Raw genomic sequence first — 72,089 nt, forward strand, 5'->3', positions numbered from 1 at the left:
TTAAGTCCACATAGGATTCTTACATTCTCCCACATGGACGCTAACTAGTTGTGGTTTTGAAATTTCATGTACTACATAACTTCATTCCTTAGTGATCACTTGAGTTCTACGCAACTAGCATCTTAAACACATTGACCAGTAATCATTTGGAGTTCGAATCTCAGGAAATAATGCATACAATAATGTTGCATTCACCCTGAAACCACAATCCACAAATTCATACCGTATAATGATAATGATGACATACATTTATACACATTCTAAACACGGTTCTTGATGCATACCCCATTTCGTTCCCATTTATCCAGTTTACCTTTATTGATTGAAAGTGGTTTGCCATCTTCAATGACTGGATTCCTTTTCCTTTTTCATGCATAATAAAACTCAATAAAATGTTCTTTGGAACAAAGATCATACATTTTATTGCAAGTCATAAATTAAAACCTCATACATTCAGCAATGACAAACTTAAAGCAAGTAAACTGAGCAACAGTAAAACACATATTAGGTTGTTACTCCCACACTTCAACGGAACCCAAGTTGTCATGCACTCCAGAACCACAAGTATTTAAACCCAAACTGTATGATGCTTCCTTATACCATAAATGGATGTATCGTGCCTTTATTTAATCATACAAAACCCAGGTTTCTTCATGTATCATCTTTGGAGAGACACTTTGAACAACAGATTTCAATCTACTGTCAATCATCTTTATGAATCAAAGATATAATAATGATGGAGTTTCGCAACATTATCAAGCACTGAAATTGATTAATGAATACAATACATTCATTTCATTTAGTTGACAGAATAAGAAACATGATTCAACAAGAGCAACAAGAACACAAATACTTATGCATGTCAGAATGTCGATCACACTCCCACATTTCCACTATTTGATATGTAACCTTATTGTATAACAACCATGTAAAGGATTAAGAAAACAACCAAGATTTCAAGTCTTTGGACAAGAAAACAGTCAACTTAATTTTCTTTAAAATGTTATAGCTGAAAACATCTCAAACCATTCATACATTCCTCCCTTTGGAAAAGAATATTGACATGTTATGAGTTTTAAACCCATAATTTACATAATCTAGTACCTAAAATCTTTTACACAAGTATGCACTATAAAATCTTGCTAAGAAGTTCTCGTGAAGAAGTAAATGTTTGTGCAGAAAATATTATCATAAAAGACTTTATTTTTATAATTGCAACCACCCGAAGAAGTCAAGAAACATTAGGTAAAGAAGTCATCCATCACAAAATGATTATTTAGTCAAAACCATTTAAGCAATCTTTCACTCAAAATTACCTCAAAACTCAAGCGGCCGTAAAAACAAGTACATATAGTCATGCATGTTCATGTCACACTTTTAAGCAAGAGACATAAACTGCCTTAACTCTTTAATGTACAGCCATCACACAATAGATTAAGATAGAATAACGCTTTAATAACCTAATGCCCAAAACTTTTTAAACAATATGATTAGAATAACCAAGAACAACTCCTATTAAGTTTTCTAGAATTTATACACTTATTGTAAATAAATTAATGAGTGATAGGCCCAATTTTCTTTCACTAATTCTCCCACTTGGGCAAGCAATCATTGATTATTTACTTTCATCACTAGCATTCATAGTTATAGGATCAACCTGTGTGAAAACAAATCCAATAAAGCAATGCGAATTGTTGGAAAACACTCTGGAGCACTTGCATAGATAGTTCATTCCAAAACAAAAAATATAAGACAAAATTTCAGATTTGAATGCAGACCAGATGAAGTCAAATGTATATTTATAGATTTATCACTCTGACTCACGAACTGTTTCTTGCCCGCACTTCTTTTACACTTTATCACTGTTAAGGAAGTCCAGAATTGGTAAATTACTATCAAACAAACCAAATGAAACGACTTTCGCAGAGCAAGGAAACAATGACTTTTTCTGGGAACTTGGTTAATACGGTACCATTGTATTCAACAGTCATATAATAACATATCATACCTTTCACATAAGAAAAATGGATACGTATAATTATTATCATGTATATTTACACACATGCATATATAAATGTATATAACACTTGCATAATTTTAGTATGTGACCCATGAAATCCCTAACGACATCAACTAAAGCTAATAAACAAAGCCACATCCAAATAATCAGATAAAGGCATCACTTACTTCATGAATGGTTTCGGCACAAGCATGCAGTATCACCTCTTCCACCATCCTATATGTTGGCAAACATAGAACAACACCCAGACCAAAATTTCCATAAAATCTCACTTTGGTGAAGATTTAATAAACATTTGTCCAATGGTTAAATAACATGATTATTTGTTCCAGATGTTGCAGCCTTAGTTGTTTTCCGTTGAGATCATTCCTGTACAAGACTTACAAAGAAAAGCATTATGTGAAAAATTATAATCGCAAACAATTATAATCACAACCAAGAAGAGTATTTGCCAGAAAACCATTGAAGTCGTGTACATTAGTCCACCAAGCTGGTACCATTCGGAATATCAGAGGCAACCCAGTAATCTTCTAGACCAATATCCTCACCATGGTCTCCATCCCCACGACACCACACTCCACGGAGAGAGTCATAGACAGACTCAAACAGGGCAGTTGAATCCAAACTAGGACAAAGAGGAGCTTAAGTCCCATTATTCAAAAGTGAGTTGTAACATTGCAGCGATAACAAACGTGGCTATACAGTGATTAAAACTTCTAACAATTTATGCATCCCCTTCTTTGGAAAGGAATGTGAACATTTCATGAGTTTTAAACCACATAGACTTTACTGCAATCGACCAATACTCACATCATTTTGCAGCCATATTCAAGTTCAACATAAATCCCAATCTCCACTCCCCTTTGCTTTAACATACATACACAACATCAAGTTCAAACTGTATGCAAAGAGTGCAACATCAAACAACACAGATTTACGTTACACCTTTGGGCAAGAAACACAAACTGTCAAATATGCATTATGCAAATACCGAAACAAATTTAAAGCTCTATTTCCAAGCTCCCACTTATCAAAGTTCTCCACCATTGTCAAGCTTTTGTTTAGCTTCAATGGAATGCTTATAATACCAAGCTCGTTCGGTCTGAATCTTTCATCAGTCCACAATATTTCAATATACTGCATACATATATTTGTACATACACACAATAACTGAAATAAAACCTCAACTATTAACATGGTAAAATTCACCAGCACATAAGTCCATGCTTTATTTCAAGCATAAGGCAAAATCAAATGAAAGAACAACCCTTACTTTCATACAGCAGCTGAGTCAAATGATTCAACCACACCCATGTTTGCAGCGTGATTATTGAATATCCTTACTGCCAAACTCGTCAACCAAGTTCATCAACTTTTGGCTTCATCAAAACAGAGTTCATGGAAGCAGCCCATGGGTACAAGGCAACTGGTGCAGTTCAAGACAGCAACGCCCTTCAACCAATGGCCTGTGTTCAATTAACCACTGTGCAAACACAAATGTCCCAGAAAAACAGAGAACTCACAAACATTAATCGAAGAATTATAGTGCCGAGGATCAAAATATAATCAACGACAATAGTAATTAAAAGAATTGAATTTGTTTAACATTCCATTAGATACAATGACCAAATTCACAAATCAAACCACTCAAAATATTCCCTCCTAAGCTTAATGATAAATGGACTCCAAAATCCAAAGTGATCGGATCAACTTTGGAGCTTTTATCGAAAGCAGTTAAAGCCTGATGATTTCTCTCAGTAACGATTCTAATCAATGCTATACTTTATATGTGTTCTCCTAGTAAAGACCATAATCAAAATCTCTCAAATAAACATTGATATAAGATCACCCCCGTGAAGGAACCCTCCACTTCAAAATTTCATGAAGATTCAACGACAATGATTCCATATTAATGTTACCGTGACAGTACTTCAACGCAAAAAACCTTAAATTCACTTTGACTCGAAAGAAGTTTTATCAAGTATGAGAACCACAACTTTAAGATCGGAATAAAAACAACACTTGCCACCAAAAACCAAGAAAACATCATAAACCCTCGAAAGGGTTTATCGAAAATAATGGAACAGATAGCATACATGTAGGTATGTTCTCAGCCATACATTACATATATTAGCAGTGATAAATCTCAAGGTTGAGGATATGTTTGATATGATGGTATGTTATTCGAAGAAGAGTTCTATTTGGAGAAAATTGATGTCCTTTTACAAGTTTATGCATATTGGTTGCAACATGAATATCAAATAGATATCAAGAAACTAATTTCAATCAGATACCGAATTTCAATCATATATTCCTTTTCCTGCAGTGAATAAAACTTTGGCAACAGCATATGACATTAGAACAATTAATCATGCTATAGAAAAACTGCAGCAATCATCATACGAATTTCATACGTGCATAAAGCATTGGGATTTCTTATTAATTCATCAGACCTAGGGCTTACTAACATGGCTCTGATACCAAATGTAAGAACAACCCAAGTTCATATTAGCATGCTCTACTCGGTCACGATCAAATATAACGAGAAAACTTACCTAGTGCAGCCATGGTGGTTGTTAATCGTACACAAGAGCTCTGAAGAAGACATGGTTAGTTGCACAAGGAATCCTTCTACTCACTCAAGACCTTTATATCCTTATGGTGATAGAACCCTACGTCGAAGAATGTCATCTTGGTGAGCAAGGAACTCCTACATGTATAGATACAACGGCAGCCAACTCCCATCTATCGTGGGTGAGTTGGTTATTGTCCCGTTGTATCAAGTTCAGTGCAAAAAGGGTTAGTGGAAGGCAGTTGCATCCCAAACATTTCGAATGCGTTTCCTGAATTATAGGACATTAGTTTTCCATGTATCAAACTCTTATCAAAGTTGTATTATCCACATGTAATTCCACTTTTATCACAAGTAGTTAAGTCCACATAGGATTCTTACAATCCTCACTACAGAGTCTGCTGTCGTCATAAGATCATAAATCCTTCTGAGTGAAATTATGTACTAGTTTGTTCCAAGGGCACAATGTGTTTATCATATACTTCATAACAATTTGCGAAGAAATGAAATAACTAGGGACTTTGATTCCCGGCATCCATGTTCCAACACCAATCAAAACAGAAAAGACTAACAACATAGGTTGCTGATACATTAGAAGCACCTCTGACAAGATTCAAAACTAAGCTTTAACATCGCATGAACAAACACAATGCAGGCAGGTGACTTTGGGCTCTGGCCTTCTCAACCTATTATAACTTAAACCCTATACCCGATATATGTCCATTTACCATAAAAAACAAATTTGCTAAGACTGTAATACGCTTCTCCCACGAAAATGTTCCGAAATGACCTGATCAAAGTAAGAGCCCGAAATTGTATGCAAAAATTCAAGGGAATTCTCCTAAAAGTAAAAGCATGCGGAAAACTCGATGCACATTTGGGAAAAAGGCATGACTTAAAATGAGCACAATAGACAAGAAAAGGGCAAAGCTGATCGCTCAAATATGGTAAGCCCGAGCAAGTGGATTGTGATCACGCAATGATGATGTAAAGTTCAGAAAAACAAAGTCACTATGGACTACACGATCAACCTCAACTTATCAAGTATCAATTCTAATTTCTAAAAGAACCCTGAATCTTGCATGCATGGGACACTGCTAAATTTAGGACAAGTTAGCGGCACCTTTGTTTCATCAGAATTTGTTGAACGATGAACGATTGATCTCAGTTTTCTTTCCTCAGCAAATACAAGGACAAGACAGTCGATTTTTTGCTGTACGGTGGACGTATGCATTCTCACAGATTAAACCTACAAAATAATGAGAGCATACTCATATCATTATGTCAAATCTTGCTTCGGAAGTAATCCCACAAAAGCTACGCGCCATACCAATCAGAAGTATGAAACTCACTTATTTCAAAGATTCGAACGGTTTATCTTTTAAGTCCTTCCTCAAAGATCATGTCTACTAAAAATCACTCAAATTTAAAACTATGAACCCTTAAGGAGTAAAGGTTTAGGATTTGTTTGTAGAACTGTATTCGTCCATTTTCTTCACTACAAATAATGGTTTTGAATTTGTCTAATTTTTTGGAAGGATCAGCTATGAACGATGTTCTAAAAAATAAATAGTTTAGATCGTTAAAATACATTACGGACTCTTTTTTATGTTTCAGACGGTCTCAATGTCCTTATAACATTTTAGGACATTGTTTCTTTTTATTTTTTTTTCTTTTTTTTTTGGACAACTGGTAAATTTTATTACCAACAAAAAGCAAGTACAAACAAAGGCCAAGATACAATCTTAACACAAAAAAAGGCCAACACAACACAAAGGACAAGGCCCAAAGCCAGCTTTGGAGGCCAGCCCGCACAAAAACAGAACACAGAAACACACTACTCCTCCTCCCGCGCCTACAACAGCCGCCACCAGAAAAGTAAACATCGATCACCTCGATCCGACGCCCACCGCCATCGCTAAAGGTCATACCTGCAAGAACCCCAAAATTGATGAAAAAGAAAGCCTCCTCATCCTCCAGGGACCACCATACCAACCGTCTCCACGAAGCAAAGGAAGCCCGCGTGGAAGCGAGCAACATCGCCACCAAGGGCGAACACCGGGAAAGCCCAACTGAGGCCAGCAAAGGTGCTGGTGTGATCACCTGAGCCGAAGCTGTACACACCCTCCCGTAGAATCGCGTTGAAAAAAAAGTGGAAATCGGTTGGAAATGATGATGGAAAGAGAGATTACAAAGCCAATTGATGAAAAAGATGAAGGATGATTGATGGAGGGGTATGGAATGGGGGATGGATCAAAAGCAAGGATAGATTTCGGATGAGGAAACTGATATTTGCAGGGATGGGGGAATGTGTAGACAACAGGGAGAGCAAAGAGAAAAGAAAAAGGAAGAAAAAGCATGAACTACCACCGACCCTAGCCGTAGCTAAGGCCGGCGATAACACTGGTTTAATCGAAAAGACCACTCACACAAAGGTGAGAAAGATTCTCACACAAGGAGAAAAGGACTCACACTTAGGACATTGTTTTTCAGTCTTGGATTTTTACATACCATGACACCCCATAGAGAACACATTTTATTTTTCGTGTTCTAAAATTAAATCAAGGAAACTCTTTCCATATCCTTGATGTTTTTTTTTTTTTTTTTTTTTTTTTAATAGTGCACCATATTGCATCATCCTTTAGGACAGAGACAAACACATATCCGTACACGCTCAGTTGCCTGTAAATTCATTCCATTAAATGTCTCACAAGGTTTGATTTTGTTCTCTTCATATGTACTCCTTTATTTGTTTTAATAAGAATAACGGATCAATAGGCTCCCAACCGAGAAGCTAATATCGTCTCATCTTCCTTTAATAAAATACATATACCCACAACATTTCATATAAATCGTATCTTTTTGTTTCGTATAAATTACAAAATGTTGCTTTTTTTGTACACCATAAATGGTACTTGTCATGCTAATTACCCATTTGGAAAAGTAGAAAAGTGAAAGCAACATATAACGTGAGGCATTTTTCTTTGACATTGTTTTGGAGTTTCCTTTTACGCAAGCCAAATCAACAGCGGAAAAATAACAATTGGAAAATGGAAAAAAAAAAAAAAAAAAAAGAAACGAAGCAGCGCCCCCTGATTTTGGTGATTTATTATTAAGCTGTACTACCAAATACATTAAATGTTGTTCTTTGGATAATATGAAATTTGGATTTTAGCTGAAATAGTCCCTTAGAGTATTATAACTCTTTATTTGGTCCTTGAAATTTAAAATTGATGGAATTGGTCTCTGAGTTTGTCCACCGTCAATCATTTTGGTTATTCCGTGAAAAATCTCCATTAAATAATGAAGAAAATAATAAAAATACATTCAATTTTTGTCAAATCATTTTGGCCTATTGTTTATTTTTCTTTTTAAAAAATGATCAGTTGGTGGCTTCATCGGCAGTCCACCCTTTTGGGGGCCAGGAAGGCTCAAAGAGGCATTTCAACCTCCTTCTGGCCACCATCGTGCGATTCACCAGTGCCAGGAATTGAACATTTGACGTGTTGAGTGGAGTACGGATCTGGAATTCGTTCCCAACCATTGGGTCACCTAGTAGTGGATTGGCCCATTGTTTATTAAATTGAGGGTATTTTTATCATTTTGGTTTATTTAACAAGAGATTTTTCACAAAATGATCAAACTAATTGATAGTGGACAAACTCAGAGATCACTTTCATTGATTTCAAATCTCAAGGACTAAAGTGAGGAGTTATGTCAATTTAAAGAACCATTTTAGCTAAAATGCCTATGAATTTATAAACCCCTTCACTTTAAAGTTTAATTAACTTATTCTTGCTGCATTTTATTTTCTAGGTGCAATGCTGGGTTTTTTTTTTTTTTTTTGGGTTTCAGATAGATGCTTATTTGGTGAAGGATGTTAGAATATGTAACTATTGAAATTAGGAATTTCTATTTATTTTTTCCAGTTTTTAACTCTTTTCAATGGATAGTTTACGATAGAGCTGGGTAATGGATTTCACATTTACCATGTGTAATATTATTTAGGGTATATTCTAGAAAAGTTGACAAAATCAAACGGCCAAGGATCTGTTGTTCCGGAATGGGTGTCTTTTTCGGTGTCTCGTAGCTAATATTGCCACACATATCTTTACACCTACCAGAGCATTCACACCATTAAATCCTATATCAAAGTATAAAAATATTTAAAAAAAAATAAAAGATTAATTTCATAAAAGTCCTTCCGCCTATTAAAATCTAAACCCATTAATTTGATCGAGTAGTATCTAGACCTGGCATTTTGGACCCGACCCGTTAATATTAGTATTTGGATGGATGCTTAACGGGTCGGGTCGTTAACGGGTAAACCCGTTAACAACCCGTTAAATAACGGATCACTTTGGGTCAACCCGTTAGCACCCGTTAGTTAAGGATGTTTTAGTAATTTTAGTCAAGTCTTAACAACAAAAAATAAACTCTATGCAAAATAATAATAATAATAATTGTTAACGGATGACCTGTTAGCTTAACAGGTTGGGTTCGAATGATCCGTTAGTTTAACAGGTTGGGTTCAGATGACCCGTTATCCGCGGCGGTCTCGTCTTGATCCAAGCACTCCCATGTTCTTCTTCAAAAGTGTTTTAATTTTCTTTTGAAGCATGTCTACAAATCCCAACTCTCATGTTCTTATAAACTCAAATTCTTCAATTTTGAGAAGTTGGAACCTGTAAGTTTAGATTGAATCCAACAATTTGTCAAGAATGAATTTTATCTGCATCCGTTTACACCCAAACTCTAGAAATCTCTCATTTTGGCCTCTCAGACAAATGGTGACCAAAGATAGAGAAGCTCGCAAGAGATTCAGAGCAAAACAAATGGTATCAAGTCTGGCGATAGCTGACTTCTATGACATTGCTAAAGCGATCGAGTCCAGGCTGTGTAATGAGACATGAAAAGGAGGTTCATCTTTTGGTAGTACGGCAACGGTGGCGGCGGCGGCAGACTGGAAAGACAGGAGAGGAGATTGCTCGCTAAGATCAAGACGAGCGGCGGCAAAGGATTGAAGAGATAAGGAGGAAGACGACTCGGTGAAATTTAATGCCATTAGACTTTTAAAGGCAGAGGGACTTTATCAAATCAATCTTCTTTTATTTAATTATACTTTGATATAGTATTTAACGGAGTGAATACTCTGGTAGGTGTAAAGACGTGTGCAGTAATATTAGCTACGAGACATGTAAAAAGACACCCACTTCAGGACAACAGATCCTTGGCCTTGTTAGACATTTAATGGAAGAGATTTACAAGCAATTGAGCGTATAAGCCTATGTGTTTCTCTCTCTCCTAATGTATGATGCAACTGAGTGTATAAACATATGTGTTTCTCTTTTTATATTTGAGTAATGTTAAAGAGATTATCTTTCTAGATCATAATTGTACATTACATGATATTTCGGTTCATAATTAGATTCTTTTTTTTAGATCATTAAAAGTGAAATTCAACTGCCACATTTTTAAAAAAATAATCTTCATTTCTTTTGTATTTTCCAGTTTTAACTTCTTTTTATTTTAATAGTTTACGACAGTACTGGGGAACGTGTTTCACATCTACGATGTGTTATATTATCTAGGGTATATTCCGGAAAGGTAGATAAAATATTGATGTTACTGGTGCTGACTTGTGAGGTTTTGGCCGATAGTAATTCATGGTCAACATAAAAAAGGAAAAGATAAAGTACAAAATTTCAATGCACGAAACCAAGGCATGCAATGATACAATGTTCTATCTCTGATAAACACATAATTAAATGCTAAGAGTGAAAAGACAGGTAATTGAACTCATTTAGTCAGTAGGAGTGAATGATAATTAAACGTGAGACATGAGGTGTCGGTGCGAATGACAATCTTATTCAACCGGGTTATAAGTCCTCTGTATATGCTCTTTGTTGGATACGTAATAGCTAAGTTGATTTTTTAAAATTATTAATATTAAAGAAAGAGGGGAATGTTTGAAACTATTACAATAATGTAGGAAATATGAGAGTTTCAAACTTGAAACAGATGAGTGGAAATCTAACACTTTATCTAAGGAAAAATTGATATAAGTCTAATTTTTTTTAATCAATATTGAGAATAATCCAATTTATTAAAATAAACCCAATCTCTTACGTTTAGAATTATTTTATTATTTAAAATTATTTATTGATAATATTACTGTAAAAATTAATATCTTCATAAATATCTCTTTAATTATTTCTTCTTATCTCTTTCTTTTTTGTTGTTCTTGTTCTTGTTCTTTCTACTTTAAACCCCTTTTATAATTTTTTTTTTTTTTTTTTTTAGTTCAAAGTATGATATTCATTTATAAATGAATTTGAAAGTCGTACAGTGATATGGTGCAAAATAAAGGGCCTCGATAAAAATCTTGCTAAGGATTTCAACTCGGTCAAAGGGAAAAAGAGCGTCCCGCACCTTTTTTTTTTTTTTTTTTTTTTTTGACAAGCAACGATAGATTGATATTTTATTCATCATCTCAAGCAATACGTAGGTGCCAATTGGGTATAATACTCCAGTGACCAAACAATGATTTGGAGGTGAATTTGCTCAAGCAAGGCAACATTAATAAAACCCTTAAACAATTACCACATGTGTGAAAACTCACACGCCAACATACAAAACAGTCACGGAACGATAGATATAACATATTTGTATCAACAATTGCAAAGCGCCCTGCACCTTAGTGTCAAAGATAAAATATCCTCCGTAAGGAAATCTATAATGATATCAGGCGGTTCTTCAAACCACACTCTTCATTGCTCACTTGAAAGTCCCAACCGTGCCAATTGATAAACCACTTTATTGGCCTCTCTTCTCGTATGGAAAACTCCTGTTTGGGGGATTAAACGGAGAAAATTTAGAAAATGTCTTTGTGTCAGTAATTATATGCCCTATTGAGGATGTGATCATTCGCAAGCATGTTAATGACCGAGAGAACCATCGAGGCATCCCCTTCAAATTCCACCTCAACAGCACCGATTTCTCGAGCCAACAAAACTCCATCATGAGCAGCTTCCAGTTCTGCTTGCAAAGGCGACGATATTCCTTCAACTCGCCTAACCATGGCAGCCACGAATTGACCAGCATCATTCCTCAGCACTACACCCACTCCTACTTCACGCTGCTCGTCCCAAGCTTCATCGAAGTTGCACTTCATCCATCCCTACGCTGGTCTTTTCTACCTCACCGTGCCTTTGGATCTGTTGTTGGAACTCTTTTTCTCATGCCATCGTTTAAACTCCTGAAGCCAAGATATGGCTTTACAGTGCATATGTTGAGGATTTTCCTCTATATCCTACAGAGTAATGTTATTTATACCATGTTTTTATACCATATTTCTATACCACCTTAGGTGGCATCTAATGTGGACAGCCACATCATTTGAAAAATTTGCAAAACCCAAGGAAATGAAGGAGACAGACTCCTCGTATACCATAATCATCATTTGATTAACTAGTTTTTCTTAATTATTAGTTTATTAAATAATGAACTAAATTTAAAAATCTGATTAATTCAAATGATGTGGTTGTTCACATCAAATGCCACCTAAGATGGTATGAAAATATGGTACAAAAACATAGTATGAATAGCATTACTCTACCATTCCAAATAAATTCATTTCTTCCCTTCCAAATACTCCGTATCAGCACTAAGAGAACACCGAAGCTATCTCATGCCAAAGAAGAAGATAGCCTCACCAACTAATCTATCCATCCCAAGTTCCTTACCTTATGCATGCCAAGCGTGGAAAATCCCGTAATGCATGTTTAATCGTTTCTATGCCACCATTACAAAAAGCACAGGACGCTTCGGTAATAACCTTTCGTTGTTGTAGACTTGCTCTCGTAGGTAGGGCATTCATGTTGGAATATGATTATGATAACATGGTTTTCATAATATGTGTAATTATATATGAAGGTACACCATAACATTGGTGCATTAATATACAAATGATTGTAATGAAATAAGTTAATTAATTAATAAAGGAAATAATATAATTAATTAATTAATTCTAAAAGGATATGAACAATTGTATTTCAACGTGAAAAGTTATAACTTCTTCTGAAGAATACAACTCATCCAGAAAGGTTATTTCCATTTCTATATATTTGTCAAATCCCTTTCTGTCATTTTTATTTTCAATTCCATTCTCACTCTCTGTTCATATCCTTCACACCATATTGTGATCGATAGTGTAAATGACAAAATTATTAGGGTAAAGTACAAAAAACTACCTCAATTATTGGTGTCATGACACTTTTATACCTCATCTTTTAAAATTGACAATGTCATATCTCATCTTACTAATTTGTGCCAATGTTATACATTCCGTTAGCCTGCCGTTAATTTGTTAGTTAAATGCTGACGTGCCTTGATTCATGGCCCACTTTCTATTAAAAAAATTAATAAAATATTATTACAAACTAAAAAAAATCATTTTCTATTTTTTAAATATTAAAATAATAAAGAAAAGTAAAAAAAACAAAAAAAAAAAAATGAAAACCTTTTGTCGCCCAATTCGCATCCCCATTCCCAAACAGCTCTCCACTCGAGTCCGTTCCCACCACCACCAAAAAATCCGAACACGTCCCATACGCCGCCGAAGCCCCAACCGAGCAGCATCTTCGGGTCCCACTCCGCTCATTACTTCTCCCGAAAACCGACCTCAACCCACGACGCCACCGCCGCTTCTTCGCGATGAACTGGAAGCTCCTGTTCCTAGTATGGTGTCCGCTGGAGATCATCCTGTCGTCGTCGACCAAGGTAAGTCTCTAGGGATGAGGCTCTACAAGCAAGTCTCTAGGGTTGATTCTATTTATTGCAGTAAACTTTCTGACCCAGATGGGGGATTGGGATTTTCCATGTCCCAGGGCCTCTCATTCCCTAAATTTTGTGTATGGTTGCTTGGTGTTGTTTGGTGGTGGATGTGAGGGAGGTTAGTCAGTTAATCTTGCTTAAAATAATCCCTTCTCAAAATTTTCTTTTCTGGGTTGCAGGTAGGGGCTCGGATTGGGGAGAAGAGGGGGTAGGGGGGATGGGGTAGAAGAGAGAAGGACGCGTGGGGGAGGGGGGGAAGGGATGAAGTTTTGCTTTTTTTTTTCTTCTTCTTCTTCTTCTTTTGTTTTTTGGGTTGCAGCAAGTAGATTTTTTTGGTGGGGGGGGGGGGGGTTGAGAGGGAGGGTGGAAAGGGACGAAAGGTTTTGTTTTGTTTTTTTTTTTATTTGTTTTTATTTTTTTACTTTTCTTTATTATTTTAATATTTAAAAAATATTAAATTATTATTTTTTTAGTTTTTAATATTATTTTATCAAATTTTTTAATAAAAAGTGGGTCCTGAATCAAGCCACTTTAGTATTTAACTGACAAATTAACAGCATGCTAACGGAATGTATAATATTGGCACAAATTCATAAGATGAGGTGTGACATTATCAATTTTAAAAAATGAGGTATGAAAGTGTCGTGACACCAATAGTTGAGGTAATCTTTTATACTTTACTTAAATTATTATAACTTTTAAAAAGATCTTATGTTTGTAGTTAAATTTTAAAGATCTTGATTAATTGATTAGTGCACTTTGATATTTATAGAGGCATTGGATATACATGTTGACAAAATGGCGACATCCCCCAAAACTCCAACCAGTCTCTCTGCCTTCAGAAAGTTGACAGACACTTTTTTTGACTGTTTTTAGCCTGCAAATACCAAGTACTAACAACGATTTAAAAAAATAAAATATTGACTATGAAATCAAATATTTTCCTTTTTTTAACATATAGATAGAACAGAAATGAATCGGCAAGGAGAATGAAATTGGATACCTGATCACGTTATTTGTAAAACTTGTTTAAAAAACATACACTTTATATTTTAACAGTTTTTTTTTTAACTAAAAAGGTTTTTGAGATTGGCATAGTTTTTCGTTTTAGTAATTAAAAATTAAGATCGTTAGAAGTGGTTTTTAAGTTTGTCCATTATAAATCATTTGGTTATTCTGTGAAAAATATGTTGAAATATCCTCATTAATTGTCACGTGATAACCTTTTCTTGGTATTTTTTTCAAACCAACCTCTCCAGTTAATAAGGATTTTGACAGATTTTTTTTTTAAAATAAAATAATTTAAACGGACAAACTCATGTACCACTTTTATCGATTTTCATTGTCAAAGACTAAAGTAAGAAGTTATGTAAATCTCTTAAACCAGCTAAAAATACATATTTTTTAGTCTCATTCAATTTTATAACCGTTTTATTCTGTGGGTGTCTGTCCTATTCATCCAATCTAAAAAAGTCATGTAACGCTAAGGAAGTATTTCTCGGCAAGTTAGATACGAAGTATTTGTCACCCCAACGTGCATGCATTTCATCCCAAGGTTAGTTCTAGCTCCTCTCTATTTTTTGTACCAACTACCCCTACCAACCAAATTTAACTTCTTCTGTACCTTCAATCCATCAACCTTTTATAATTAACATCTGGCATATGCATACACATTTTATATATGTGAGTATTTTTTATTTTTGTTATTAAAATGCGAAGGAGAGGGAAATACAGAGAATGTGAGAGTGAGAGCAGGAAAGAGATTTTTGTTATGACAAAACCAAATGTAAATGAGGTTTTTAAATAAAAAATAGTAAAATTTGATTTCGCAAAATTATATTATTGCGCTTAATTTTGTTGTTGTGATGGAGGACTAAATGGTCTTTTCACTCCTATTAGTTGGCAAAGAGAATTTTGTTAATGGTAGTTTAGATAATAATAAAAATAATAAATTGTTTACTATTATTGTTTTGACAACATGGAGAAAAAGAAGAACAAAGAAAAAAACAAAAACGCCATCATCATTTTAAATCAAAATATGATCGAGCTTAGCAATATTTCTGCAACGTAGCAACGAGTCTTCAAAAAATGAAACGCGAAACGTAAACATCGAGATTTAACTGCTACCAAAAAGATAGATCTTATGACTACGAGTAACTTGTAGACTTTTTAGCTGCAAGTAACTCAAAGCTTACAGATTTACATACATGATGCTCTAATAAAATTCTGGTACCCAAAAACGAAAACAAACCCAGAAAACAAAGATTAAACCCCACAAAACAGAACCAGAAACATTTAAATACAAAAAATGTTTATACTAAAATATTAAGATCAAGACCCGTTTCCAAGTCCCTTATAATCCAACAAGTTTAACGGACATCACAGATAATTAAAATTAAATCAGAGATCAGTCATTGACTTCAAATTTTATTTTATGCCTGCCCAAAAATTCCAGTAAATTAAGTCTATATTTTTCCTCAAAACTCTAATTTTTGCTAATCTTCGAACCCAACTTTTTTCCAAATTGCATTTCGCACCCGCCTCAAGTCCCTGCCTTTCAGAGTCCTCCCAATCCCTTCATGGACAGAAAACGAAGCCCCTCTCGTCCTCGCCAAGTACTCATGAGGCGGAACCCTCCCATCTCCGCCGTCGTCCTCCTCATCGTCACTGTAGAATTCTCCACAGCAGTTTTCATCACTGTCCAGCTTCCTCTGCTCTTTGTACCCGTCTTTGAGAATCTTGGACCAGTCCGGAATGTTCACCGGCAGCGACGATGACATCACCTTGTCGGCGGCGCCCTTCTCCGCCATGCTCATGTTCATCACCATCATCTTCCTCCCCATTTTCTTCGGCTCACCGTGGCTGAGAATTGTGCTCTTCTTGGACTCAGTAACTGTGCTGGATGATGAGTTGCAGATATCCGCCTCGTCAAATTCGAACAGCCCATCTGGGCCAACTGGGCTGTCATCCATCGACGAGGCTGGAAAAATGGAATTGGGTTTTCCATAAAAGGACGACTTCCTCGACGCCATTGATGAAGAAGCAAGCTTGGACTTTCTAATTTGTTTTGGGTGGTTTTAAGCAAATTTTATGACCAAAACGTTGATTGCTCTGCCTTTTATAATGGTGAGAAATGTGGATAAGCCCCCTTTATTTCTCTCTCATGGTACAAAGTTGCATTTGTCATGCTACAAGACAAAAATGGTAAGTGATATAATGTGGCCATCCTCATGTCTTTAGCATGGGGATGAGATGCCACATCATTTTCATGCTCTAATTGTTTCTTTCTTTTACTTTTTACATTTTTTTAACTTTTTATGGTGTAAAATGATTAATGATGTACACCAATTAGTTTAATTTGTTTTAATCTTGATTTAACTTCTTAATCATGATAACTTCATGCGTAAGTATATAAGAAAAGGCAAGGCATGCATGTCACGCGTTTCTTGAGACGACCGTAATAAAAAAGTACATGGTATGGATAAATAAACAACATGAGTAACTATTGTCAATCGTTAATTGTATATATGCATATAGGTTAGATAATCAACTGCACACGGCAACAACTTTATGTGAACAATTTTTTTGAGTAGTGCTACACTAAATTTATGAAACATTAATGTGATAAAATGACATGATAAAATCTTAGTTGTAAGATTTAGGCCTGGTTTGGTACTGAGGTGATTCTGAAAAAAGCTGGTATCAAAAAAAGCTGGGAGCTGTTTTTGTGTTTGGTAAACATTCAGCTTTAGCTTTTTTTCACAGTTTTGGGTGAAAAAAAGCCAAAAACAAGAAGCTACAAAACCTAGCTTTGAAAAACCGGTTTTTTTTCACATCTGTTTTACATAAAAGTTTACCAAACAGTATAATACTGCTTTTTTTTTTCAAAAGCACTTTTACAAAAAAGTTTACCAAACACTCTACTGCTTTATTTCACTGCTGCTTATTCTCACAGCACAGCAGAAACAACTTTTTTTCAAAACACAGCAATACCAAACCAGCCCTTAAAGTAGAACTTAAAACAATTGTAACATTAATTGATATCTTAATATATGAATTTATCCACAATTTGATATCTATCCACAATTTATGAGTTTGTTTTAGGAGTGCTCATACATTTATTAATTTGCATTTGAATAGATGGTATATTTACTATGGTCTTATCCATAATTTGGAACATAATAGATGGTATGTTTACTATGGTCTTATCCATAAATTGGAACATAACAAGTGCTTCATAAAAAAAGTGGTGTTAAAAAAGCTATATTTTGTACTCAACAATGTGGCTACATGTGACAACCCGTCTCAAATTTTACATTTTTATAAATTTTAAAAACGTGAATTTATGAAAATGCCCTAGAGGCAAAGACTTTGACTTCCATTGATAATCGGTTAGAGTGACATATAACTTATTCTTTTAGTATATCCTCGTAGTACTTGTCACTATAAATGCATAGGCGAAAGCCGTTTGCGAGTCCGAATTATAACGGTATAATTACGGACGTTTGAAGTTGGTTATTTAAAGGTAGTTAAATTATTTGAACTCCCACCTTTTAGGAAGACTAACAAATCAGCCTTAAGTAAAGAGGAAAATGGACCAATTAAATTAAAAGGAGTGGAGGATCAGTGAGAAATCAAAAAAAAAAAAAAAAAACAAAAAAACCGTGAGTTTTCGTCCGTACACTTCCACGACTACCTATCTTCCAAGGCTGATTCCGGCCAACTCCGATGGAGTTTTTCGACGCCACCACCACCATCTTGAAGCTCTCATTCCCCTCTACAAAACTCACCCAAGAACCACCTTGATTAACCATGGTATATGGCGGTTGAAGGCCACGAAAGTTGAAGAAAATCAATAGTGCTCCGGCCACTCTTTTCGATTTTTCGGAAAATTGGCAAAGCAATGGCCGATGCCACCACTTGGACTTTGTAGCACATCATCCCAGGAGCAAAACCCAACCAACTTTGACCCCGTTGGACCACCGTAGACGACGAATCGACGTCGGGAAGTTTTAGGCACCCGCCGGCTTTGTGGGCAAAATTGACCATCTTCCGTCCACTTTTCGACTTCGTGACAGGTATGAAAGTTGCTCCACTTACTGAGATCTTCATTTTTGTGAACTTTGAGAATATTTGGAAATAGTTGGATTTTCCGGCGAGTTGGGGCGGCCGACCGCCACCCACGGCGGCGCGTGGCCAGTGGGCCACCAATGCTATTTTTAGGCTTTGTCGAATGTCTTGAATTTAGTCTTGATATTTGAATGATGTAGGTTGATCGTTGGAACCTAAATTCTCTACGATATGTTAATAGGTATTTATGTCAATTGACGATCCAACTGTTGGATGATCACCAAACTTTGTTACATTGTAGTACATAATATTTGAAGAATGTAGGAACTTACAGATTGAGAATCCGACATACAGATCTTTCCAAATTGGATTTGTAAATTCATAAAATAAAACGTTAATCGCTAATCAGTTTTGGGAATTGGCGAGAATCCAACCGTTGGATCGTAATAAAATTTTAATATGTTATTCTAGAAGTATAATGTAGATCTTTGGAAGTTACAGATTGGTAATCCGATATGCAGATCTTCCGAATCGAGTTATACAGGGTTGTAGACCCTACCGTCGATCTTTGATCAACGGTTGACTTTTGGTCAATGGGTCTCAAATTATTCTTGAAGGTCCTTGAGGATATGTTTTATGTCAATTATGTATTCTATCGGTAAAAACTTTGAGACGTGATTTGATAATTGGTCACAGGCGACGATAGATCGTGATGTCTCGATGTGCGTGCAAGATAATCATAGCGTGGACTCCAGGTGAGTGAGCCTTTTTCTTTCATAGGCATATAATTGATAGTTCCACAAGCACTTCTATAGTGATCTATGCTTGTTACCTACAATTAATCATTTCGAACTACGAATGGCTTGATCCCTGTTTAGGGTACGTAGGCAGACTAACAAGACGTTAGATGCAGCCATATAATAAATGAGATTAAATAATTGAGACAATAGCCTTGTTTAGTGAATTGAGCAATGTGGGACATTGGTGGGAAGTGTGAGATTTAGCTTTATGATTTGGTGATTAATGTTGATCATAAATCAATGCGTGAAGAATCAAGAAATTGAAGTAAGGAAAGGTAAGTAATGATAGTTAATGTAACTAGGGTCTAATTGGGCTTAGCACTGATGATTACTCTCAAAAGTAAATAGTTTGGGAGTAGGATGTTATTGATTGTACATGTTACGCCGTATTATATATTTTGGGAATATCATGAAATGTTTGGGTTTAGATTGCATCATGGCATATTCATATGGATATTACCTGAACCTAACTATTGTGAATGCTTTGAAGTGCTATATGACGCCGTGGACGCCCAGGTAAGCTTCAGGTGAGTACATGTTGATGTTAGTGATGGTAATGAGTATGATTGTGTTGAGATATATTATAGCTCATAAACCTGCACCCCGGTGTTAGTGCTCCCACCCGTGGCCAGGGCACAGTCCTTCACGTGATGTTCACCTCCCGCACCTTACGCTCACCTTGGATCCAAGGTAGGTGCATAGTCCTATCGTACAGACCACTTTAGGTGGTTCTGACTCGTAGGTGACCCGCGATTATTCGCACAGTCTTCACGTGATCGTAGCACTTGGGCGTATTTATTTACACCTAATCTTGTCGTACAGACCACTTTAGGTGGTTCCGACTCGTGTGCAGGTATACTTATTGAGCTATTGGCTAGCATGATTGATGAGATATGGATAAGTCGTACAGGTCACTATAGGTGACTCCGACTTATATGCTAGTCATGATTGAGGAGATATGGATAAGTCGTACAAGTCACAAGAGGTGACTCCGACTTATATGCTAGCCATGATTGATGAGATATGGATAAGTCGTACAGGTCACTATAGGTGACTCCGACTTATATGCTAGCCATGATTGAGGAGATATGGATAAGTCGTACAGGTCACAAGAGGTGACTCCAACTTATATGCTAGCCATGATTGATGAGATATGGATAAGTCGTACAGGTCACTATAGGTGACTCCGACTTATATGCTAGCCATGATTGATGAGATATGGATAAGTTGTACATGTCATCTTAGATGACTCTGACTGATATATCATTTTGTATTGATTAAGTTCATTTGGCCTGCTTATTATTGCATGGTGGAGTTGATGGCAAACCGTGGTTCTGGCCATTTCTGAGTATGGTTTGGATATATGTATATATATTGTATTGTCTTATGGAAAACGATACGGGTTTTACATTTAGGGGCATTACTTTTGGAGAGGTAATAACTTTGGGAAACTTGGTTTTATTGCTTACTCACACTCTCTGTTTGGTGCCCTCCAGGTTTGAGCTGCTGAGTTTGTATCGACAAGAATCTGTGGCGAATCTTAGTATTGATGGATATTTCTAAGGGTATGATGCTTACCCACACTCCTGTACGTTACTTATGCTCTGACATCGTGCGTGAAATGGGTTCACTCCCGCTCGCAACGCACTCTGGTATTAATAATTTTTAGGTTCAAATTATTCACATTTTTCTACACTCTATCACATTTTATGGCTTCGTCACCTTCCAGGTGTCGGCCAACACAGCTCGATTCAGGGTCCAAGTGGACTTTCTAGGTCGGGGTGTGTCAGCTAGGTATTTTTTTTTTCACAAGTACAATTAACCACAACATAGAAAGGATTAATAAGTTAATAGTATGATGGTCGACCAATGCAAACATAAAACTCATTTCTTCACGTACGTTGTTAATTAATTAGTATGTTTAGGCAAATCATCTCGGATCAAGCTTGGCAACCATATTTAGAACTAGAAGGCATCCTTTTTTGGATCCCAACAAATATATATTAGTAACAAAATCCATCAAATTAACATCAATAATCGTAGTATTAGGAAAGCTTTTTAAATTACCACATCTTTTGGATAAGAGATTTGCTCTATGGTCGATGGTCCCATTAGGCAGGCTGGTAACCCTTATCAATAATATAATTAAACTGTTGAACGAGCAAATCATTTGTTTAAAGCCCTTAACACATATCGTTTGGCCAAATAATGATGCTCACGGTCACAGTTTCAGTATTCTAATTGAACTTCAAAGATTGTACTTTGCTTTGTTAATGGAAAAGCAAGTTCTAGACGAAAGTTAAGCATCGTATCTCATTGTATTTTATTTCATAGCATGTTGATTAAATAAAGGGTTTTTATCATAATGGTCTCTGAAATTAACCCTCATCATCAAGGTGGTCCCTAAAATTAAAAATTAATCAATGTAGTCCTTGAAAATAGTTATTGCAAATCAATGTGGTCATTCCGTCATAATTCTGTTAAATGCTAATGTGACACATAAATGGGCCCCACAAAATTTATGAGTTTTTATTATTAATGATCCCTAAAATTAACCCACACCATCAAGATGTTCCCTGAAATTGAAAATCAATCAATGTTGTGACATCCCACATTGCCCAGGGGAGTGATCCTTATATGTATATTCTCATCTCTACCTAGCACGAGGCCTTTTGGGAGCTCACTTGCTTCGGGTTCCGTAGGAACTCCGAAGTTAAGCGAGAAGGAGACTAGAGCAATCCCATGATGGGTGACCCACTGGGAAGTTGCTCATGAGTTCCCAAAAACAAAACCGTGAGGGAATGGTAAGCCCAAAGCGGACAATATCGTGCTACGGTGGTGGAGCGGGCTCGGGAAATGATCCGCCCCGGGCCGGGATGTGACAAATGTAGTCCTTGAAAATAGGTTTCGTAAATCAATATGATTCTTCCGCCACAATTTTGTAAAAAAAAATTTGTTAGGTGCTGATGTGGGTTTAATAATTAATTAAAAAAATTGTCTAAATATCTTTTTGCACAATTAATTTTTCTTTTTTTATAGGAGAGCCTGCTCCGAAGAGAGTTCCCTTCCATAAATTCTCAAACGCCTAAGGCTTAACCAAGGCTTAAGAGGGGTATGGAAATAGTTTTCAACCAACAGTGGACGCACCTTGGTTATAACCTCATTATCTCAAGACAAACCTCGTTGTTCTTTGCATCACCAGACCACCAAGGAAGCACCGAACAAACTCACCAAGATTAAGGTTGTGAGGATGTTGATTGCGTAAATGTTAATGGTGATGTCCCAAAAGTTGTTAACAATTGGCCAAGCCATCACCAAAGGTGATCTCGATCCAAGTTCAATTCGGTGAAGCGTGTCAAAGTGTGTAAAGATGGGTGTATTGAGATTTTTGTTTTAGAGAATAGAGAGTGAAGAAGGTATAGAAATGTGGACTGAGATCGGAGGTGATTGCAGGACTAGGTTTTTGGGTTGACAATTTTTTATTAACTATTAAATTATTAAGCCTATTTGTAATTTTTTAAAATTTAATTAGACTTGTGTAACCCATTTATTGTCACATCAGCACATAACATAATTTTTGACATAATTATGACGGAATGACTATATTGATTTTGAGACATTTACTTGAGGGACTGCATTGATCAATTTTCAATTTTCAATGACCATTTTGATGTCGTAGGTCAATTTCAGGGACCATTTTAATGTCATGGGTCAATTTCAAGGACCATTTGTGAGAAAAATGACTTTGGGGCCTATTCATATGCCACATCACCACTTAACAGATTTTTTAATAGAATTGTGACAAAATGACCACATTGATCTGCGACACCTATTTTTAGGGATTACATTGATTGATTTTCAATTTCAATGATCATCTTGATGGTGAGGGTTAATTTCAGGGACCATTTGTTATAAAAACACTAATTAAATAGAGTTAATGAAATACTTTATCCAAAAGAGCTTTCAAGACAAGAAAAGCGTCCAACTACGAAGATTCGTAGCTATATGGTTGTCATTGTTGGGTAACAATGATGTTAACAATGAAAAAAAATGTGGCGAAAAGCCAAAAGTAGGTAATAGCCACACCACAATACTGACTAGTATATTAAAAAGTATTCTTTGTTAGCTTTTGGTACCTTTTAAACTGAGTGGTTACGTCAGCCAAATAGCTGCTAATCATCGTAACAGTTGCTCACTTTTCTTGTATTGTTTCCAAAGCTGGTCCTGAGATTTTAGGGGCGTGAAGCGAGCCTCTGAGAAGGGACCCTTGAGTTTCCAAGTCCTCTGATGTGTCACACATTCATATATATATTTTTTCATGTTTTAAAAACAAATACATTAAAAGAGAAAAAACCTCTAAGACATCTACGAAACAAGGAGCCCTGAGTCAAATTTTGATGAGAACAAGTTGGCCGCATCAAAAAAATAAAACACCAAACAAAAACATAACCAACACATAAACTTATAATTGCATCAAAACATCACACAGTCAAGTTTTCTTCTTATCTTTTTTCCATAGATAACATAACTAAGTCACCCAATCCCTATCTAAGGCTGTATACAATTTGATCAACTTCAAATAAAAAATAAACTCATAGTTTGAAAATTAGTTACCTCAAATTTTATTCTTCTAAACTGTATGAGATAGTTAATAGCTTACTTTTTTAAAAACTTTGTGTAATTTTTTATTTTTGTTAAATGATGAAGAAATAAAACGGATGGACTAAAACGAATTTGTATCAATAATAGCCAAAATTTATGACTCAATTTCATAAATGTCACTTTTTATAAAATCTTTCAAAAATAACAAAAAGTCCACTTAAATAGACTTAAATACCCACAAAATTAAAACCAAATAAACATAAGGATGTAGTTGGTAGTGTAATGGAAAAAATTCTCAGCTGTGGCCTCTTCATAACTACGTAGACTTTCGAAATGATGTGGGAGAATTTATTGCTGCTCGAACTCAGAAGGTGGAGGGTGTGACTTCACGACTGCTCGCGGAGGTGCTTGCTGCACGTACAGCGGTGGAATTGGCCAGGGAACTGGGAGTTAAGGCGTTTGAATTTGAAGGGGACTCTTCCATTGTACTTGCTGCCATAAACCAGAAGGACCGTGATGATAACTCCCATTTTGGTACGGTAATTAACGAGGTGTGTCATTATCTACGATCACTCCCAATTTTGAAGATTTTGCATACACGGAGAGGGGCAAATAGGGTGGCTCATCAATTAGCACGGTTCATATTGCTTTTGGAGGCGGAACCAACATGGTTTGAAGAAACACCCGATATAATTTGTGACATTCTTTTTGAGGATAGAATTCATATTTAATTTTGGTGCGGGACGCTCTTTTTTTCTTTGTCTAGGTTGAAATCTCTGACAAGGTTTTTATCAAGGCCCATGTAATTGCACCCTGTTCTCATGTTTACGTACGTATTCCTATTATCTATGAATGAATATGGTACTTTACCTCAACAAAAAGTCAATGAAATAGAGATCAATGAGAATTTGCAGACGCTTGTCTGATTGATCAATTGCCTAGCTATGTAGGAAAACACAAATAATTCAACCAAAAAATATCATCTGGTAGGCTTTGATATGTGAGTTGATTGGGAATAATATTGTTGAATGTGAGTTGTTCATTAAAAAAAAAAAAAAAAAAATCATCTAGTCACTTGCATTATATTATCAAATAGGCAATTTTTCCCTTCTGAATGTAATTTGCTGCTTGTATGGATGGATGACCATCGATTCTATATTCGGACAAGTCAGTTATGTTCAAGAATTTTACAGGAATTTTCATCTGCTTTATGAACTCTTTTGCAATTATATTCTTCTCGGAGTAAGAAGAGTTCCAAGTTTGGAGCGGTTGAGTTGCTTCCATACAACTCCCATGTTCAATGAGTTACAAATTAATCAGAACCTAATTAACTTGGACAAGTTTGACGTCACCAACGCCCCTCACGGCCTTGCACGTTGAACAACAATGGACATGAGATCTATTCGAGTGTTAAGTGTTTTAGCTTTTTTGTGTAAATGGATTTTGGATTTTGAGGGTATTTAAGTTTATTCATATGAGTTTTATGCTATATTTGAATTTTTTTTTTTTTATAAAAAGTGATATTTATGAAATTAAGTATTAAATTTTGGCTATTAATGATAAATGATAGAAAAAAAAATTGGACAGAAATGCATTTGCTTAGATCGAACTCTTGACTAGGAGACAAACCAATATCTAGTTCATTTCACCATCACAGTAACATTTCATCTCTAAAGCACTCTCTATTATTATTTATTTGTAACCTAACAGATAAGATAAAAGAATTTTTGGGGCCCCTCCTGCTTGGGGCCCTAGGTAGTTGCTTCTCTCGGCTATTCTCAAGACCGGCCCTGATTGTTTCTTTTCTTATTGATATTTTTACTAATTTCATCGTCGTTATTATTAATTTTTTGATACTAGAAATTTTTATTTGATACGAAAGCTTATAATCATTCTTTTATTTTGTTTGCGAAATATAAACTTCAATGAACAGGATCAATATACAAGATTTAGTAACAGAGGGGAGTTTGTACAAGTAGAAGACAGAAGCCTGCACAAAGTAATCCGATAACTGCTCGACATCCCCGACGACTAAAAGGCCAGAACTCCTCTAAAGCATCAAAAAGTTCAAAGACACCAAATAGACATAGATCCACAGTCCGTTGGACTCACCTCCACGTCATCAAGATCCAACGATATATCAACCTTTCCTAATTCCCTTAGCAACACTAACACCAACAAATTGACGTAGATCCACACACCAACATGCTCCACCGGTTGCAACGATGAATCTCTTAAATCATTTAGGTCACTTATGAAGACTACGATTGAATTTTATTCGAGTAACTTAGTAATAACTTACTAATTTGTCTCACACCGCTCTATATTCTTCCCAAAAAATAGTCGGCTTCTTACCAAGATAGTCGAGATCATGATCACGCAATGTAAATTTGAACTGAGAAGCAATGAGATTCTCTCCGGCACAGACCAATATAACCTCTGAGTAAGGTTTTGGGGCTAAACATGTTCATATATATGACAAATCCATTACAAGATAAACATATCCAAAGTCTAATTAGTCCAGCTAAATGATTTTACCCTACTCATTAATCGATGGGTCTTTTCTTGGGTATGGAAAGTTATCAAGACTCGAGTCAAAGGTTTGCACTTCAGTTGGTTAAATACGTTCACATCTGTAGCTCCTCAATATCATTTGTAAACATTGATTTCCGGTACTATGTATATCATATACATAGGTTTCGAGCACATCTCATATAATGGCGATTTATATTATGAAAATTCATCAAATAATAATTAACCATCTGCAAACTGCTACACCATTTAGAGACGAGAAATCCTCATTACTTGGGTGGACACCTGCTAACAAAACATGGAGGTCGAGCATGTCCTTGGCCAAATTCGTTTTTGTGGTTTACAACTTTTGTCATGGACGGTGTATAAAAGGGAGCAAATAGAACACCATGTGACAGTGAATACGTTTCATATAAGTCCATATTCATTATTTAGTGAGATTTCATAATCATCAAAATCCAATCATTTAAAAGAGAGAAAGAAAAATAGTTTAAATAAAAATAGCTGTTATTGATGTTTCAAAAAAGTTATTTTACATAAAATAATGCAAGATAAGATTTTCGAAGCGCATATAAGAGTAACGGTATAGCATATGTGAAGGGCCCTGTGGATAACGGGCTTCTTCTTGGACCAACTGTGATTATGACTGGATCATGGGTCACAAAAATGTTTAAAAAGCCCAACAGAATAACCCAACAAACCCAAGGACAACTACGTCATTTCAATGTGCTCCACACAAAACCCTAGCGTCAAATGAACCTCTCTACAAAAGCCACACATTTCACTCTCTCAGCCTCCTTCTCCCTCCAAAACCCCTACGCCCCCAAACCCAGAGCGCCGCCGAAGAAGCCATGCCTCCCAAATTCGACCCCTCTCAGGTCGTCGATGTCTACGTCCGAGTCACCGGAGGCGAGGTCGGCGCCGCCAGTTCGCTCGCTCCCAAGATTGGTCCTCTGGGTCTCTCCCCCAAAAAGATCGGAGAAGACATCGCTAAAGAGACCGCCAAGGACTGGAAGGGCCTGAGAGTCACCGTCAAGCTCACCGTGCAGAATCGTCAGGCCAAGGTCTCCGTTGTCCCCTCCGCCGCTGCTCTCGTCATCAAGGCATTGAAGGAGCCAGAGCGCGACAGGAAGAAGACTAAGAACATCAAGCACAGCGGGAACATTTCGTTGGACGATGTGATTGAGATTGCTAAGGTGATGAGGAACAGGTCCATGGCGAAGGAGTTGGCCGGGACCGTGAAGGAGATTCTGGGCACCTGCGTTTCGGTCGGGTGCACTGTCGACGGCAAGGACCCGAAGGATCTGCAGCAGGAGATTGCCGACGGTGATGTTGAAATTCCCTTGGACTGATAAGCTATGTTTTGGGTTTTATAAAATGTTAGTGAGTTTTGGGTTCTATAAACGTTTCATATTTTTGGGTTTTAATTTTATAATTACTATCGGTTTCCCAGTAATGAATTTCTATAGGGCATTGAAATGGTTGATCGAATTCGGAGCTGTAATGCTTTAGCGTTAATGTTTTTTTTCTTCTCTTTTTGCTTATAATGTCTGGACCTGAGTTTTTTATGCTTAATGTTGAAATGTATTTTCTATACGCTCAAGAATGATTGTGTGTGGTGATCGATTTTTGTTTGATATGGAGTTCATATGTTTTTTTAAGTGAAAAATGGATAAACCAGCATTGAGTGTTGAAACAATTGGCTTGACGGGGTTTCTGAATTACAGTGCCTTCTATTGGTTTATGTCAAATTTGATGGTTTCGGTGTCAACCAAAATTTGATGGTTTCGGTGTCAACCAAAATTTGATGGTTTCGGTGTCAACCATTGTGAGTGTTGAAACAGTTGACTGGACAGGGGTTCTGAATTATAGTGAAAGCTCTTGGTTTTGAAGGATGCTTTCTGCAATATCTCTGTGTGCGAAACAATTGTTTTAATGTTAGTTTTATTTGATTCTATGAATCATTTACATGTTGGTGTTGTTTGATTCCATAGATTCTGCAAAATGCAGGCAATACTACTTGCTGCTGAATTTATAGAATGCAGCTTGTTTTGTTTATAATGTTGATGTATAATGAAGTTTGGGTGAACAGATTGTGTACTTGGAAGTTGGGGGAAAATGATGGGATGTTGTCCTGCAAGGTCTGAAGTACATGGGTTTTAGTTTCTAAGTGGCATATCTTGAATCGGGGCATTACACTGAGAATCTGTGTAATTGGTGATCGTGTTGGTGACCTTTTGAGTTTTCATCGTGGCTCACTAGCCTATGGTTTGCAGTTTGTGTGGTTGTGTCAAACTAAGTAATGGTTTGTTACTGGTAGAAATGGTTGGGGTGAACCATCCAACAAAGATTGGTATAAACGTCAGCGGATTATTTGTGCAAACCGCAGTTTGGGAGAACTTTTGCTATGTAGTATCACTTACAGGTCAAGTTGAATTCTGCCTTTTCACTAGAGTTGGTTAAGGTTTTGCATGTTGAATTCTATGGTTTTATTTAAACCTTTTTGGCTTGTTGCGATTTGTGAATTATAGTGAAATGTTCTTGGTTTTGAAGGACGCTTTATGCAGTTATGTTGGGTTTATGAAACAATTGTTTAAATGGTCTTGGTATTTGATTCTAAGAATTATTGTCATGTTTTGCTTTACAAGTGAGTTGGGGCAATTGTGTTTGTTTCCACTTATGCAATCATGAATTTGCAGAATTTCGAATTTATTTGTTTCGTTAATTTGATTCGTGCTTATGGATTGTGTATTTGGAAGTTTGGGGGAAAATATGAAGAGATTATAAGTGAACCTGATACCTTAATAGTCGTAATACGTAGATTTTTGTTTCTAAATCACTTTTCTGAAATCGGGCAAGACAATGAGATGTTAAATGTGGTCAGTCATCTTGGTGCTGAGTTTTTTAGTTTTCGTAACAGTGCTCACTAGACTATCTTGCTGTTTGAGTGTTCTTGTCAACCTTTGCGATGGTTTGCAATTGATGCATGTGTTCTTGTCAACCTTTGCTGTTTGACGTAGCACTACTAAACATTTTGGCGTGTCGAAGTTTTCATCCTTTCACTCCGACATAGTAGTTGAACATAAATATCGTCCATGAAAACGATACACTTGGATCCTTAGGAGTTTTCGTGGTCATGAATTAGCTCTCGTAAATTGCAGAAATTGTTTTTATTTCAGCCCGTTTCGGATGAGCCATGGAACTTACTAGCTTCGCGCGACTAGCTGATTAAGTTTCCCCGCTGTATGACTACCAAGAATCCTGTTTTCAGGATTGTAGAATGCTTAACACCTCTCATTCTTATTATTTTTTCCGTATGAAAAGATGGTCTTATTCAAAACCCAAGCTCTTTATTACATTGTTGAGGTATATGACTGCTGCATAATTAATAATCTGCTGGATAATTAATGTTGCACCTGATTTGAACTTCTTTCTTAGCAAGTAAACTTGTCAACTAAGATCCAAGGTTTTGATACCAAAGCCAAGTCGAGCATTCTCAACAATTTAAAACGTATGCTAATGTGTTGTGGTGCTAGTCTATGTATGAAAATTAAAACACGGGAAGACATGATTGTCTTGTGATACCTAATGAGAAATGCTTTCATTTCATTGAATAATGATAAGTTGCAACTAGTATTTATGAGCTTGTTTGGATGTGCTTTTGAAATGATTGAAAGCGCTTTCGGTGAAAATGTTTTTAGAACCAATTATTAGTAAAAATGCAAGTAAATTATGGAAAAGTACTTAAAGTGCTTCCTGGAAGAAGCACATAAAATTCTTAGTAAAAATGCAAGTAATTCAAACACTTAAAGTGCTTCCTGGAAGAAGCACAATTTATGTGCTTCTTCCAGGAAGCGCACAATTTATGTGCTTCTTCTAGGAAGCGCTTTAAGTGCTTTTAGAACCAAAAAACATTTTTTCTAAAAGCACTTTCAGTAATTTTAAAAGCACATCCAAACAAGCCCTATATTTACAATTCAAAGAAGCCAAAATACAACCAAAGGAAAGGTAAAATAGAATTACTAAAATAACCTTGCTAACTAACTTTGAGCTGCTTTATATTCTTATTACATTTATCTTGAGTAATAATCTCTTCACACCCTTTCAAGATGAACAGAGAAGGTTGGAGAGAAAGCTTGGAACGAAGTTGTAAGAATCGTTGCCTAGGAACAGACTTAGTACATATATATGCAATTCGGTCCTGAGTGCAAACAAATTGAACTGTCAATAGTTTAGCTAGAACAAGCTCTCGACTGTAGTGGTAATTGATTTCCACATGCACAGTGCAAGCATGAAAAACTGGATTAGATGCCAAAGCAATTGCTGAGATGTTATCACACCAAATATGAGGTAAAGTGGGCAGTTTGAAACCAATATCAGAAAAAAGTTTACAAGGCCAGGTGATTATTGCTGTTGTATGTGCCAAAGACCTGTATTTTGCTTCTGTTGAAGATCGATCAACAATGTGATGTTTCTTTGCACTCCAATTAATGACAGAAGGACCAAGATATATGCAAAACCTTCTAGTAGATCTCTTATCCTAAATAGCTAGCCCAATCGGCATTAGAATAGGATTTCAGAGTGAGAGATGAAGAGGTCTTGGGAAGCCATAAGCCATGATTAAGAGTGCCCTTCAAATATCGAAGAATTCTCTTCACTCCCTGGAAGTGTTGTTCTCTGGGATTGTGCATAAATTGACAGGCCAAGTTAACTGCAAATGATAAATCTGGTCGTGTCCAAGTGAGATATTGAATGGCTCCCACAATAAACCTATATCCAGCTGCATTTTCAAGCAAATGACCTGTGAGATCAAGTTTAGCAAACCCAAGAGGTATGATGCAAGGTTTAGCCCCATCCATTTTAGTTCTCTTAAGAAGAACCAAGATGTACTTGGATTGATGAATGAAAACACTAGCTGAAGATCTAGTGACTTCCAGTCCAAGAAAATAATGTAAATCACCCAAGTCTTTAACTGGAAACTGGGCACTAAGTTAAGAAATCACAAAAGTGCAAGTTGTGGTAGATGGGCCAGTAACTATGATATCATCTACATATAACAAAACCAATACCAAAGTAGGTTGATGAAACATGAATAAACTTGGATCAGATTGAGAAACCTGAAATCCCATAGTAAACAATGCAGATTGCAATTTCTCAAACCAAGCTCATGAAGCTTGTTTTGATATATAAGGATTTTTACAAGTGACAAACAAATGTAGGATGATCTGGATCAATGAAGCCTGAAGGCTTGGTCATATAAACATTTTCTTTGAGAAACCTATGTAAGAAGGCATTACTTACATCCAATTGATGTAAGAACCAATTGGATTGAACTGCAAGAGTGAGCAAGATTCTGATTGTCACTGGTTTTGCCACTAGGCTAAATGTATCACTAAAATCAATACCCTTCTACTAATTGTAACCTTTTTCAATAAGTATTGCCTATATCAATCTATGGAGCCATCTGGCTTCCTTTTAACTCTGAAAACCCATTTACAGCCAACTAGATTCTATGTAGGAGATGAAGGAATAAGTTTCCAGGTGCCTGTATTTTGCAGGGCATTGAACTCTTCATGCATGGCAGCTCTCTAATGAGGATACTTAGATGCCTGAAGATATGTTAAGGGAACAAATTCAGTGGCCATGTGAGATGGCAGTGGATACTTTGTTTTTGTAAATGCATTGTATTTGAAGATACCATATTTGGATTTAGTTTGCATAGGGTAAATTGAAGTAAGTTAAGAAACCAAAGGTGCATGAATGATGGCAAGTGATGGTGAAGTAACAGGGATAGGTGCAGGTGATGGGTAAGTAACAGGAAATGGTGAAGATGCAATTGATGGAGAAGAGTTAAGGTGTGTAGTAGTAGGGACAAGTATAGAGAGACTAAGAGGTGAGATGACAGGATATAAGTTGGGAAAAGTAAGGTTGAAATGATTGGAAGTAGTATGACATGGTGGCTAAGATGATTAAAGGGAAAAAAATGTTTACTTGGTGAAAAGGAAAAATTTCTTCATCAAAGTATACATGCCTGGAGGTGTAAACTTTGTTTGTAGAATGATCTAGACACCTATAGCCTTTATGATTTAGACTATAACCAATAAGGACACATGGTTTACTTTTGGGTTCCAATTTGGAGTGAGTGTAAGGTTTCAACCAGGGATAACATCTGCAGCCAAAAGTTCTAAGTAAAGTATAATTTTGGGTTTTCTTGAAAAATTACTCCCATGGTGATGGTTTAGATGTTGGAGGCAATCTATTGATCAAATAGACTGCAGTGAGAAAAGTCTTTGCCCAAAATTGATGAGGTACACGAGAAGCATTGAGAAGAGTTCTTGCTGTCTCAACCATATGCATGTGCTTCTTCTCAGCTTAGCCATTTTGTTAGGGAGTGTGAGGGCAACTCAAAAGATGTTGAATGCCATGAGTGGATAAATGTTGTTTGAAAACATTGCTGTGAAATTCACCCCCTGAATCTGATATGAAGGTACCAATTCGAAATCTAGAGACATTTTTAACCAAAGCTTGAAACTTGACAAAAGTTTGAAACACATCCGATTTATATTTAAGAGGATACAACCATGTGTACTTAGTGAAATCATCAACAAAAATCATAGAATTTGTAACCACTCACAGAAGCTAATGGAGTTGGTCCCCAAACATCAACATAGACGAGCTCTGATGGTCTAGATGTGGTATAAACTGAAGCATGAAATGGTAATCTGGCACATTTGCCCAAAATACAATTTGAACAAAACAATTCCTTAACATGATTAGAAATAGATAAATAAGACTTGGACATTACAGACTTGAAAGTCTTGAAGGTTGGATGACCTAACTGTTGATGCCAAATGTGAAAATATGTCCTTATTGCAATATGTGCATAATATCTTGCAGTGACTGAGTAGATGTAAGAAATAGATAGAGTCCACGATTAACTGGACCTCTAAAAAGCATCCTCTTCATAGTAAGATCCTTGACGTTAAAGTCAAAAGGATTAAGAGTTAATGAACACCAATTGTCTTGAAGAAACATATTCGCAGAAAGGAGATCATGCTTCAATTGAGTAACATGTAATATGTTCTCTAAAAGAAATGTATCATAAGGTGTTTTAAGTAAAGAAGAGCCTAAGTGAAGAATTGGCAAACCTTGGCCATCTCTAATGTGTACTTTGTCAAGACCAGTGTAAGGTTGAGGATTTTGAAGATTGTTGATGTTGTTTGTCATGTGTGATCTATCACCAAGATCAAGCAGCCATGGAGGAGAAGATGATGTGTTGGAAGTGGCATACATTGCAAGCTTAGCAGGAGGAACTCTTCCTTGAAAATTTGGATTCATGTGATTAGAGCAATCAATGGCAAGATGACCAGGATCTTCATAAATTTGACAAGGAATAGGTCTGGTGTTTGAAGATCGAAAGTTACGATTTCCACCATGATTATTGTATCAATTATAGTGTGTGCGATTGTTATAATTTCTCTGAGAATTATTCCTCTGATAATTTCCACCACGATTGGACTAAAAGTTGTTCTGTGGCTGAGCAGTGTATGCTTGCTATGGAGGCACATTTGGTGTAGGAAGAAGTGGAGCATCAGAAGTTGCCTGAATAGAATGGAAGGCTTGAAAAGAATCAGTAGAGCTTTGATGTTGCTTATTCCGAGCAAGAGCCATTTCCTTACTGAGCAAGCAACCATGAATAACATTAACAGAAGTGTCAGCAAGTCAAAATTGAACAAAGTCCACAAAGGCATCATAATCATCAGGAAGTCCATTGAGAATTATGTTGAGAAGATCATGATCATCAACTGGAGCACCAGTTACACCCAAAGCATCATTGTATTCTTTGATGCGTTACATATACTCAGAGATCGAAGATGTGCCTTTGGTTATATATTGAAGATTCGATCGAAGTTGATGAATGTGCGATCGAGAAACACCACCAAAACGTCATTCAAGATTCTGCCATAGCTCTCGAGCAGATTAAACACCAACAGTGAAAGGAATTAGATCCTCAGATAAAGTCGAATTAATCCAAATGATGATGTTTTGATCCTTCTCATACCAAGCCTCAAAGGCTGGATATGGAATTGAAGTGAAAGTTCCAGTAGAGTCGGCAAGAAATTGAGGCGGCGTTGACTCAGATCCATCAATAATTCCGATAAGCTTGAAGAAGCAGAAGTAGTTGTGAGGCTTGAGTTTCGTCTGAACCATGCTGCCAATGTTGTTGATTGTAATGGAGTTAATGGACGCCTAATACGAAGAATTAGGGTTAGCACAAAAAATACAACATATTTTCCACTATATGAAAGCCCCTACATTCCTACCAATTTCCCAACTTCTTGTGCTTTGTATAGGAAAAAAATTCCTTTTCTTTTCTTTGATAGATCTTAAATCAAATTAGCGATTTCTCTCTTCTTTCTTCACATAAGGGGGAAGAGAGGTCATCTTTTTCTGTTAGTTCTTTGCAATCATAGTTCATTGAAGAAAATAATTTTAAATTTCAAGCTTCAATGGCTTAGATAACAGAGGGCTTCAATTCTATCCTAACCAATCCAGGAAGTTCTGCTTTGAACATTTAGTAAACACTTTATTATTGTTGTAAATATGCAGTTAGTTTCAACTTTGTTGTATGTAAATATAGTTTCCTTGCAGATGGTGTTTTACCGCAGTGGCGGAAAGTAATGATACTTATGCGCTTAGGTGCGAGTTCGATCCCCACCGAATCCCTTTTTGGAAATGTGCCTAAAAGCCAATCATGAGATGATACTTTACAGACATTTCACATATTAAACTAATGTAGTAATCTACTGGCTAATATTTTTATTAAAACCGTCTTATTAAATGTTACACGCCTAAACAATACATCCAAAGATATGTAATAAAGAGAATGTCATCTAAAAGAGTAAGATTTAGGATTATTAGCATTGACAATCTAGTAAGATCAGTACATATTATGACTTGCCTTAATAGATAGTGACTAGTCTTGAAACATTGTATAAAAAAACACCAAGGCAAGTATGTAGATGCTCAATACGAAGAGAGCTCATTGAACAAGATCAAATATGAATTCTTGTAGTCATGTCATATAAGAACTCACTAGTTGGAATAATGCAAAGTAGTCCTTTGATCTGAGACACCACAGTTGTCTTGTGGATACGTCTTTGATCATTTGATGATGCATCAGAACCTCATGGTTTGCGGATCATTGATTTATTCATAAAGACATGTGAGTGTACAACAAATGATTTCTAACCTTCAAATTGTTGACGGAGAATACTCTATAATATGGTTCAAGAGTCTCTAGCCAGAGCACATAAATATGATTTAGGAAGTATATTCGAGTTCACATTCACAATATTCATATTGACAAGAGAAACACATTAGATATAGAGAAGGACCGTATTGTATTGCAATTTTAACTAAATAAGTTCTTCACCTGTTCTGCTTAGCTTAGGTAGGCATAATATATTGCTGAGTGTCACTCATGATTTGTGGAAACCCTAAGGGTTAGCAATCACTAGACTTCATTAAAAGGAGAACTAAAAGTTGGCTTCAATTCGCAATCGAATTTTAAGAGCTCTAATCCCCTCTACCTCACTAAATAGAACTTATTAGATCGTACATTGCGTAAGATAGAGAATGAAGAAATAACGGAGTTGAACAAGAACAATCAAATGGTTAATTTTTTTGTGGCTAGGATTAGTTAAAAGTTATTAATCATACGAATAAGTTCAAATTGGGCCATAAGTTAATTTTGAGTTTCAAAGCCTGTAGGCCTTGAACCATCAAGCCCAAGAAGTTAAATGGTTTAACAACTTAAAATTAAGAAAAGCCCAAAAGGTTCACTAAGCCAAGTGTAGCCAGCCATATAGAGAAAGTGTCTCATTAAATCACAAAATAAATGGACTACATCTTTGGGATTATAAGCCTAACCTCATTAGGGATTTCAAGAGGAAAATAAGAAAACACAATGCTCTCTTTTCTTTCTAGAAGGCCGGCCACCAAGGGAGAAGAACACTGACATCTTCCTCTCCCTTGGTCACTCATCTTCTCTTCAACCATCCAACCTTGGTGTGGAGACTTAAATGCTTCCTCTCTTGGAAGCTTTGGAGACTCCTATTCCTCTATCCAATTCTAAGAAGCCAATAAATCCATGGAGAAAGAAGCAAAAGAATGAAAAAACCTTTCTTGGGTGATTAGCCTTTACAAATGTAAAGAAGATCTACATAAGTATAATGTATTCTCAACTCTCTTTTGTGAATTTGAGTTGACCCATGCTTCACTACACCAGTAGGCTTTGAATTTCAGGGGTATGATTTGATTTGAGTGCATATGAGTTAGCTTTTGCCTTTTAATTGTTGATTGCTCTATGCATGTTGCTCAAATAATCTTAATTTTTTCAATTTTTTCCTTCACCCTCCTACCTAACAACTAACAATTTTACCCACTAACGCTATTATTTAATATAGTTTCCTCATTTAAAACTAAAGGTACAATATTGAACTATACATTTTAGACGATGTAAAGTAATAATAAAATAAAACAACTATGTATGTTTGGATTTATTCATTTATATATATGTCGTGTTTGTATCGACTCACATGTTGATCCTCATGCAAAATGATTAAAATAAGAATAAAATACTGTGATAACTTATATTATTCATAAAAATGAGAAAATTAATCATTTTACTAATGTAATAATAGTTGAATACTGTTAATCGTATCAATTAAGTACACATTGAGTTCCATGCTCGTACATATTTGAAGTCATGTCGCTTGTCATGCCCAAGATAGCCACGTAACATGTCGAATATGTAAACTGTAACTCTCAGGATTCGTGATAATTTGTAAGCTTGAAACAAGAACATTGGATTCATTTGGTATGCATGAATATGATTGGATTGGAATGGAGAACTCTCAAATTTTAAGGATTTAATTTTACTTGGGTCTACTGCAACCCCTTTAGCTATAATGACATGCCCCAAATATTCTGTACGTTGAAGGCGAAAATGAATGGTTTTTTTAATGTGGAGAGGATTAGTAGATGATTAGATTAGAAGGAAATTTATCCATTCTAATTCTACCATTTAAAGGAGGATTGGAATGAATAAGTTTTCTTCATGAGTAATGCATGTTTATATCCCCTAAGAGATCATAATTTTATAGTATTTTCCTTTAACATATGTTTAATTAGTAAGTTATTAATTCTAATTTTATCATGTGTACCAAACGAGCTCATTGTCTGTTAAGTTATATTAGGGAGCCTTCATAGTGGGATTGTGGGAGTCCTCTTTCTGAAAAAATATGTGATCATTGTTGGTCATATCCACTATATTCACTTTTTATTTAATTAAAATTAGATGATCAAATCAATTAAATAGGCATTATAAAGATTGACATGGCATGTTGCCTACACAATTGAAAAATGTCAGTCAATTAAACGGATTAGGCAAATTAAGTAGGTAAAATTATTATTATGTTTTCATCTATATATAACATTCACTTTATCTTTTAACTTCGACATTTGGACACTTTTGGGACGGGTAGGTGTTGATGAAGTGGAGGTTAGGTGTGGATGCGGAAGGCTTACATTTTTTGTGAAAGAATAGAACTACAAATATCACACAAACTCTTATGATCACAACTACTGTTGTTACAATACTCCATGGATTTAAATGCACAAAAAATATTATGTCTTGTACAATGAATTGGAAAACTGAGTTTGATTCTTATAAAATTGAAGTCAAACTTTGTGAGTTGAAAATTTTGAATTCTATAAGGCAATCTCCAACCGAAAGGTCCAGAGGGCCAAAGGGCCGAAAATAGCCTGTAAACCGTCTCCAACCAAGGGCTAGGCCAAAGGGCTCGTGGGCCCCATGGGGAAAAAAAAGGCCAAAAGGCCAACCGATTGGCCCAATCCAGCCAGCCCCGGGCTAGGCTGGAAATTTCATTATTGATGTCGATTATATCCGACAGGAATAGTGGGCCAAAATTTCAAATACAACGGCTAGTTACCGTTGGATTCAATTTTATTATTTTTTTTTTGGGCCATTTTTTTTTTTAGGGTAAATGACAAAAAACTATCTTAACTATTGGTCTGACGACACTTTCATACCTCTTTTTTTTTTTTTTAAATGACAATATCATACCTCATCTTACGAAATTGTGCCAATGTCAGACCTTCGTCAAATTTTCTGTTACTTTTTCTGTTAAATGCTGACGTGGCCAGAGACGGGACCTACTCAATAATCCAACTGGATTAAAAATAATTAAATATTAAAAAATTAGAAATAAAATTATTATTTTTACATAAAATTGTGGGATCCACCCTCTCTCTCCTTTCTCTCTTCTCTCTCTTTGGACACCTACATCCCCAAAACCCAGAAACCCTTCCTACCCGTCCCCCCCAACCTTCCTCCCCCTCACCCTTTCTTGCCCCCGCTCCCTGTTTTCCCTAAACTCAAAACCAGAACCACCTAACCTAAATCCCACCCCGCTCCCGTCTTCTCCGACGTTGATTATACACAGTATAGCCTTCCGGTGACCTCTCAGCGCTCCATCACCGCCATGTGGTTTGCATTGTCCTCCCTCTCGCACAGCAGGATTGAACGATGGCAAGCCCCTGAAAACAGCACAGATCCATCGTCGTTTAAGGCCAAAGCGTTCATTGCCGACTTATGCTTCTCTAGCGTAGCCACCAACACGTGGCGCTTCTCCCCGAATGGTTGGACCACACCCAGATCCGACAATCTGTCGACCTGGTGTACACCGTCCCGTCATTCAACACCACCAACGCGTTCACAGTGTCCTCGTGCGCCTTGACCGACTCGACTCAGTGGAGATTCGAGTCCCGCCAAATCTTCAAGCTCTTATCCTAGGAGACTGAGTAAATTAAGGCGTTGTTGATGGCGATGTTGGTGACGGCGTTGGCGTGTTGGATCCAGAGGCATTTCCTATGGCGACGAATGGTTACGTAGTTCTTGGGGAAGATGAATCGAGAAGCGTGTGGTCCGTACAATCGTAGACGCTGATCTCGTGGCCCGATACGGCGTAAAGGAGGTTGTGGTTGACGACGAGGCAGGTGATTGGGAGGAAATGGCAGCGGAGCGGGAGAGTAGCAAAGCAAAGGTGGGAGACGGAGATGTCGAAGGGGTCTAGAAGGCAGAGTTTCTGGAGGGAGAGGATAGATGGCAGCATCTGGAGGGAGAGGTTGCTTTGGAGGCTGCTACTGTCGCTAGCTCTAGTACTAGTGATGGAATATTAGAGGAGCTGTTGGTATCAGAGGGATTGAGTTTCGGCCGAGATGATGACGTCTCAGGGTGAGGTGGGTGAGTGACAGCTAAAGGTGGTCAGCAAAGTCGGAGAAGCGGCCAGGGGAGGTCAAAGAGAGAGTGGCGGTAGTGATTGGCGCAGAAAAAGACGGGAGCAGGGGGAAGAAAGGGTGAAGGGGAGGAAAGTTGGGGGGGACAAATGGGAAAGGGTTTCTGGGTTTTAGGGATGCAGGTGTCCAGGGAGAGAAGAGAGAGAGGCGAGAGAGAGAAAGGGTGGATCCCATAATTTTATATAAAAAAAATAATTTTATGTTTAATATTTAATTATTAAAAATATATTTATTTATTTTTTAATCTAGTTGGATTAGTGAGTGGGCCACGTCTTTAGCCATGTTAGCACTTAATAAAGAAATTAACAGAAAACTTGACGGAGGTCTGACATTGGAACAAATTCATAAGTTGAGGTATGATATTGTCATTTAAAAAAAAATGAGGTAAGAAAGTGTCGTTCGACCCATCATTGAGGTAGTTTTGTGTAATTTACCTTTTTTTTTTTTTTTGAATTTAATTTGTAGTTTTTAAATTTGAGTTGTAGTTTTTAAATTTAAGTTGTTATAGTTTTAAATTTAAATGATAAATTTTGTTTGGCTCTATGGCCATTTGGCCCTCGGTTGGTGACGATTTTTTGTGACATGGCTAAAACAAGCCCTATGGCCCTTTGGCCCTCGGTTAGGGATGGAGGCAAATATGACCCTGTACTGTTCATTAAAATATTAATATCTTGGAGGACCAAAGGGCTAAAACGAGCCCTCTAACCAGTCTTCGGCTGGAGATGGCCTTAGGCGATCTCTAATCGAAGGGTCCAGAGCCAGAGGGCCGAAAATACCCCCAAAAACCGTCTCCAACCGAGGGTTAGGCCAAAGGGCTCATGGGCCCCACAGAAAAAAAAAGGCCAAAGGGCTAACCGGCTGGCCCAATCCAGCCAGCCCCGGGCCAGGCTAGAAATTTCATTATTCTTGTCAGTTATTTCCGACAGGAATGAAGGCAAAAATTTTAAATACAACGGCTAGTTGACGTGAGCTAGCCATTATTTTTAATTTAATTTAATTTTTTTTTACAAAATGTTTTTTAAAAATTGTCAAAATTCTTTTTTTTCCCCCCCTATATCTTCTAAACCATTAAACATTACTTAATATTAAGTAACATGAAACAACATTGAGCAATATTAAACAACATAAAAATAAAATCATTTAACAACATAAAACTTAAACGCCTACTCCATGCTATTTTTGGCCCAAAGATGTGCAACAAGATCCTGTTATAGGTATTTGTTTATAGCACGGGAACGTCCTCATGTTCTCACTTATAGAGATACTACCAGTTCTTGGATTGAAAGGTAAATTAGGCCCATCATATAGTTTCGTACGAGCCCTTCTTGACCTATTTGGATCGTTTTGGTTGTCATCGAACTCTCCATCAATATACCCATCTCGCTCATCCTCTATTATCATATTGTCTAATATGATGCAAGACATCATGATGGAGTCCAAATTTTCTCGACTCCACCCTCTTGCTGGTTCGCTAATGATCTTCCACCGTGCTTGTAGAATACCGAAAACTCTCTCAACATCTTTCCGGTATCCCTCTTGGTGCAAGGTAAACAACTTTTCTGTGTCATTCCTAGGGTTTGGAATTGCTTGGATAAGTGTCACCCACTTTGGGTAGATGCCATCTACCAAGTAATACCCTATATTGTATTGACGACCACTGATGTAGTAGTCAAGTTGAGGTGCTTTACATTCCGTCAAGCGATTGAAGATGGGTGAATGCCCAAGAACTGTAATGTCATTTTGGGATCCAGGGACTCCAAAGAAAGCATGCCAGATTCATGTGTTATATAAGAAAATTGCCTCTAACACAATAGTTGGCTTTCTTGACCTTCCACAGAAGCCTCATTGCCATCCGGTGGGACAGTTCTTCCAATCCCAATGCATGCAGTCTAATGACCTTATCGAGCCCGGAAACCCACGGTCTTCAGCTTTGTGAATGAGCCGATCCAAATCTTCTTGATTTGGCTTACGGAGGTACTCGTCTTTGTAAACCTGAACAATTGTGTCATAAAATTATTTAAGAGTATCAAGGCATGTAGACTCAAACATACTATGGGTTTCATCTATCGAATCAGCTGGGGAGCCATAGGCCATCATTCGGAGTGCAACATTAACCTTCTGATGAGGTGAGAAACCAGGGCAGCTTGCTCTGTCCCCTTCTGTCGAAAGTGTGGATTGACCTGCTGGACATCACGAAATCAACACTCGAAAACATGATGCCTCATCCGGAAACGACGTCTGAAATCATCTTCTGTGTACACCGAGTTGGGGTTGAAGTAGTTGTTCATCATGTTGGCATGCATCATCGCTCTGTTTCGTGGTTTATACTAGCAACAGAGCCACCCCATTGAGGTTGTTCCTTAGTTAGCTGACACACCATGGCCACAACCATGGCTACTACTTTGTTTTGTTTGTTGCGCCTTACTTCAGCTTCTTCATCAGACTCCTCATTTTCTCGTCTCATCTGCGCCCATTTTTCTTCCAATTTGGAATTGGATGAGGACCCCCAGTTCAAAGTTGGAATTCATTGCAAACTTGAATTGAAAGAGATTAAATTGAATTAGATTGAATTCAAAGTTATGTGAATTATAGCCCAATATCCACCCTATTTATAGCAAAAAAAAAAAAGTTCAAATCCAACGGTTAGTTGACATCAGCTACCAATGGTTAGTTGACATCACTTAGCCATTGAATTTGAATTTAAGTTGTAATTTTTAAATAATAAATTATGTTTTGCCCTATGTTTTGATAAATGGCTCGCGCGGTGGTAACGGAGAAAGTTTCCTTTCGGCCTCTTGTCTAAAGTGCTCTAGATGAGCTTTCGTCTCCCCAGGCCGGAGAAAGATCTTGATACGTTTCTCAGACTCTTCAATGGTGGTTTCAAAACCGGTAGCTGCTACTTTCTTCCCTTCGGCTAACTCGGTCATGATAGTCGGGCTTGGCCGTTCACTAATGTTTTCCACGGCCTTTTTTGGTTGCCACTGGTTGGCAGGGCTGGCCTGCGCTTCTCGTCCCCGAGCCATGCAATCTATCCGTTGGCGGCGACGTTTTTGAGATTTAGACAGCGCCGTATATAAGGCAGTCGGAGAATTGTAACTATACCAGCGTTGATCCGATGTCCTGAGTGGTTTGAAAGTTTTGTGATCGGCTGGTGAGCCCGAACTGTTGGTATTGCGCGAGTAATAATCCTCATTATAGAAAGGTGCGTCGAAGTCAAGACGCCGCCTGACTGAGGCCTGGTCTTTCGTCTGTACTTGTGGGCCGAGTCGATCAAACACTTGACGTCGTGGACCGTCACCAAGTCCCTTTGGTGATGTTGTAGGGGCCGTGGGAGGTGTTGAAGATGTCTCCTTCCCAGGTTCAACTGGTGTTTTACAATGGTCACATAAAACCTTTGATTCATGAGTTCTGTTGGAACTTGACCTCGTCATAGGCTCATCGGCAGGTGGCACCGATTGTTCCGTAGGTGGTGCATTTGAAAATAAATCAAGCTTTAGTCTTGTTCGACCATTCCGTTGATGGATATGCTGCACCGGGACGTATTCGGCCTTCCCTTTGTTTTTAGGAAGATGAGCATCCACCATACCAATTGTTGTCGAAGGGAAGGGATTGACGTCGACCGCCATTTGCTTTTCCGGAAATTTCAACTTTCCTTTCTCGATCCAACTTTGAATTGTGTCCCGTAATACAACACAATTATTGGTTGCATGCTTATTAGCATTATGATACTTGCAATATATCTTTCCCTTTAATTCATCGACCTTAGGGATAGTATGTCCCGGCCGAAGCTTGATGATTTTTGCTGCCAATAATTGATCGAAAATTTCATCAGCTTTGGTGATATCGAATGTGTATACTTTCGATGACTTACTCATTTCCTCGGTGGCCGAACGGGTTTTGGTGTCTTTGGAATTTACTTGAGCCAAAGCCTTGCAGACATAGGGTTTGTTTATTATTATCTCGGCCGCATCCACACTAGCATACTGAGTATCCTCACTTTCGGCCAATGCATAACTAACCGTGGGATTCTTATACAACGTCCCCCGGGATGGTGACTTCGATATCTTTTCTTCTCGGAGCAGATAATCATACTGTTTAACGTGTTGAGCAAGTTCGTACATATCTCGAATATTTGCCCCCAGAAACTTCTTTTTGTACTCTACGTCTAATCCGTTGAGGGCGATCCTGACGAATTCCACTTCGGGGAGTGGTACTCAGCACCAATTCCTGGCCGACTTAAACCTTGTTAAGTATTCCATTGGAGATTCGTCGGATGCTTGAGCCATCCTGGCCAACGATGATACGGACATCTCCATCCCTGGCCGATAGAATTGTTCATGGAACTTTTCGACTAACTCTTCCCAACTCTGCACGGAGTTAGGTGGGAAATTAATGTACCAGGCGAAGGCTGAGCCTATCAGTGAAAAGTTAAACAGCCGTAATTTATAGAAGTCGCTATTGACGTCTCCACACTGCGCTGTGAACCGAGCCACATGTTCTAATCAGGGATCTTAAAACCTCGTGGGTATTCAAACCTTTCTACATAAGCCGGGTATGGATGGATGAATTTTGGAAACTTCGACCCCTTCTTCAGGGCCGAGTCAATCATTCTCTGGACTTCGGTCATGTTTACGGAAGTGGCTTCTTCTCCCTGGCTTGGTCCCTCGGATCTATTTCCCGGTACACCTCTTTTTTCTAAGGTGATTGGTTGCGGCTGGGCGGACCTTCTCTCGGCTTGTACTGGCACATTTGTCGAAAATTGCCGGGGTTGGCCGACCTGGCCATTTTCGAAGGCTTTACTAACCAATAGTTCCAGCATTCTGGTCTGTGTATCGTTATTACTTCGTATTGCTTCTAGTAAATCATTCATCTTTTGACCAATTGAATGCTCAACCTGACGATATTGTTCATCAAGTCGTCTCCGAAGAAACGACCTAGTTGGTGGATCGGAACCTTCCCCACCATCATCGTCGCAATCTTCCACTATCCCTTCCACAAACATGCCCGCCGTTTGATTCGGGACCGCTGAGTTGTGAGGTTGTCTGCCGAGACAGATTTCATTTTCTCGGCGTGTCACACTTGTGGCCTCGGGCGGCGCAACAATGATCGGATTTTTTGTAGGATGCAAATCCTGCCCAAGACCTTGCACTGGTAAGTCAGTTGTTGACTTTCCTATGGTTGTTTTCTTCTTTACAGACCGTGTCTCAACGGTCATGAACTCCGAAGGTTTAGCACAAGTGTCCCACTGGGCGTGCCAAAATGTTGCCTCTAAAAATTACAAAACCTACGTGGCGCACAGGCCGAGTAACTAATAAGCTAACTACGTCCTTCGGTTGAATGCGGGGCGTGCCAACTCGTCGGCCGAGGAGTAAAATTTGTTGATGCCGCGTTAAGCGCGTCGTTGACTTCTCTACCTTGCGATTGCGACCGAGGAAGGAACACTCTCGGTCTCTGGGTTTTACAGCCTGAAGACAAGGCTACTAATTCTGCGGAGTTCACAAATCATCGGAGCCCGATTCGGTCACTGTGATTATATTCGTAAGAGTATAAGCACGTCGAATCGAGACCAAACTATATGGGCACAGGTACTCAAACGTGATGTATGTCTTGATAGTAAACGTAGTTCGACCGTCGGAATGCCGAACCTTGAAACTTACTTGCGAGTATCCAATCATAAAATCACTCAGCGTCCAGTGCACCGAGCAATGCAATTCGTAACACCTTACTATGTCGGGAAGGCTAGCAAGGTGACCTCTGCCAACAAAGGTTCGAAAACCCTTCTTGGCCGAGACTTAGATAGATAACCGGTCGACCTCGACGCAGTGCTGTTTATCCAAACTGAAGGTGCTTCTCGGTCGGCTGATTCTGCGGCAGCAGTGCTGTTTATCCAAACTGAAGATGCTCGCCGGGTGCTTCCACAGTGTTGTTTATCCAAACTGAAGGTGTGTCGGCAGGAAAAGAAAAGGAAAAATCTCAAGATGTTTGAGAGGTTTTGCGCGGGGCAATTGTATGCTGATTTGAAGGGGTTTTTCTGTTGCATGATTTCTTGTATTTATAGCACCCCATTCCTTGACACCAATTCTGATTTGGATTGGGAGTCCTTGTCCCATTTCGACTCTAACTCGATCAAACCTACTCCCACTGGGATTCTGAATTTTCCTTCTTTTCGAGGCTTTATTCCTTGCTGGTCGAGAATCCTGGTCGCACCAGGACTTCCTCGACCTTTTCTATTTATCCGGACTACTTAGGATCGGATTTGGCCGACCCTGCCAACTGGCCCGGGATTTATTATTCGGCCCATAGTATTTGTCATCACCTTGGGCCGAGCACATCCTGCTGCTCGGCCCAACAATAATATTTTGGGCCCAAACAGACCCTTAGTTGGAGATGGAAGCAAATATGTTAATGTACTGTTCATTAAAATATTAATTTATTAGAGGACCAAAGGATGCAACGAGTGTTCTGGCTAACCTTCATTTGGAGATGGTCCTGGAGTATTCTAATTTTAATATATCGAAATTGAAATGGCACCCGAGCCAAAGAGTAATTTGGTGGACAGTGGAGGACCCTACATAGATTGGCCATTAAGATTGAAGGTAAAAATTTTATGATTGTGTCCCAAAAAAAACACGTTAAAATAGAATTGTTTAACTTTAACCACATTTTCCATGTTCCCCCGTGCCTGAGTAATCAGTGGGTGAGACTGTCAGACCTACTTTTTCTTGCAATTTCTGGTGTAATTTCCTTCACTTATTTTTCTCACCAACATATTATTATAATTGATATTTCAACTCCTATAAGAAGCCACCTTCATCTGTTTCCCCCTCATCCCAAAATCTCACAGCCTTCATTCAACACTCTGCTAGAAAACCCTAATCAACAAATCTGCAAAAAAACGCCATTTTGTCTCCATTTCTTTCTAGAAGCACTTACGTAAAAAGCCACTTCTCCAACTTTCAGCTTGGAAGTAAGCAGCTGAGCAGGAAATTAAGAAAGCCTTTTTGTTTGATCAGTAATTGCAATGGCAAAGCAGATGCAGATGAGATTGTTGTATTCTTGGATGGAGGTTGCACCTGCAATTTTGATATCCCACAACAAGACTTCAACTTGTCCTGAACTGGAGACAATAACTGAAGAATGGGAGCTGGAGGCTGAAGAGAAAGACCTGCAGGAGTCCAAAAAATGAAAATTTTCTTCTTCTCATGTCTTGATTGTTAATTTACATATACATACACACACACACACACACACACACACATATATATATATATATATATATGTATGTATATGTATATGTTTTTTTTAAGTTTTTGTGTGAATTTGTAGAAGTTTGTCGACTTGGGTTGAATTATAGGACCCTAAAGTTTTGAGGTGTCCAAACAAATGAACAGAATGTATAGTTTCAATGGCTTCCGTTCCATATCATATCTTATGGAGGAAAAAATGATGCCTTCGTATGTCTAGTTGATGTAATTTTAGGGTTGGATTTTTGGAAGGATTTCATTTTTTTGGACATTATAACTGATTATTCATCAAAAATGTTGATTTCTGCAATGCTGTTGAAACCAAAGAGATGTTAAACATTCTTAAAGCACAATCATGACTCTCTCCCATAGGTTCGTACAGGAATGATGAACCATAGAACAAGACTCACATTCTGCATAATATCTAACGGATTTCTTGGTTCGGGCCGAAGAAGAGGATGTAAAAGCGAGTACGTTTGGCATTAATTGGGACATTTAACACATTAACAATGAACTTGAAAAGGTCTCTCACATGTTGATGACCATGCAAAACGACATAACAACAATATTAAAATACTCCAATTACTCATATTATTCATAAGATAATGAGAAAAAATAATCATTTTATTATAATAATAGCTGAATAGTATTAATCGCGTCAATCATGTACACATCGCCCTCCATTTCGTACATATTTTGAAGGCATATAACATGTTGTGCCTGAGACAGGCACCTATTATGCCGGTTAAACTGCACCTCTTAGGAGAAGTGATCATTTGCCAGCTTAAAACAAGAACATTGAGCGCTCAATTATGAGAGGTGATTTTCACACAATGTCGCACATGCTTTTTAATTTCTAATTATTAGATTGGATAATTAAATAAAATCCACGAAAATGATTCAACATAGTTATATAAGAAGCTAACAAGGATATGTGTTTGTCATTTCTCCTCAAGAGCCTTCATAGTGGGAATCTTTCTGAAAAATAAATATCATTGTTAGGCATCTAAACCATCAACTAGATCCACTTTAAATATCATACCTTTCAAGAATGAATCGAATAGATAATCGTTTAGCAATCTAACTAAAAAGTTGTTATTGACATTCTAAAATAGTATTATAGATTTTGCACTAGTGAAATAAATAAAGGAGGAAAAAGTACTTGATAACCTTTTTTTTCTACTACCAATAACAACTCTCATTAATTATCATTTTGATTGTTTAGAAACACTATGTTAATTTGTTTACTTGATTAAAATTAGGTGATGAAAAGAATTTTGATTCAAATGATTCTTTAGATTAATATCTAAGTAGACCCACAAATAAATGGACATTTTAAACGCTTTGGGGAAGGATAGGTGTCGATGAATTGGAGGCTCTGTGGACATCAACTTATTGCACCAACTTTTAACACCACACTGATTTGATAGTATTTCATTTAGTTATAATTATCAAAGAAACAGACTAAAGACTCACTTTCAACAACATCAGTATTATCATTAATTTGGTAATTACCACCTGCACAATCTGTTAGGTATGAAGTTTTATCACAAAAGGCCTCGATATTAGTTAGAGCGGGGTTAGAATATTTGAACTCCTCTTCTCTCAGAAATGCAATGAGTGTGGGATACTACCAGACGCCCCTCACGTGGGACTCCAATTAGTGGGTCACATATGAGAGATCTACATATTGATAACCATGTGGAGTTAAGGGAACTCACCCTACATGCAGGGCCGAGGGACCCACCATCATCGTGCTGGGCCAAGGGGATCCACCAATCACGTGGCAGTACAGGTCACTCTCTGGCTCTAATACCATGTTAAATTTTTAGAGAGACGGGCCAAAAACCTACTTCCAACAATACCGATATTGTCCACAACTTGGAAATTACCATTTACACAATCCGTTAGGTTTAAGGTTTTATCATAAAAGGCCTCAGTATTAGTTAGAGTGAGGTTAAGATATTTAAACTCTTATTCTCTCAGAAATATGGTTGTTGTGAGATATTTGAACAATAGATTGGATCTACACTTTACCTTTTTCTAAAAATAAAAAAAAAATGTTTATTATTATTTTGGAGAGTGAAAAGAGTTCGAAACTATTATAGTACTTTAGGAGTGGGGGATTTTCAAACCTGGAACTCATGGGTAGAAACCCAATACCTTATACACTAGGATGTTAGAGAACATGCAAGATCTAGACTTTTTACCCTTTTTCATGACAATTAAGAAATTGTCAATTCAATTGGTAATCGAATGTTATAGAAATATGACTTCTTGAACTAATCAATGAATAGTTTACAAAATAAATATAGGGTTATAAGTAAAAAAAATTATTTTGGAAATAAATCTTATACAAATTACAAGAAGTAAGTACTTGTTTTAAAAGAAATGGTAAGGGTGGTGCTATAACAGAGGAGTGCTGTTATTCCCACCCTAGTGGCTTATCTCCCTACCCACTTTTTAATAAAATTTCTAATTACAAGTTTGCTCATCTGTAAAATGACTGATAAAGACCTTCAAAGATAACCCTCTGTTTTTTTTTTTCGGTCAAACGATAGATTTTGTTAAATTAACCATCGACGGAGTTTGAATCCACGCCGTCATGTAAGGGCTCAACACCTTTCCACCGCTATGTGGTAAAGGGCCATTTGCAAAGACAACCTTATGTTCACAAACGATTGATCTATCCTTAAGCCCTAACTCACCCGATCAAATTCCAGTGCGACTCAAATTGAAATAGTTTTGGTTTCACACTATTTTCTACGTTTACTGCAAATTAATTCTCATAAAAATTGCGAAGAAGAAAACAAACCCCAAAAACCAAGCAACCAGAATTTGCTTCTTCTCTACTTTCTCCAGCCACTCTCTGGTTCAAATTTAATGATTTTGTTTTGGTTGGATATTTCAACAATGGATATCAAAATGAATTGATACGTAATGTGGACTTGCTGCATATGTATTGGAGCTGATACAGAAATACACAAGTGTGGAAGAACCGAGGAAGGATAGTCTTCTGTAAAGGGTTTCGAGTTTGATCAGCAGAAAAAAATGGTGCAAAGTCTGTCACTGAGTGCTCTAAGATTATTTCTTCATTGGTGCAATAATTTTATAGACAAGCGCAGAGCAAGAGTGCTAATGAGGATACTTTAGGAATAAAAGTGGGTGGGAAAATAGCATTTTAAATTTTTGACATTTTATGGTGGTTGGAATTATAATATGGATGGATAAATAGGACAATGAAGTGGGTCTAATAGCTCTCTAACGGAGATTTTGTAGGAGGTGAAAAGAAGTTTATGGATAATATCACCCAAAATGTAATTACAGAGAAGATTCTAGAGTTAAGTTACCGGTGATGTAGCTAATGACCGATCCAAAGTGAGTAATCCAGGTTGATAGGTTTAGGGATGGGTTCGTTTTCTTTGGTTTTGTGTTTGGGGTCATCAATTTGAGAGGGTATGAAATAGTGGGAACCATCAACGAATTGCCATAAATCATTACCCATGAGAAACGGTTTGATTTGGCAGAGCCAGGAGAAGATTATGGAGTTTTTCTTTTTAATACATTTATATTCTTTGCGCTAAGGGATAAGAGATTGAATTAAAATTTACAATGAGCTAAGTTATAATAATTTTATTCGAATCTTTCACTTATAGTTAGTGATAAGAAATATTACTAAATTGTAATATTAAGTGACAGAAAATTCTTAAGTTAAGAATTATATTCTACCAAATGTTGGTGCAGTAAAATTTCTCTCTATTATTATTATTGAAGTATGATTCTCTCCCCTTCTAGTTTCCCTTCCCTTCCCTCCCCTCTCCTCTTATTTGAATGATTACGATTAAACCATGTAAACGTTTTATGTTAATTTTTTTAATAGCCAAAAAAAGATAAAAAATAATTTATAAGAGGAGGGAAGGGAAAAAAATGAGAATAGAATGAAAAGAGAATTCTATTCCATTTTTGTTTGTGGAAAGCAGAAGAAACCGAAAATGATTAGATTTTTAGTACGATAATGCACACATAAACAGGAACAGGCTTTGTAGGAATTAAAGCAATTTGGTGGAGAGTGGACACCACATCCACTACAAGAATTTTAGCTCTAGCACACCCTTTGCATTGGTGTGGATTAAGATGAAAGAGCACTGACTTCGATGGCAATTATCAGTAGCCACCATGCAACCATTGAATAAGAATCCATGTTATGTAAGGTCATCTCTAACCGAAGAATTCAAAGGATCAGAGGGTCGAAAATAGTTCGAAAATCGTCTTTAACCGAGGGCTAGGCCAGAGGGTTTTGGAATCTAAGAGGGCCCCACGGAATCAGAGAGGGCTAGAGGGCTAGAGGGCTGGCTGCAAGTAGCCAGGTAGCGAATTTGGGGATGGTCAGAAAATATAGCTTTCCTGTCGGTTATAATCGACAGGATTGCTTAAAAAAAAAATTTGAATACAGCGGCTAGTCAACTAGCCGTTGTATTTAATTTTTTTTTTTTTTTTAGGTTTTTTGGGCCAATTTTTTTTTAAATTCTTAAAAATTCTAATTTTTTTTCTCTTATAAATACCTAAACCATTTATTAAATTTAAATTCTATTTTTTTTGGTTTTTTGAGCCAATTATAGTTGTAATTTTTAAATTTAAGTTGTTGGATTTGAATTTAAGTTGTTGTAGTTTTTAAATTTAAATAATAAATTATGTTTGGCCCTATGGCCATTTGACTCTCGGTTGGAGACGGTTTTTCGTGACTGGGCTAAAACGAGCACTATGGTCCTCTGGCTCTCGGTTGGACACGAAGACAAATATAATCCTGTACTGTTTATTAAAATATTAATATCTTATAGAATCTTGAAGGGTCAAGGAACTAAAACAAACCTTCTGACCAATCATCGGTTGAAAATGGCCTAAACATCTCCAGTGTAACAAACGCCACTATTTCTACATCCGTGTAAAAAGGAAGTACAAGTCTCCATTATATTCAATCTTTTTGTTTATTTATTTATAATTAAAAATAGTAAGTAAATCTTGTCAGAGAAAATGTCCTTTTCGCATCAGCGTCCAGATTGCATTTTGGTTTTTTTTTTTTTATTAAAAAGGGGCGCCCACTGACCACCCATTGCGTTGTCTAATCCCATTATTAATGTCAGTGGCTTTTGATAAAATTTAATATTTTCGCAATCAAGTCCTACAATTTGATAGTATACTTCCATCCATCTTCCATAATCCATTGGTAGTGTTCTTGAACGACCTGGGCAAAATTATAAATTATAAATAATAAAAACTTGTAAGATAATATCACGCAATCATACTAAATTTAAAATAGTATAAAAACAACTAAAACTAATTAAAATCTACCTTCATAAGAACTTCATAGTTCATATCTGAATAAAGCACTTAAGATCCGACTGTTAAATTTGTAGAGCTAAAAATAATCACAATGTGGCACGTGAATTTTTGGTAAAAAAAACAAAGTTACTCTTGAGACACACCGATTGCCCTACGCACGAGCAGTGGATAATCATTCTTTAATCAAGTCAAGAGTGTCTAAAATAGGTAACAAATTCCAAATTATCTCATTCATCCTCATCTTAGGTAATTACTTCATAACCTACAAATTATTCCATATAAATGGAGATTAATTGGCTAATTAATGGATTAATTCCTAATTAATCCATTAATCATCAATTAAATCACCCACTTTCACACAAAAAACCTCTAAGGGCCAGCCACCTCCATTCCCTATATATATGATCCTATTTTCTCTAAAAATCCAGGTCCATACTCTTTTAAAACTCTAAAAACTCTCCAAACATTTTTTCTCTCTAAATTCTAACTTTAGCATCGGAGGTTCTTCGGCCAAAGCCTCCCCATTCATCATGGGCGTGTGAGGCTCTTGGCCTTAACCTAAGGTGTTAATTGTTTTGTAGGTGCAATTTTATCCAAGATCAAGAAGGTGGAAATTTGCGTCCACAAGTTGGTGCTTTCATTGAGAGTTGAAATTCACACTCGTAGAAAACTCTCGCATAAAAAAGGTTTTTTCTCTATTTTCTAGTCCACTTGTATTTTTCGTACGTTTTTATTATTAGAATTTTTTATTTGCAAAGATTTTTTGATAAAACGAAAAAGAGAAATACAATGGCTAGAAATTTAGAAAACTCTATGAGTGAAAATTCCAATATAAAAGAAATGGGACCGCGGCAATCCACGAGACTAAATGTGATCCTAGGGGGAGCGGCACCACCACCACAAGGTTCCATCATCGGAACCATCGCGGTGGCCACCCGTGGCGAGGTCTATGGCACCACTACCACGGCCCGAGCCGTGCAACCAAAGCAAGCCCAAGCCGTGCCATCCAAGGCTCATGGCACCAAGGCCATGACCCAAGCCATGTTACTCCAAGCCCTAGCCTCTCACCCACGTGTGTCACACGTCGAGCAGCCCACTCCTGTGGCCCAACCTGCTCCCATCGAGCAGACTGCTCTCATGGCCCAGCCTGCTCTCGCTGAGCAGTTTGCTCTCATGGCCTAGCCTGCTCCCGTGGTCCAACTTGTTCTCATCGAGCAGCCTGCTCCCACCGAGCAGCCTGCTCCCGTGGCCTAGCCTGCTCCCGCAGCCCAGTCTGCTCCCGTGGCCTTCCAAGTAGCCTAAATCGGTCCAAGACTAGTTTAACTGTTCCGACTCTAAATTTCCGGATCGATGATCAAACCGGGAGCATTTTCACCATATTTTTTGTGGATTTGACATTTCCCAGCTCAAATCTCATGCCCGAAGTCTACCATACTTCCACTGCTCAAGGAGAAACATTCCTTCCAAGCTCTTCCAATCCAAATGGCGAATAACACTTGTCTTGACAAGTCATAGAGTTGACGAGCGCCTTAGCACAACAGACGACTTTGGTGAACCAGCTCTTGCAGCGCTCGAAGATGCAACGTGTTCCAAACAAGGTGTCCCGAAGAAGGATAGGTGGACAAAGAACCTCTTCAGCAGTGTCTTGACAAGCAGCTACTCGACCTGCCACGAACCTAGTGTTTCGGCAGAATACACTCCCAATTGGGCCCTGAGATAGCGTATACTCTTGTCTTAGCACATGGAGGAGCGTGCACTCTCGATTAGGCCCACAGACGAGCATACATTCACGGTTGAGGCCACACTCCGATAATTAACATAAGTAGCCTTCTAAGCAAAATGTTCATTCACGGCTAGGCTCGCAAAGAGCATCCTCCATATCACATCGGAGTAGGTAGCATGACGGGCGGAGATAATCAGTCACTCAATCCGGCTTAATTTCAACCAGCAGCCTGCGAAATCATTCGCCTGCTAGGAATCTACCACATGCACCGCTACCGCGACATAGACGAGCCGAACACGTAAAAGAGCAGCCTAAACCAACAAGTCAAGACTGGGACAGCCGAGAGCTTTGCCACTCCCAACAAAGGAAAATTCAGGAATAAGTAGAAAGGCTCATGACCGAGCGATTGTGCAATTTCCCGCACAACAAAGCTATTGACAAGGCGCTCCGATAAGACATGACCAACATGAGCGAGTCATCTTTCAATGACAAGATCGAGCAGACGGGACTATCCCACATAAATTGTTGGATATAAAGACAACCTCTGCTTTGACAAATGCAGCAGCTTAGCCTAATAGCGCGCCGGGGGCAGACGAGTACCAGAAGGATACACCAGCCCAACTACCATGAACCAGGGGCAGGCTAAGGATTATTTCGGTTGTCCCAGCATTCCATGTTTCCTCAGGTGCACTCACAACAATGATTTCCATGCTCTCTTGTGCAATAAGGTAAACTAATTGTTCTCGAGTGTGAGAGGGTAAACCAATTCCCCGACACCCATATTGAAGGAAAATTTGTTAAAAACAAGTTCATTTGAGCAACATCAACAACATGCAATTAACAATTAAAAGGCGGAATCATGTTTATATGCACTCAAAAACAAAACTTAACCCATGAACTTCAAAGCCTAGTAGATAGGTGAACCAAGACTCAACTCAAAACAAAGTGAGTTGAGAAATCAATACCTTTGTAGATTCCTCTTTGCATAAGCAAAGGCTAATCACCCAAAGAGAGGGCCTTCATTCCTTGCATCTTAGATCCATGGATTTGGATGGATGAAAAGGTTTCTCCAAGTTCCCAAAATTGAGAACCTCTAAGTCTCCACACCAAGGTAAGATTGGAGAAGAAATGAGTGACCTTGAGGAAGTAAGATTGCTAGATGTTTTTCCTCAAGGTGGCCCGCCATTTCTAGAGAGAAAGGAGAGTTTGTTCTCATCTTTACTCCTTAGAAAACCCTTAGGATGAAATGGCTATAAAGATGTCTTTATACCACCTCACAATGGAGTGGCAAACTTGCAATTAAGCCAAGTTTACTACCCTCCTCTAAATGGCCGAATTTAAGGGGATTTATTGGGCTATTTGGGCCTTTGTGAATCATTATTCATTAAGTTGTCATACAACTTAAGTCAATGGACTTGACGTTCGAAGCCCATTGGGCCTTAAGGTCCAAAACTATCCCGAGGTCTTTAACGAACTTATTCGTTTGATTAATTAACATATTAATTAATCCTTGCCATAAATAATTAAACCATTTAATTATTCTTACTCATCTCCGTTGAATCTTCAATCTTTACCTTACACGGTGTACGATCCATTAGGTTCCTTTTAGCGAGGCAATGGGCGATTCAAACTCTTTCAAATCGATTGTGAATTGGAACTTACTTTCAATTCTCCCGTTAGTGATAATACACTTTTAGGGCTTCCACAAACCATGGTTGACGCCTAGCAGCATGTCATGGTTACCCAAGCTAATCAGAAGAGGTGGAGAACCTATTCAGTTTTAGGATTACAAATGCAATACGGTCTTTCTCTAATACAATATTCTTGACCACATTGTTTGGTTTGATAGTTTATTCATGTCTACTATCCAATGTGAGTCTTGTGCTTATATGATTACCTTGAATGTGATCTGGAACGCATTCCAACATCTCATTCATACTCTGGCCAGAGATTCTAAATCATATCATAGAGTATTCTCCCTCAAACAGTTTGAAGGTTAGAGATCCCTTGTTGCGCATCCACTTGCCTCCATAGCCAAGTGGCTTAACCCCAACGATGCCGTGGACACCCTCCTGATGGAGTGACTTTGACATAATCAAAGATTAAGGACCTAACCACAAGACAACTGTGATGCCTCAGGTCAAAAGACTAATTTGCATTATCCCAACCATGAGTTCTCATGTGACATGAATATGAGAACTCTTCGTTGATCGTGTTCAGTGAACTCATTCTCTATTGAGCACCTACTTACTTGTCTTGATGTCACACACCAATGACTCGAGACTAGTCACTCTCCCTTAGAGAAGACATAGCACGTACTGATCTTAACGGACTGTCAATGCCCAATTGACAATCCTATGATCAGGAACGTTTATGATGTGTCAACGAAAGAATGGTCTCATGAATCTAACTTCTTTAGATCGCATTCTTCCAATCACATATTCCTTGGACTTATCGTTTAAGCATATAACATTTATATGAGACGGCTCAAACAATAATCTTTGCCCTTTACATTTAAACTACATTAGTTTGAAATGTCCGTAAAGTATCATCATATGATTGGTTTTAGGGCACATTTCCAACACATATGGGTCTGCTCTCCAGTGATAGAGGATAAACTAATTGCTCTCCAGTGCGAGAGGATAAACTAATTGCTCTCGAGAGGGTAAACCAATTCCCCGACACCCCAAAATGGCCTGTTCTCCAGTGCGAGAGGATAAACCAATTGCTTTCTAGTGCAAAAGGGTAAACCAATTCCCCGACACCTATATAGGTCTGCTCTTCAGTGCGAGAGTATAAACTAATTGCTCTTCAGTGCGAGAAGGTAAACCAATTCCCCGACACCCCAAAAGGGTCTGCTTTCCAATGCAAGAGGATAAACTAATTGTTTTCCAGTGTGAGAGGCTAAACTAATTGCTCTATAGTGCGAGAGGGTAAACTAAATCCCTGGCACCTATCTGGGTAAGCTCTCCAATGCGAGAAGGCCACATAACTCAAAAAATCGAAAGATCAACTAAGTAACAAATGTTGAAAAATCAAACTCAAGCGGCTTCCTCATTTTCAGCAGGCAGCCCAGACGTGGCAACCCAAACAATTGCCTTTTCCACGCCACTTCCTTGACCCATGCCGAACCAATCCTTGGCTTCAATTAAGTGGAGTTGCTCAAGCAATGGCCCCTGCCACATCACCTCCTTGGCCCATGCTAAGCCAACTTCTGACCCCTACCAGCCGACATGCCGCACTACCCCGATGACTACCCCGTGGCAGCACCACCCAAGAAGAAGACAAAAAGAAATTAAGTTTTTATTACATTGGAGCGGCACAGAGAAGACGAAGAAAGCAACGAAAGATGATCCTTTGCATGGGCAAGATGTAGAAGATTGCTAGATGAGGGGGAACAAATATCCTCTAAGTTTTCTCTCTCTCTTGTAGGGTAGAATAAATCACTTTCCAAAGTTGATTTAATAACCCACTTAAGGTGGACTTAAATAGGCTTTAAGAGAAATTTATTTCCCTTTCCTAGAAGGATCTAATTTCATATTAAAGAGGGAATCTACATTAAAACAGGACGCAATCCTAAGTTTCCTAGAGCAAGAAGATCTCTACACCTGCTGCCCTTTCCTACGAGCAGCCCAGCAGGTGTGGGGGCATTTGTGGAGCCAAAAATAATCATAAGGCGACACGTAGATTTTTGGTTAACAGGACAAAGTTACCCCTGAGATACACCGGTTGTCCTACGCACGAGTAGTGGACAATCATTCTTTAATCAAGCCAAGAGTGTCCAAAATAGGTAACAAATTTCAAATCATCTCATTCATCCTCATCTTAGGTAATTACTTCATAACCTACATATTATTCCATATAAATGGAGATTAATTGGCTAATTAATGGATTAATTCCTAATTAATCCATTAATCACCAATTAAATCACCCATTTTCACACAAAAAACCTCTAAGGGTCAGCCACCTCCATTCCCTATATATATGATCCTATTTTCTCTAAAAAGCTAGGTCCACACTCTTGTAAAACTCAAAAAACTCTCAAAACACTTTTTCTCTTTAAATTCTAACTCTGACATCGGAGGTTCCTCGACTAAAACACCTCATTCATTGTGGGCGCGTGAGGCTCTTGGCCTTAACCTAAGGTGTTAATTATTTTGTAGATGCAATTTTATCCAAGATAAAGAAGGCGGAAATTTGCATCCACAAAATCATCTTCTGCACCTGTTTCTTTCTGTCAAAAAAAGTTAACAACGCAAAAAAACCACAAATAAACATCATAATTTACTTAAAAGAGCAAAGAAAATTAAATTTTTAGTCAGAATGAAAAAATAAAAGGAAAATTATTATAGCGAAAATGGAATAGTTATGCCTCTCTGTGCATCCTCCTCAATGCCGAACCTTTTTGTACTCAACACTTATCAATGCAGAACAACAATCCATCATATGAATTAACAAAAAATTGCATGCAGATGAAACCCAGGAGAGATCTGAAAATATACATTCAAATCATAGAAGATATGAACTCAAAGTGGGAAAAATCTCAGACCTGATCTGATACAAAGAAGGGAGAGAGAGGGGGAGAGAGAGACCATAATGCATAAGCAATGTTGACGATGGTGGGTAACTGATAGGAATATGGAAAGGATGGGGTTGAAAGAAATGAGCTTCAAGGTTGAGATTGAGGTTTGAAAAGAAAGCTAAAGGCCTAATGAAAAAAACCAAACAGAATAGAAAAGCCGGTGATGGACGTCGGATACCCAAGCCGCCGACTCTCAAAACGGAAAACTGAATGAAAGCAAAATCGAATCTGAAATTGAGGAAAAGGAAAGAGCTCTCACAAAGAGAGAGAGAGAGAAGCTCCCACAAAGGGAGAGAAGAGCTCTCACAAACGGGAGAGAAAAACTCTCACCAACTCCTCTGTAAAAAACTCTCACCAACTCCTCTGTAATCCAAAATAAAACAAAGGGGAGAGAGAACTTTATCTCTGAAGGAAAAACACAAGAGGAAGAAGAAAAAACGAAGAGAGATGTGACGGTGAAAACAAAGAGAGAGGAAAGTAAAAGAAAGAGAAGGGGGGAAACAAAGGAGAAAAAGGAAAATGAAGAGAAAGAGAGTGAGCTGATTAGATTTTGGCATAATATAATAACAATTAAAAAGCTTAATAATTATTATTTTGACATTAAAAGAATATAATAATAATTATTTTCCATGTATAAAGCAAAATAATGAATTTATAGGTTACAAATTTGAAGAATGACACTATCATCGGTGTCGAAAAGCCTAAGGGACACCAAACATACACAACTGTGCAACCGACTCTCAAAAAGACACTGATAATGAATGGTGTTCCTAAAACAGTGTCCTATGGCCTGTTTTCTAGTAGTGATAGATTGGCCATTAAGATTCAAGGTAGAAATTTTATGAAAAGGGTTCATTTTTGGATCCCTTCCTCCTAATCCACCAAATCAAGGGATCTATATCGTTGCAATTTAATTTAACGACGGAAGTTATTATAACTTTTAAAGTGGGTTCTTGTTTTGTAGCCGTTAGATCAAATTTCAACGGCACGAATTCATGATTTGATGGATTAGGAGGAAACAATCCGAAGATGATCCATTTTCAAATTTTATAATTGTGACCCATAAAACATGTTAAATTAGAATTGTTTATCCACATTTTCCATGTCCCTCACTTGCCTTATCATTAGTCGGTGAGACTGTAAGATCTACTTTAGTTTGCAACTTCTGGTGTAATTTCCCTTCACTCACTTTTGTCACCAACATTATTATGATTATTTAATTTCAACTCCTATAAAAAGCCACCTTCATCTGCTTTCCCTTCAACCACTAGCTACAACCCCATTTTCTCTTCATCTCTTTATTCTCTTTCTCGAAAAGCACTTAATTAAAAAGCCACTTCCCCATCTTTCAGCTTGGAATTAAGCAGCTGATCCAATGGCAAAGCAGATGCAGATGAGATTGTTATGTTCTTGGACTGAGGTTGCACCTGCCCTTTTGACATCTCACAACAAGACTTCAACTTGTCCTGAATTGGAGACAATAACTGAAGACTGGGAGCTGGAGGCTGAGGAGAAAGACTTGCAGGACTACAAAAAATAAAATGTTAGACGTTCGTGGATTCTAATGAATTTTTTGGCTTCTCATGTCCTGATTATTTATAGTTTTCAGTTTTTTGTGTGAATTTGTAAAAGTTTATGGACTTGGTTGGATTAGTCGACAGAATTATGTAGTTTCAATGGGCTTCCATTCCATCTTATATCTTATGAAAAGGAAAAAAAATGATGCCTTTGGATTTCTAGTTGTGTAATTATTGATCAAAGATGATGATTTCTGCTATGCTGTTGAAACAAAAGAGATGTTAAACATTCATAAGGCACACTCATGACTCACTCCTTAATGAAATCAGTTTTAAGTTTGGTTGTATATGCCAATGCCATAGGTGATTCTTAATAAAGAAATGATCAACCATTACCATCTGCACAATCCATCAGGTGTGGAGTTTTATTACAAAAAACTTCGGTATTAGTTATAGCAGGGTTAGGATATTTAAACTCTTCTTCTCTCAGAGATACAATGGATGTGGGATACTTTTCCACGCCCCCTTACATGAGAGATCAACACATTGACAACCACGTGAAGCCAAGAGAACTCATCCTACATAAGGGGCCAAGGGACCCAACATCATTGCCCGGTGCCAAGGGCATCCATTCATCAGGTGGCAGTGCAGGCTGGTCCGTGGCTCTAATGCCATGTTAAATTATTAGAGAGACGGGCCAAAAATCCACTTCTAACAACACCGATATTTTCTCCAACTTGGTAATTACCACTTGCACAATCCGTTTGGTGTGGAGTTATCGCAAAAGGCCCCAGTATTAATTAGAGTGGAGTTGTGATATTTAAACTCTTCTTCTCTCAGATATATGGTTATTGTGAGATATTTCAACAATAGATTGGATCTACACTTTACCTTTTTCTAATTTATTATTATTATTATTATTATGGGAAGGGTGAAGGGTGCGAAACTATTACAGTAATTTAGAGGAGGAGAAGTTTCAAACCCGAGACACATGAGTAAAAATCCAACATCTTATCCATTAGGATATTAGACCATATGCAGAATCTATACTTTATCCTTTTTTTCACAACAATTAACAAATTGTCAATTCAATTAGTGATCGAATGTTGTAGAAATATGACTTCTTGAATTAATCAATGAATAGTATTACAAACTAAATATAGGGTTATAATTAACAATTCTTATTATGGAAAAAAATCTTATACAAATTACAAAAAGTATATACTTGTTTTACAAGAAATGGTAAGGGTGGTGCTATAACAAAGGGTTTGTAAGAAGTAAAAAGAGGTATGTGGATAGTATCACCCAAAAGGTAACTATAGAGAAGATTTCGAAGTTAAGTTACTGGTGATGTAGTTAATGACCGATCCAAAGTGAGTAATCCGGGTTGAAAGGTTTAGGGATGGGTTCGTTTTCTTTGGTTTTGTGTTTGGGGTGATTCTCGAGTGAAGAATTATATTCTATCAAATGTTGTTGTAGTAAACTTTTTCTTTCTATTATTATTGTTTGTAAGAAGCAAAAGAAACTAAAAATGATTAGATTTTGGGTAAATTACAAAAAATTACCTCAACTATGGGTTGAACGACACTTTCATACTTCATCTTTTTAAAATGACAATGTCATACCTAATCTTACGAATTTGGTCCAATGTCAGACCTCCGTCAGTTTTTCTGTTAATTTTTCTGTTAAGTGCTGCCGTAGCTAGAGACATGACCCACTCACTAATCTAACTGGATTAAAAATTAATTAAATATATTTTTAATAATTAAATATTAAAAAATTAAAAACAAAAATATTTATTTTATATAAAATTGTGGGATCCACCCTCTCTTTTCTCGCCTCTCTCTTGTCTCTCTTTGCTCTCTCTAGGCACCTGCATCCCCAAAATCCCAAAACCCAGAAACCTTTCCCACCCGTCTCCCCCAACCTTCATTTACCACCAAAACTGCCGCCCTCACCTACCAATCACCCTCTTCGATGCTAAGGAGGCCGACGATGGCTTCATGCGTAGCTCCTCGAGCTGGTCCCTGTTCATGTACACCCAAAAAAAAAAAAAAAAAAAAAAAAACCCTAGTTCGTCTTCCCCACCCCCTTCTCCCCACCAGAGTTCACTCCCAAATCAGACACACCCTATCTCCCCACCCCCGTATCCTCACTCGAACCCACCCCCCAAATTAGAGACATTCATTCTCTCTCTCTAATCCCTAGCCCCAAATCAGAGATACTCCATTTCTCTCTCTAATCTCTGAGATTATTTGGAAAGGTAATGCCATGGCTCACGGTGGCTACAGTAAGCGGCGAGTGAACCCAGGACGTTGGTCCAAGTCGATCTTGGGCCCAGAAAAGATGCCTAAGTCCTTCACCCTAAAAAACCAGATACGTTCCATCGAGCGCATGCCCCGTAGGGTACTCCTTCACTCTTTCTTCCCAATCTCCAGCTCCTTATCTGTTATTCCATTTTGACCTTGCTTCAGTTGTGGTTGATTTTGGGGTTAGGGTTTGTGTGGTTTGTGGGTGTCAATCACCTAGTTCTTCGCTAGCGTTGCTGTGTGTATATATAGAGAAAAATGTGTACCGTACACTGAATTTCTGAGGAATTTGAAGGAATTGGAAAATGTCTAACCTAATACCGCTTGAATTAGTATTCATGTCATAAGATTATAAATTTGTACTAAGGGACTTTGTAGTGCGAAATGCGAAATGGATATTTACTAATGGATTGGGGATGCATGTTGCCCAGAGAAAGAGAGAGGAGAGAAAGGCGAGCGAGAGAGAGAGAGAGAGAGAGAGAGAGAGAGAGGAGAGAGGGTGGGTGGTGGAGGAAGGTTGGGGGGGCAGGTGGGAAGGGTTTCTGGGTTTTGGGGATGCAGGTTGCAGGGAGAAAGAAGAGAGAGGTGAGAGAGAGAGAGAGGACAGAGAGAGGGTGGTGAAGGTAGGTTGGGGGGATGGGTGGGGAAGGATTTGTAGAGGTGGATCCCACAATTTTATATAAAAAATAATTTTATTTTTAATTTTTTAATATTTAATTATTAAAAATATATTTAATTAATTTTTAATCCAGTTGGATTAGTGAGTGGGTTCCGTCTCTAACCATATCAGCACTTAACAGATAAATTAACAGAAAAACTGACAGAGGTCTGACATTGGACCAAATTCGTAAGATTAGGTATGACATTGTCATTTTTAAAAGATAAGGTATGAAAATATCGTTCGATCCATAATTGAAGTAATTTTTTATCATTTACCCCTAGATTTTTAGTACATTAACGCACACATAAATAGGAACAGGCTTTTGTTGTACGTATGAATTAAAGCACTTTGGTGGAGAGTGGACACCACATAGATTGGCCATTAAGATTCAAGGTAGAAATTTTATAATTGTGACTCATAAAACATGTTAAATTAGAATTGTTTATCCACATTTTCCATGTCCCTCACATGCCTTATAATTAGTCGGTGAGACTGTAAGACCTACTTTAGTTTGCAACTTCTGGTGTAATTTCCCTTCACTCATTTTTGTCGCCAACATTATTATGATTAATTTCAACTCCTATAAAAAGCCACCTTCATCTGCCTTCCCTTCAACCCAAAATCTCACGCCCTCAACACGGTACTAGCTACAACCCCATTTTCTCTTTATCTCTTTACCGAAAAGCACTTAATTAGAAAGCCACTTCTCCATCTTTCAGCTTGAAATTAAGCAGCTAATCCAATGGCGAAGCAGATGCGGATGAGATTGTTGTGTTCTTGGACTGAGGTTGCACCTGCCCTTTTGATATCTCACAACAAGACTTCAACATGTCCTGTATTGGAGACAATAACTGAAGACTGGGAGATGGAGGCTGAGGAGAAAGACTTGCAGGACTCAAAAAAATGAAATGTTAAAACTTTGTGGACTTCTAATAAATTTTCAGGGTTCCCATGTCCTGATTATTTATATTTTTCAGTTTTTTGTGTGAATTTGTAGAAGTTTGTGGACTTGGTTGGATTATTTAACAGAATTATGTAGTTTCAGTGGGCTTCCATTCCATCCTATATTTATGAAAAGGAAAAAAAATTGATGCCTTTGTATTTCTAGTTGTATAATTATTGATCAAAGATGTTGATTTCTGCAATGCTGTTGAAACCAAAGAGATGTTAAACATTCTTAAGGCACACTCATGACTCACTCCTTAATGTAATCAGTTTTAAGTTTGGCTGTATATGCCAACGCCATAGGTGATTCCTAATAGAGAAGTGATCATCCTGAGACCAAGATCCATTTTGCATCATACATATCTGAGGGATTTCTTGGTTCGGGCCGAAAAGGAGGAAGTAAAAGCATGTTTGGAATTGGGACATTTAACACATTAGCAATGAACTCAAAGAAATTGATCACATGGTACCTATCTGTGTGAATGTAAGAGATTTAAATGTTGTCCCTTCCAGCGTATTGGAAAATAAAAAAATAGTTAACAAATTCAAGATAATTACGTAATTATAAAATACTGTCTCAATTCATCCTATTTCATCAAATATGGGAGTGATATGGTTCCGAGTTAGGATGACTATGCCTTCAAATTAATAGATCGAGGTACAATTCTGCTATCTGAATAACTAGACTAAAGTCACATGCTATCCACGTGAGAAGATAGCGATTGCGAGAGAATATTGCATGGGAGAAGTCAGTTACTGCACAAGAATACAGAGTAATTAAAGAAACTAGTTTTTCACGTCAGCCCAACTAAATTGGGATTAATTTAATTATTGTAGATTAGAATTTTCATTATTTTTTAATACCTTGGATATTATTTACACTAAAGAATAGATGAGTCGGCTAAACCTCACAATGAGTTAGCCATAATAATTTAGTTCGAGTTCACCTTTTGCCAAAATGAAACCTAAAAATGCTTACTTACAAGTGAAGATGAATAATACTAAACCGTAGTACTAAGTAACATGATTTTCTTAACTTGTATAGCCCCTTGTGTAATTCTATTATATTCCTCCTTATAAAGAAGTGAATTTGTTTGGAAAATAATTGACTAGGAAGATTCTCTTAAATTAAGTCACATTTGTTACCTTTCAGGCTTTTAACCCAAAAAACAAGAACCCTCATTTTGAATCCCAAACCCAAACAATTCATATTTTGTATTGACAATTGACATTACATGTATATTTCAAGATGCCACTTAATGCATTATTAAATATAGAGTAATACTAGATAGGCTAAATTTGTATCCTAAATTTGCAAATTAAATGATGTATCACCAATAAAAAATAAGTACAGTAATCAATACTTAAGTAATGATCCAATCATTGATTTCCATGTCATTTAGGCCTAGTTTGGTACTGAGGTGATTCTGAAAAAAGATGGTATCAAAAAAAACTGGGAGCTGTTTTTGTGTTTGGTAAACATTCAATTTTAGCTTTTGTTCACAGTTTTGAGTGAAGAAAAGGCAAAAATAAGAAGCTGCAAAACCCAACTTTGAAAAACTGGCTTTTTTTTCACATTTGTTTTACATAAAAGTTTACCAAACACTACAATACTGCTTTTTTTTTTCTTCTTCAAAAGCACTTTTACAAAAAAGTTTACCAAACACTCTGCTACTTTATTTCACAACTTCTTATTCTTACAGCACAACAGAAGTAGCTTTTTTTCAAAGCATAGCAATACCAAACCAGCCCTTAGTCTACAAAATTTAGTGTATAAATTTAGTTTCCCCTGCATTACCCTTCAATATAAATTCTAAAACACCTACATTGTTGGTAAAGGATTCGAGATGAAAGGTGAACCAATTGTGAAGCCATTTAAATAAGAACCTCTTAAGGGACAATAATATGATGTGACATGTTGTCATGTACATCAATTACTGTGAGGACTTGGATTCTCTTATCTCTTCTTTCCATCCCCTTCCATCATTTCCTCTCACATTCTCTATTTTGTCTTTCCCTTTCTATAAAAAAAAAAAAAAAAAATTAATATAAGATATTGACGTGGCTTAACCATGATTGTTCAAATAGGTAGGGAGGGAAGGGGAGGGGAAAAAAGAGGGGAGAGAATCATACTCCATACTCTGAACCTCAATTAAGAACATGACTTTGTCTACTCCTGGTGAACCTTTTGAGTTGTGGATTAGATGGGTTGAGTTGGGTTAGGTTTCCACAACATACCAACGATTACGTTACACGGAAAAATCTCTCTAACTTTCTCTCTTTAGAAAAAAGCTCTTTCTTTGCTGAAACACATTCGCCGCCAGCCTTAGCCTTTGGCTTGGGTGTCAGTGGCAACCCTTTTTTTATCCTCCTCCTCTCCGCTTCTTCCTTTCCTCTCTTTTCTTAGTTTCCTTCTGAGTTTTTTATCAGTCGTCCTTGAGCTTTGTCTTAAATTTTCCCTAAGCTTGTCTCAGATTTGGGGTCCATGCCCTTTCCTTGGTTGTCTTCCTTATGTTCTTTTGTTTCCCACCCTCCCTCTCCTCTGGCCATGCCTATTCAAACCCAAACCTCCATCTCCTCCCACCTTTTCCATCTACCTTCCTTCCTCATTATCTATTCACTTCCCTTCCCCCCCCAACCAGTTTACTGGATTCCCTTCGTGACCAAGTGTTCTGCGACTTCTGTCAAAGCCTCACATTTTATCCATATGTTACTTGTTTGTATATAATTGCAAGGTTTGGTGAAGGGAACTTGGCCTCATTTATCTCTAAGTTCAGTGTTTTCAGTGACAAAATCTGGCTCTGGTGTGCTCATGGTTCTATCTTGTTCGAATTGACTACTAGGTCGTTTTATCTAGTGTTGCTAGGTCAGTGGCTGCTATAGCGGGACCTGCTCTTCTTTGTATGATTGAGATTAGAGTTTTATTTTCTATTTGTTTGTTTATTGGGATGGGCTTTTGTATTTTAGCTTTCTCTAAGTGTACTTGGGTTATTCTGCCTTCTCTTGGGTTGGCCTATAACCTTCTTTTTTTTTTTTGAGAAATAGTTTCATACTCTTTGCTCTTCAAACTAAGAAACTTGAAGATCCAACTCTATTTTTCCCTTGTTAATTTGTTGACAAATAGTAAGATACTAGCAAAAATGTCTGCGCTCCGTTGTGAGTTTTGAAATCATAACCCACAATTTAAAAATTATTTAGAAATCACTCATAAGAATTGAATCCATAAGGTGAAATAAATCTTTCTGTTTCATCTATATTCTATTGAATTTACATTAATAGCATATGCACCATCAAACCTAACTATGTACAATTACATGATTTTTTAATATGGATTTGAGAGTGTGGTTGTTTAATTATCCCTAAGGTGTAGGAGTAGTTGTTGGTGATGTGGCAAAAATACACCTGCACAGAGATTCAAAATTGAATCCTAAATTCTTATAGCATAAGAAGAAAGGGAGGTGTTGCAAGACAATCTATTAGTGATAAAGTCTTAAAGGATGGCGTATTTAAGGCATATAGCTGAATCTGATTTAGAGGATTGCCTATGCACAAATCCTCCTGTTAATTCAACCGTGGTTATCTCAGCAATAACCTATTGATTTCAAAGATCAAATTAATAAATTAGAAGGTTGTATAAAACTGGACCCTCTATGTTAATGTATAGAGGCAACATCTACTAAAAATAACATGATTTTTTTCATCTTGTGTACAGGTTTGTCATTGTATTTCAGATTGACAAACTCATTTACTCCAAATTTCTTAGCTAAAATAAGAGAAATAATGTTATAAGCAAAAATCTATTTTTATTTTTCCCACTAAACTACATGTTAAATTGAGCTAAATATTCAAACTTGAGTCCATTTTCTCATCAGCCAATCCAAACTGATTGTGAAAGTTTTGAGGCTTTTGAGGCTTGAAGAATTATGCATGAGATAATCGTAGGAAAATGAGTTTGGTGTACATTTATATAACACACCCATCTGATGGAATATTCTAAGTGCATCATTGAGATGAGGCCCTCAGTTTCTGAAAGGCACATATGTTGTTCACCTGCAAGGATACATCACATAGCAAAAAATTAGAGAGAATAAAAGTTTCTATTCGAAAAATTAGAGAGAATAACAAAATCAAATGTATGCATTCAGATCATGTAAAACCTCAAGTCATATGTGTAGTCTACTAAATCACTCAAGGATTTGTAACTATAACATGATAAAACCCTTGATAGGATTCACACCAACATTATTGTCCACTGTACGAAATTTCTGAAATTGCACTTTTGACAACATATTGAATGAGTGAGGACACTCAATTAACTTTGCTCTTAACAGTGTAATGCACAGGTAATCCGATGACCAATAACCATGAAAGTTGGAATGATTTTGCACATGCTTAAGTAATGACCAATCGGTATTTTAATTTCTTCTCTGTCTGATGTGTTCTTAGCAACAAAAACGAATGGAAAATAAGTCATATTCTACACACACAAATCGATAAAATTCCTTAAATTCAATGCCGGAGAGATTTCCTCAAAACTCAAAAGCAAATATGTACAATACACACACATATATATATATATATATATATATGTATATGTATGTATATGTGTATGTATACGTATATGTACTGTAGAATGTGGGATTAGTGATCCATTAAGAAAAGGGGGGAGAAGGTGGAGGTGGAAGAGCGACATTTAAAAACCGTATGGAAACTGTATTATCTTATTACTGTATTTGTGAAATTTATTAGAGCCTTCAAAGAGTTTTATTTTGATTTTCTCGTACCTATAACAATGCTTAATGGGTGGAGTAAAATGCCTGTTGGTTAACATTTTGTTGGGATGATTGGATATGGTTGTAGTTTGATTAATATATACACTCCAATTTACCCCAAGAGCTAAAGAATTTCTAGAAACCTCCCAAGTAATTTCAAAGTTCTTGGAACATATAGCATGAAAAAAATGGCAGATTTTACTAATTTACTGCAAGCAAAAAGAAATCCAATTTACAAAACCCAAGCCACAGATTCTTAAGCCCAGAATCTCTAAACAGAAAAGCCAACAACCCACAAAAAAATTTTGAAAAAAATCAGGAACCAATGCACATGAGGATATTGAAATGCACCAGAAATAATTACACATTCAGGAACCATTAAGTTGAAACATGAATCACTCATTTCCACATTCATGACCAAGCTCAATACATTTGCTATTATATCTGGGTTTACGGTCAGGGAAGGACATACAGGAAAGATGCATGTCAGCTTAAAAGTTGCTTGAAATAAATGTTTCCTTTAAAACCTAATCCCTTGAAGCTTACCTAATCTCGTTTCTCTACAATGCTAAATGTTAAAAGTACAACGTGAAAAGCTGTCAATCCCTCCATATAAGTGTTGGTTGTTGGAATTTTAAACACTGCATGCATAGAACCACATATACACGATGACAAGCATACGTAAATACAATGAATGACTTACCTGGAGAAGTGCTCGACATCAGTACAAGAGATATCGGAAGTCTTCTACACTCAGCAGCTATATCCAGCTAGAATAGGGTTTGCTTAGGAAAAGGATGGCGCTGTGAGTGCAGGGACATCCCAATATATAGCCAAACGATCCTAGGTATTAGGCCTATCAACTAATACCCGGATTGCTACATCAATTAGGGTTACAGTCCTATTCCATTATGAACTCTTGTCAAAACATGATAAGGTTATCTGATTAACTTGCATGTTTGTTAGGACTCTCAATCCCAGCCATTAAGTCCGAAATCTCCTCAACTTGATAACTTAAAACCAAGGTACAAGATTGATGAGAACTAGAAGTCATTCTCCTTGACACTCACATCTTACATTCTCCCACTTGAGTGTCCAAGAAGAATGATATTACATGGGCTAAGATTGAGGTGATCACAAGTCCCCAAAAGCTGCAATTACACCTTTAACAACCTGTCACTTATGGCTTCGAGTATAGAAACATAAACGCAGTATGTAATTTCTTCTACATGTGCGCGTTATGATTACCAATACCTATACCATAAGCACTGTGTTGTTTGACAAAATTCGAAGTTTTCAGGTTGATAATCAGAATTCAACTCCTGAACTGAGCCTCATACAAAAGTATGGCTCATATCATTATTATAACGTAACATGAGAATCAAAACATTATGGAAGCATCCAGTTTAAACGGAAAGGAAACATACACATAACACAGTGGGTTTACTACTCCCACTCATTAACAGAATCAAAATCCTCTCGCATTCCCATGTTGTGAACATGTTTCTTGAACATTCCCACTGGTAAGCCTTTAGTCATTGGATCAGCTACCATAAGATCTGTTCCAATATGTACTATGTTGATCAGCCCTTTTCTGACTTCATCCCTTACGCGCAAGTACTTGATATCCATTAACCTGCATGCAATGGACCTCTTGTTGTTTTTAGAGAAGAAAAATGCAGCCTTGTTATCACAGTAAATAGTTATCGGTTTTTCAACTGAGTCTACCACCTTCAGTCCCATAATGAGATTTTTCAACCAGATTGCTTGTTTGGTGGCAGTGTAGCAACCAATAAACTCAGCCTCCATGGTTGAAGAGGCAATCACCTTTTGCTTGGAGCTTTTCCACGAAATTGCACCATCAGCAAGGAGAAAAACATATCCACTCGTAGACTTTCTATCATCAATGCAGCCTGCCAGGTCAGAGTCGGAATAAGCCACCATTTCCAACTTCTCAACCTCCTGGTACACCAGTGCAAGGTTCCTTGTTCTTTTTAAGTACCTTAGTACTTTCTTTGCTGCAGTCCAGTGAGAAGTACCAGGATTAGATTGGAAACGACCTAGAACAATGACTGCAAACCCTAGATCAGGCCTTGTGCATACTTGAGCATACATGATGCTACCAACAAGTGATGCGTAAGGTTTGTCGTTCATTCCATTCTTCTCGAGATCATTTTTAGGGCCTTGATCCAGGCTAAGCTTATCACCCTTTGCTATGGGAAGTTCGCCACCTGCGCACTTTTCCATGTTAAATCTCTTCATGATTCTGTCAATATAAGATTTTTGAGACAGCCTCAGCATCCTTTTAGATCTGTCTCTCTCAATTTCAATGCCAAGAACGAAATGCGCCTCACCAAGATCTTTCATTTCAAAGCTCTTGGTTAACATGGTCTTAGTTGTGTGTAGAAGACTCAAATCTGAGCTTGCTAAGAGAATATCATCAACATACAAGACCAAAAATATGAATTTCGTGCCACTGACCTTGAGATATATGCAATCATCAATCTTGTTTTCTTCAAAACCAAAAGCAGAAACCACTTGATCGAATTTGATGTACCACTGTCTGGATGATTGCTTTAAACCATAGATTGATTTGTTGAGTTTGCAAACCATAGTCTCTCTCCCTTTCTCCTCAAAACCTGGTGGTTGAGCCATCAAGATTTCTTCATCTAAAACACCATTGAGAAAGGCCGACTTTACATCCATTTGATGTAATTCCAAGTTGAAATGGGCTGTTAATGCCATGATCACCCTCAAGGAATCTTTGGATGATATTGGTGAGAAGGTTTCATTATAATCAATTCCTTCCTTTTGTGTGAAACCCTTAGCTACGAGTCTAGCTTTATGTCGTTCAACCTTTCCCCTTGCATTTCTTTTGGTTTTGAACACCCATTTACAACCAATGGGCTTAGCATTGCCTGAAAACGGCACCAAGGTCCAAAGCTGGTTTTTCTCCATAGCTGCAAGTTCTTCAACCATAGCTGCATGCCATAGGTCTGCTTGTGAGCTATTGATGGCATGGTTAAAAGTTAAAGGGTCATCATCATCTCCTATGTCATATTCTGTCTCTTGTAAATACACGAAATCAGGTCGAATCACCGGTTTTCTTTGCCTGTTTGAATGCCTAAGAGGCAATTGCACTTGTTGCAATGGTGGAGCTACTGCCTCAGGAATTTGGCTTT

The 72,089-nt window shown here is 37.4% G+C and overlaps 1 protein-coding gene and 2 pseudogenes across 1 annotated transcript; 1 reads left to right on the forward strand and 2 right to left on the reverse strand.

Annotated features, from left to right (window-relative positions):
* Positions 1-15,721: 15,721 nt before the first annotated feature.
* LOC137721780 (protein S40-4 pseudogene) lies at positions 15,722-16,519 on the reverse strand (annotated as a pseudogene).
* Positions 16,520-27,197: 10,678 nt separating this feature from the next.
* LOC137722840 (large ribosomal subunit protein uL11) lies at positions 27,198-28,027 on the forward strand. The gene has a single exon (XM_088692536.1). The coding sequence runs from the start codon at positions 27,283-27,285 to the stop codon at positions 27,781-27,783; it is 501 nt and encodes a 166-aa protein (XP_088548662.1). The 5' UTR covers positions 27,198-27,282; the 3' UTR covers positions 27,784-28,027.
* A 5,958-nt stretch (positions 28,028-33,985) lies between these two features.
* Positions 33,986-54,831, reverse strand: LOC148697493 (uncharacterized; annotated as a pseudogene).
* Between the last annotated feature and the right edge of the window lie 17,258 nt (positions 54,832-72,089).

Source organism: Pyrus communis, chromosome 4 (assembly GCF_041283825.1).
Source record: "Pyrus communis isolate YQ-2024b chromosome 4, ASM4128382v1, whole genome shotgun sequence".
Taxonomy (NCBI): Eukaryota; Viridiplantae; Streptophyta; class Magnoliopsida; order Rosales; family Rosaceae; genus Pyrus; species Pyrus communis.

Excerpts from the sequence above, each read along its gene's own strand:
- LOC137722840 (XM_088692536.1), top strand. The coding sequence starts at position 27,283 with ATGCCTCCCAAATTCGACCCCTCTCAGGTCGTCGATGTCTACGTCCGA.